This window comes from Buteo buteo, chromosome 3 (genome assembly GCF_964188355.1).
Source record: "Buteo buteo chromosome 3, bButBut1.hap1.1, whole genome shotgun sequence".
NCBI classification, from domain to species: Eukaryota; Metazoa; Chordata; class Aves; order Accipitriformes; family Accipitridae; genus Buteo; species Buteo buteo.
Genome location: NC_134173.1, coordinates 36,506,404 through 36,578,492, shown reverse-complemented (window position 1 = coordinate 36,578,492; position 72,089 = coordinate 36,506,404). Strand labels below are relative to the sequence as shown.

The following is a 72,089-nucleotide window of genomic DNA, read 5'->3' as shown; positions in this document are numbered from 1 at the left end:
CAATGACATTTGCTCTAAGTTAATTTATTTCCTAAAATTTCTGAATGCTACTTTTAATTAAGAAGACTGAATCCTCTTCTACACTTTCATTATGAAGCAAACCACAATCAGTTTTTAGCTTACCATTAGTAAATACAAAAAATTTCATGAGAACACACCCGGGCATAAGGGAGGTGCAGGAACTGTACATGTGGCTTCCTTTGAAACAGAAACATAGGGGCAGCCTTGACACACAGGACCCACGACCCACCTTGTCCACTATTCTGTCTCTTAGAGTGGAGACTAGTATGTCCCTCGGAGAGGAATACGAAGAACTTCAGAACAGCCAGGTACCAACTCAGCTGCTCACCAAGAGCAGTCCTTCCAAGCCATTCACAGGGAGGCTCACTCATGGTCTTTTAAAAACAAGTAAGGCTAGGCAGTGAGGTGCTTGTTACTATTGAATCGTTCTCAGTAAACCGCGTCCATTTTTCAGGCATGTACACTAGAATGTGAAGGAAAGCTGCCTTCTGCCAAAGCCTGGGAGACCTGCAAGGAGCTCCTGCAACTGGCAAAGCTGGATCTTTCTGAGGATGGCAACATTTCTCCAGGAGAGAAGAAGGAGCTGGATGAGAACCATTTGCTTGCGAAGAAGTACGGAGGCTTCATGAAAAGATACGGGGGGTTCATGAAGAAAATGGACGAGCTCTACCAGGTAGAACCGGAGGATGAAGCTAATGGAGGAGAAATCCTGGCTAAGAGGTATGGAGGGTTTATGAAGAAAGACTCAGATGACGATGCCCTTGCTAATTCCTCTGATCTGCTGAAGGAGCTCCTAGGAACAGGGGATAACCCTGAAGCAGGGCATTACCGAGAGATAAATGAAAACGACGGGGACGTCAGCAAAAGATATGGAGGCTTCATGAGAAGCATAAAGCGCAGCCCCGAATTGGAAGGTGAAGCCAAAGAGCTGCAAAAGAGATACGGTGGTTTCATGAGAAGAGTGGGCAGACCAGAATGGTGGCTGGATTACCAGAAACGATACGGTGGGTTTCTTAAGCGCTTTGCCGACTCCATTCTCCCTTCAGAAGAAGATGGGGAAACTTATTCCAAAGAGGTCCCAGAGATGGAGAAGAGATATGGTGGATTTATGAGATTTTAACACCTTTCCCTTTATCCCTTTTGTCCTAAATGAGAAAGACTGCCTTATTGGTCATAACTTATTGTAACGTGTTGCTTGTACTGTACAGTTTTTTACTGTCCTTGGTTAATGATGCAACCTGCAATTTGTTGTTTCAGGTTCTGTGTTCTTTCAAGTCAAATGACTAATTTCTGTTTTAGTCAAGTTTCAGTCTGTATTGTAGTTTCCATGCTAGAACTATTTTGATTACTGTATTCATTTTCTTCAAAGAGGAAGTACATCTAAAGTAGAGTTGCTTAACTGTATGTACAATAAATTCTTCATCCTAACTGCATAAATTCTGAAATGTTATTTGTTTTCTCTCAGTCATTTGATCAAACAACATCTCAATTTTTCTTTAAGCAATCAGAGCAATGCCAACCTCTTTTCTGTAATTACAGAATTTGTACTGCACACACAACAGCTGAGACATTTTTTCTTTAGTTTTCACAGTTTCTTAGCATACTAGAATAATAAATATGCTCTAAAGTGAATATAACTGTATTTGCTCTAACAGCTCTCATTTTAACCAGTTAACAGAATAAATGTTTAACGCCTAAATTTATAATTCATAGTGTTCAGCCAATTTACATTAAAATAAAAAAATCCTAAGTGTGTTTAACTTAAAGCACTAAAAACATCTCCAGTGCACAACACCATGCCACATTTGATTACTTGCACCTTTTATATCCATCCAATATAGGATTGTACAGTTGAACTTAAAGTTATAAACACTAACTCAAAAAGTGGTAAGTCAGTTTGTGCAAAATAAACATGAACCAAAACCACATAAAAAAACCTTCAAAACCCTAATTTTACAGAGAACCTGACAAACGATTTTCCATGGAAGAGCTTTGTGTTTGATTCCTCAGCTGGTATAAATCACTTTGGCACTACTGGCATATGGGAAACTGCTGGTCAGTCTTTTCTGTTTCAAACAAAGGCAGTATAAGTAAATCTGAGAACAAACAGAAAACACAACACTGACACTGTAGATCCTTTGGCTTTTACATAGGCGGCACTTACATCAAAGGCCAGCTCCCACCCCAGTGCGTGCTTCCTTCCATAATTTTGACACTGCCCCTAGATTCCTAGTCTGTGAGCCCTTTTCCCCCACCTACTGCTACTAGTTAAGTGGTTACTTCCCACTTAAAGTAACATGATAAAAATTGCTTTGACCACCAGCACTAACAATAATTTGAAGTTTCGACAGTCAAAATCTGTTTAGACTGTTAGCAGCTGATAAGTGCTGAAATAGTTTATGGGAGCTAGGTGTCTAAAACCTTCTGTGGCTCTGCATTCAATATCTATTTCAGTTTTGCACAGTACTACCTATTGACACTAAGGGCAAATTAAGGGTCTGACTTTTCTTTAACTTCAAGTCATTGGGATCTTCTAGGTACTCAGGACTTTTAAATATTAAGCTGTGTTTAAACATGCACTTAAAAGCCTCATCACATACAATTAGTTGTGATGATTTTTGGCTTGGCCTTTAGAGGATGATATAGGTGGTCTGAAGCGGCCAAAATCCTGCTGAAGGATTGAGAAAACACAAGGCGTTCCTTCTCCTCCAGTAAAAAGCAGGACACCTATTTTCCTCTTCCTGCTGTACAGAATTGATGATACCAAATTTTAAAAGGCAGAAAATACAAATGCCTGTAGAAGGTCCCTGGCCTTTTCAGGATTCAGTTGTGTTCCCTATCACCTTTCTGGAGAGGTGTTCAGGATGGCACTAGCCACAAGAAAAGTCTTCTCCCTGTTCTTTCCCCCAGAGCACCTGCCCACCAGTGGCTGGAGGACATCAGTCGGGCTCCTGGAACACATCGCCCAAGTGGTTTCATCCACAAGCACCTCGGGCTGCACACACTGAGCTTGCTCTGCAACACAAATCCACGATGGGATGCAGACGTCAGCAACAGGTTTGCTTCAAACATACACTCCAGAAAGAACTAAAATGACAATGCAGTTGCATCCTTACTCTTTCACTTTGACATTTATTCACTTCCTTTCCCTAAAACTTAATTACTTCTAATCTAGTCAAAGAGAGGCCCTTGCCAACCTCCTAAAACAATCATTGTTGTACTTGATGTTGCAAAACTTTTACCAGTTGTCACCCATCCTTCACAATTAACAGAAAATCGGTGATTTAATGAGGAATAAAACTCCCAAAGCTCTAGACACCTAGTATTTATCTTGAAGAATGAAGTGTTTAGATCTACTAAACCTTCCCATTTATATCAATTTGTATAGTAAAAAAAAGTGCTTGATACAAACATCTAACTGGGATATATCATGCAACCCAAAACAGGAGTGAGGGCCAAGGTTGAACAGGCAGGTGACAATGTACATGGAAGGGGGATGCAACTTTGATTCTCTGAATGAAATAGCAAAGCTGAGTAGTCCTCATTCCTTCCATTATAACTGAAAACATCTCCAGTCAGACACTTTCTTGCTTTAATAATTACAATTTAAAAGATGTGAAATTAGAATAAGATCCAATTTCTTCTGTTGACGTGGAATTTCTTATCTTATGACTTTCAGTTATGCCATCACTCAGGGGCTCTCTAACACTAAAGTGTTCTAACATTCTCAGTAATTAACATTTCAGATTAAATCTGCTCAAAATTTGCCAGTGAATTAAGCAAGGTTTCCTGAAGTCCACTTTACTAAATCACAAATCAACACTAAGGTTGAAGATAGGGTCTACTGGGCTGGGAGATGAAAAAGGGCATCTCACTCTTGGTCCGAGTTCTGAAAAGGTCCCCTAATTTCCCTCTTACAATACATTCCTAGAACTGTCACTTCATCGGAAGATTATTGAAACAGCTGTGTTATCTAGATAAAAGCAGAAAGGAGGAAAGCCTGATGTCTGGAAAGAAAACTAATTGCAAGACCAAAAACCAAATTCTACATTTCCTTTCCCTGGTTTTTATTATTGGCTTGGCATTTTTACACAGCACTCAATATTCCAGAATATGATCAAATATAGTATCATTGGTCTGAATACTGAGTAAGTATAACAAAAACTGAATATGAACAATGAATGCTGGAAGGGTCTAGACCAGTCAAAGAGATTAACGCCTCTGCATTAGGAACAAAAGGAAGAAAAAGATAGTCTAGTTGAGGTTAGGCAAGGATGAGATGGGCTTTTCAATAGGAACCAATTAGAAGAAGGAAGAAAAAAAAAAAGGGGGGGGGGATTTCCTGAACCAAATGGAGCTCACATGCAGGAACAGATCATGAGGGAGAGACAAGCTGATGAATATAATGATTTCTGAACACCAAACTGCATGCAGCTGGAGTTCTGCCGGAAAACCTAAGCTTAAATCTTGGGATAATGAGGAAATGTCATAGAGCCATTCCCACATCCCAGATGAACTTGGCATATTCTATGATCTGAAATATGCAGAGCATAACTTTGAATATCCTGGGGTTTTTTTCTGGTAAATGAATATGCAGTATGATATACAATAAATATAAATAACTACAAAATTATTATTACAATAATTATTTTGTAATTATGTCTAAATCATTATAATAATTTACTTTATAATTGTTTATAACCATATCATAAATACAAGTAATTGTAACATCAATGTTAGCTGTTTCAGATAATGTTTCCCAAGATAGAATCTTTATAAGAACAGAAACATATTCTCATTTAATATATTGAAATAAGTATTATTAGACTGTGTTCAACATAGACTCTAAATATGCACTGGCTCATTTTAATTCTGAAGGGAACTTAATTAACAAGAACTAAAGTTTTCAGTGTATGGTGTATAAGGGCCTCTCTGTCATTAAGGATGGGGCTAGAGGCCTATATATAAGGCAAAACGACAAATTCATGGCACAGCTCTACAGTTTATCTATACATCTCAGTGCCATGGAAAGTTTTCTTTACAGCCTTCTTCCTCAAGCACTACTGAGCTCAGCCGGATACAAACAGCAAGATTCCTTCTTATGCCAACCGGAGCATCCCAGAATTTGCTACTTAAAAGGCAAATGAACAGTTAAGTTTCCTGACCCCAGGTTGCTTGGAGAATGAAGAAATTCCTGGTATATGTTAGCTGGCCTTGAAACCCATTTTATTTACAGTGACGTTCTGGGACAATCCCAGGGAGCGTACCATATTTCAAAGCACTGAAGTGGGATCAAAAGAGTCCCACAGAGAACAGTTTAACCACTTCCCTATCAGACTCTTAAAACTTTCATGCTTCTCTTCAGTTCCCACCAAGATGGGTGATTCAAGCATCACCAAAGAGATCCCTCTACCTGACAAAGCTTTGCAGTCTGGTCTCTTTCTCCACCAGCAGCCACTTTGGCAGTGCACAGACTTCATCTCTTCCGCTTCCTTTGCAGTCCTACTACCTCTCATAGAAATCACTTTGTCAGCCTCCACTCACAGCCTTGGCTATAATTTCACTACCCACAACACTGAGGTTTGCTTTCTGACTCAAACCATAAAAGACAATTGTATACATTTAATTGGAGAATGACTAAGACCTCCAGCTCCAAGTCCTAACTCTGGAGGTTAGGTGGCTATTTTTAGATTTTCTGCTTTTAATATTTTGGTCATAATCTTTTGTTACCCACAGTGTTAAAAACAGTTATACGTATCAACAGGAATGCACTGATTACATCAAATCTGTATCATAACTGTATTTCATAGTACCATAACTATATTGCCATTATAAACCACTATTCCACCCACCTGATAAGGGTAGGGAGCTATCATGAACATAGCTGTACGCAATGAACAGGGTAGCAAAGCCAGCTGTAAATCATTAATCCGAGCATTCAATTACTAATCCCATCAGCCTCATTGAAAGCATTTAAACTGACAGTTGCATATCCAATTAACTGTTGCTATAGAAAATGAAAATGCTTAGAGATATTTGACAGACAAATCTTTACTGGCCCAGCAGGGATTTAGACTGAATTTGTTTAATTAGATTGTGACTTTACCTAAATTGAGCATTTACTGTAATCCTTGCTGAAACCATGGAATGAAATCTCTCAAGGTTAAACAGTCATCACAAAAGCGCATCACTCTGCTAAATGATTTGTTAAAAGCACTGCACTGCACTGCTTCCTCAAGGACAAGGCTGGCATGTCCTTGTAGACAGATTATGAGTGCCAAACCTTTCCATAGCTATTCATGTCTGTAGGTATACAGGGCCATACATGACCTTTGCCTCTTGCCTTTCTGCCATTGCTCCCTTTCTTGGCACAGTCTTCTCCAGCCCAACGGTGACTGCAAAAGATCCTGCCAACCATGTATTTTCCCACTAAATTTAAATGTATGCATTGACTTGCACTCCAAGTGCAGTGAGATCTGTGTGCAGACCTCTGATCAGAGCTCATCTCGATTCCAATCTATATAAAATTACAGGACACTGAGTTATGAAAACTTTTCTTACTCTCCTATGAGAATCTGCATCTTAACTCTTAGACAATGCCTCTGGAAAATATTCTAAAACACTTATGCGGGTAATGCTTTTTCTTTTTCTCATGAGCAGAAAACAATGGCAGCAGCAGTATAAATAACAGGTGAATTTCTCTCATAAAAGCAGTTAAGGCAGATAAACCGCATAAGCCTTTCTTAGAACATATACACCAGCATTTTTCAAACATGACCTGCAGTATTAATGGGACTTTCACATTTCTCTACATTTCCATCTTCATCTCTACAAAAAACTAGCTGACAAGGGTGGGAAATGGGGCTGAAATTTCAATTGCACCACATTTCTCCTTCTAGAAAAATATTCTGTAGAAGAATATCTTTTTTATTTTATTTTTTGTTAATATGGCATAGCTGTCATGCTGTGACAGCTAATGACACAGTTAATGTGACAAAGTCATTCTCAGAAAGTGATTAACTCATTCTTTGCCCATCAGCCAGAAAAAAGCTGTCAGCTTCCATCTGAACAGAAGCAGTGGAAACTAGTCAAAGCAAAGAACTTCCATGGGCGCCCATGCATGCTTAAACTTTGCTTACCGAGCTGCGGATCAGCAGACTTGAGATATGGGAGGTGTTTCACTCCCAGCTATCCATCACACTCAGTTTCTCTGTAGTAACTGAGACAAAAATTGCTTAAACAGGGTTCTCAGGCTAGATGATGAGGTTCAGAAGTAATAGCTTCTCCCTCTGAATTCTTCGGAGATCCCTTAGACTCAAGGAGTTTCACCATCTCTGCATAAAATTAATCTGTTCACAGCATCATGATCATTCACAACACATAGCGCTGCAAAATCCTTTTAAACATACCAACCTTCACTGCCCCAGCACCAATCCTTGTGGGCCCTCCAAAGGCTAAAGTCACCGGTGAGGCCTGGCCAAAAGAGATGGCAGCATGCCAACACACCTACTCTGCCTTCTTCATGTAAATGTGAATACCATCATCATTCAGTTTTCTCAATATCTTGATGGAAAGAGCAATTAAATCACTAACTAACCTTAATCTGAGGCAAAATAAATAGGCATAGTGGTAGGTAAAGAGAAATGCTTAGAGGAAATAATTTTCTGAATAATATCCCTCACTAGTGAAGACACCTGCCCCTCCAATTCCTGCACAGCTTTGAGATCTTCTGTGGTTCACTGCCATTGTTAGTACACTCCAGCTGTTCTGGTCTCCTGGTTGCACTTCTTGCTGTCATCATTATTGTCTCTTTGGTGTTTTTCAGACTATTTGATTATTCAAGTTCATTAGATCCATTGAGTCACGCCTTGAGAAACCTCCAACTACTACAAAACATAGCAGTTTGTCTGCCTAAGTGCCTAGACAATCCATCAGCATATCCCCTTTGCCTTCTGCTCTGTCCTGTCTCACTACTGTTGGAGTTCAGAGTCCTTGAATCCAACCCAGGGTCCCTGATCTCAGAAAGTGATCTCAGAAAAAAGACCCTTCCTGAGCAGGAATACCATGTTTCCTTCCCCTTATCCATCACTCTTAGGATCTACAGTGGCACAGTGGCCCTGGGTACTGTTTAGTCAGTCTCAAAGAGATGAGACAACCCACTTCTGTAGTCCTTAGCACTACTGTCACTAATACAAGAACTCCTATTTTCAGTATACAAGAAGAAAGGCAAATTATTTAAGAGTACATTCAAGTGCCATTATACCCACATGCAAGTAAACAACTCATCCTAGTGAAATAGCCCAATTGCTTATCATTCGAGCTGAAAGGGGTTAAAGAGAGAGAAGAATATATAGTTCCAGAGTCAAAAGTCATTTCAGTCTTTTCAATTATTTGGGAGACAGGGAATACCGTTTGACAGAAAGAACTGGTCAGACTACATAAGAAAAGGCTTTATGTGTCTGACTAACTTACAGAAGACATCGTTCTCCTCCCCAGCTTCTTCTGGGGAATATAAACATTTCACCCTGGGAAGCAAAGCCAGTTTTGGTTTTGACCTGCCTATATACAAGCAAAAACTTTATAACTTTGTCCTCTGCTCATTTGCCTAACCCTCTCTCCAAGAGACGCTTTTTCCTTGTGAAGAGCACAATCAACAGTAGCTTTTCCCAAATGACACACATTTCTAGGGATTTGAGGTTCTGCAGCTTAAACCTTTAAGTGTCTTTAGGCACAATAACGCCAGGCTTTGTGCTTTGTGCCTTCTTCCTCAGGAATGGTACCACCAGCTGTGTGTTTTCCTTGGAGAGAAGCAGCAGACAAGCATTGGTGCCCTCCAAATCTTACGCCAGGTATGCCTGTGCTTCCATGGATACCAAATCTGGATACTGCCAGATCACAGGGAGTACAAACCTGGTGCTGGCTATGTGTATGCTCCAAGCACCTTCTCAGTCATGGGATGGTGTTGCCCTTTGACTGACATTGTAATTACCAATGGGCAGAACATGAAGCACTTGCAGGGCTAGATGCAGATGAGAACAGCTTTGAAGATGGATGTGGCATGCAGAGGCCTGCCAAGGGATCCCTGCATAGCTATAGAGATCTGAGCTGCAACACCTCTGTAGGAGGCTCCCTGTAGGATGGCTTAAATTCAATAGCTGAGGATTTTCTTTACAGTATTAAGGCTTTCTTAAATGCCTGTGAGAAATACAAACCCTCCCATAGCTGCAGTAGCTTATGGTTATCTCCCGGATCATGTCCCAGAAGTATTACAACAGCCATCTGACACAGCAACTCATAATTTTTAACACTTGGACTGGAAATCAAATTAATTTGGCTGACTGTGCGATGAAGTATATTGAACCAATTAGAAGAAAAGAAAAGGATGAAAGGAGGTCTTCTCTGCTCCCTACTATTCCTTGGAAAGAAAGCAACTCAGGCTTTGTTTCAAGATACAAGATCCAAGTTTTGTAAGCTGGAACTCCTTTTCCTCTTCATTTATAGGGTGTACAGCCACTTCTCTCCTATCCCTGATCAACTTCATCTTGAGGTAGAATGACAGGTTCACTGCAGAGTGTATACCGTCCTGGGTGCTCTGTTGTAGTCCTGAGTTTTGGCCAAAGCTGTTAGAAATAATATGCACAGATCCAAGGGATACATTTTGTGCTGAGGATTTAATTTCCTTCTGATGAATTAATAGAACCACTACTTTGATTTCGTTTAGCTTAAGTCTTAGGTATCTGGTGAGATTTCACACTGACACCTTTGACCCTATGGATCAAAAGTATGTTTTGACACAGACACTTAGGAGACAATTTGAGCTTTCCCTGATCTTCTGAAAGTTAAAATTAATAAAGAAGGGCTGGAGAGTTAAGGTTGTCGCATATCCTGTGTAATAAGGGATTCTCACATTCCATCTTGTGTCCCATATGGGATCACTGTTAAAAGTCAATCACATGACGAACTTCAGTATCACAGACAGATGCTATAAACTTCTTGTCCAGGTCCTTAAAAACCTGGACATTTTCTTTTAATAATATCAGTTCACTAACATCACTGAATACTAGTGACCTGCAGAGAGCTGCTTTTCCTCACCCACCCTTACCAGTGCTAAATAGTTCACCTTTTGAGGAGTTAGGCATATTTGGATTTTTTTTGTTTCTCCAAATATCTGAATACAAATTACTTTACCATGTGATCTGCACAGCTACATTAATTGTTAGCACTGATACAATATGAAACTACTTTTGAATGCCTGAAATAAAATTCTTCCACAAATTCAGCAGAGATCTAAAGCACTACTCGAGTCTGCAGAAATAAGTCTTGTCAGAAACTGTTAAAATATCACTTAATTTATATTTACGAAAATATTTGTTTGGCACATCTCTGCAGTATGTGAATGGCTTATATTAAGTTTTATAAAGGCAAACATTAGCCATACAGCTGCCCAGTAAAATAACTATTCATCAAGCACTTTAATAAAGTAAACTTGTTCTACTAAATCCATATATTGATACAAACTTAATAACCATTTATAAAAAGCTGTGAAATATAATAATTACCACTAATTAATAATGTGTATTTAAGGTACACATTGCAGCTCAGAGGTCAAGAGGCATTTCACTCATTCACCTCAGCACCTTGCAAGTAAGCTTCTTTCTCAGTAACAAGAGATGTTGGTCAATGTGTAATCCACCAAAGAATATTCAAAAGGTCCAGCTGGCTTGAGAACAGGAGGCAATTCTCTAACTCTAATCTTTACTGCCAATCAAGAGGCCAATAAAATGAGTTACACTTGTATTTACTATGCATGGCCTATAGCAGTTTTGACAATTCAGTGTATCACAACAAACATATACTTACTGAAATATTATGTCATCTTTATCACCTTGGCAACTGCAAGTGTGCCAGAGGATTTACACCATGAAAAAAATCAGCCGAATCCCTCACTACATGGGTAGATTTTAGCATGTGTGTTTGACCAATTCTTATGCAGTCAAAAAAGCAGGATAGTGATTTATTGTACTAGACTCACTTAATAGACTTGATAGCCTTAATTTGATATGCCTACTATAACTTCTCATAACATGGAATATATACAAAGTTTACAGAGGTGCATAAAGATGCTGGTATACTGTCATTTTTAGGTATTCTCAGTTGTGTGGTTATTTCTGTTCTTGATCTTATTAGTGGCATACCTTTAACTTTTAAATTAATCTATTTGTGCATTTGCCCTGTTTCATATATTTAATAGTTTTGTTATGATTAAAACTAATGCCAGCCATCTGAAGGTTTGTTACTGGAAGGTCAATAATAAAAGTACCTCTCACAGAACTCTTTGCGTGGCTTCTCTGGCTGTAGCATTATCTATTTTTTTCAGTGCAGCCAAACATTGTAGACAATTTCATTCCTGTATTTTTACTATCACTTATGAAATGGAGCTTTTGGTACAAGCCCTTTGAAGTTCAGTGCAGAGAAAGGGAAGTTTGGGGCTAGAGACTAGTTACTGTGCATACAGCAGCCAGAAGGATAAGTTTCTCCTTGACAACAAAATTCAACATTTTGAAACACTGGGACAAAATTGGGACAAAAAGCCACACGTACACATCATTTCCAAATGCTAAACAGGTCTCTAAAGGAGCCATCACATCTAGCTGGTGGTGAGCAGAATGTGACCTATCCTAAATACACTGTGTGGCCCCCAAGTCTCTTGTCACTTACCATGTCCACTCTATCTAAAGCTAGCAATAAGCTGTAACCCTCCACTACCACACCGAAGCCTCTAATTTAGGTATCTAAATTATTAATCACCTCCGTCATCTTGACTACTTATGGAATGATAGCTAGCTGCTCCTTAGGTGAGTTCAGTGTGAGAGCAGGGAAGTTATGTGGTTACATGCTTGTATAAGCACGTGCTTTGGAAACAGGCTCCTCCTGTTACCTTACAGCTTGCAAAGTTCTGGTTGCAGCACCATTCCTTACCTATATAGTTTACTTTGAAATGTTGTCCTAGTAAATAAGCATCTCCTCTGGTTTGTTTCATTACCAGGAATTCATCGGTGAATCATTTCACCATCCCCTTCCCATAATCTGCTGCTTTTGCCATGTAACTACTGATTACAGTGTAAGACACCTGGAGTTACCTTACCCACCCATTTTGCATTGGTTTGTGCCTTGTTTGGAACCACAGTTCATTGAGGCTTTGAGATCTGCCTTCAGCCTCAATGGGTGTGTTTCAACTTGACCTTTTGGTGGCATCTAAACAGAATATGCAACAATTAATTGTGCATGGAAGTACATTGCTTCTATACAATTATTAGCACTGACAACATAGAATTTTCCAACATATTTCTTAGTGAAAATTACATCAAATTATGTGAACTACCATTTTTTTTCAGCTGAAATGAAGAATGCCCCATGATTCCCCATAAACTGTAATCTGAATTGTGTTTACAACATTGATGTGCGGACCAGAGCGCACCGTGACTTTATCTAAATTCTTTCCTTCTACGACTTGCTGATAAACAAGACGAGACCTTTAGTATCACTCGTTCAAAATGCGAAGTACACCAAATAAGTAGGGCTCTCTTCATTTGCCCTTTTGCATAAACAGTGTGTGGAAGATGTCATGGTGATCGAGACAAGCTGAGAACATAACAGGAAAAGCAGAGTCTTACGGGCCTGTGTAGGAACATGGCTTTCTATTCAATCTTGGAAAAAAAATACTGATGCTACAGTGGTGCAGGACTGCGGTTTTAAAGCTGGAAAATGTATGCATGGAAAACTGAGGAACCACAACTGACATTTTAAAGATGTGAATCAATGATAACCAGGTGGTTTCACTGTTTTATAGGGCGGCATTTATGATCAGCATCTCCCTTTTTATTCCCATTCCAGCAAGTGGGCGAGCTGGAGAACAGTAATGTATGATACAAAGCAGGAAGAGTTTAACTTCATAACTACAATAAAGTAGCAGCAGAGGAAGGAGGGAGCACTTGCTTTCCAAGTGCTTGGCCAGGTTGCTCCTTGAGTCCGAAGTGAGATGCCAACCTGCGATGCCACCCTCCTGCTCCGGGCAGGTAAGGCACGGGAGGGCAGGTGATGCAGCCGTGCAATTTCACCACCCAGGAGCAGAAGGTGCCATCCAACAGACGACTTTGGGAAGCCACCCGGTACTGACACCCACTTCCCTGGAGCCGGGCAGCCTGTCCCAGCCCCAGCCGCAGCCCCAGCCCCGAAGATCCCCAGGCCACCTCTGCTAAGGAGGACGGACACCTTCCTTCCTAAGGCTGGTATCACACCAGTGTTTCCAGTACTTTTTTGATTAGCCAATATCACCTTGCTGTGAAAACAAAGTACGCTATAGCCATTGCCACAACATACCTGTATAAAATGTATGTTACTACACCTTTTTAAAAGCCGAGATGGAAGCTCAGGACTCTGGAACAAAACAGCAGGTGTGTAGGATCTAGCAGAAGATATTTGCTTTAACCCCACTAGTAAGAAGCCGGCAGCTTTCACAAAACAAGTCTTTAGTGACGTATTTTGTACTTGCACAAAAGAACGATGTGAAAAAAATAGCTGTTTCTCTTTTTCTAGTCAGTATCTCAGTGTTTTGAAGGGCCAGTAACATACTGTATTTCTGGGTTTGTATAACAGAAGAGCGGTGTTTGTGCCTGAAAAATCAGGTTCAACTTGAGAAGCATCCTGAAGATGCTACAGTTCCTGAAATTATATTTTTTATTTTTTGAGAATTTCACCTTACCCATATTTCCTTCATGCAAAAAAAACTTCTGCTGGGGAAATAGTACTTATTACTGGCTCCACAAATGGGACTGGAAGTCAGATTGCCTTAAATTTTGCTTCTTTGGGAGCAACCTTGGTTCTTTGGGACATGGACAATGAAGGTAACAAAGAAACAGGCAGATTAGCCCAAAAAAATGGAGCTAAATGAGTGTTTGCCTACCACTGTGACTGCGGCAATAGGGAGAAGGTCTATGAAAAGGCAGACAAGGTAAGATACAGCTTCTGGCCTCTGATTTGGCTTCTTGCTTCTGATTTTTTGGTGCTTTTTAATAGTATATGCTATTGAATTTTTTTTTTAGACACCGTGCTACTCACTAAAGAGAAGTAATGATGTAGGGCAATGACTTTCTCTTTTTGACAAGTAGCTTCCAGATGGAACTTAAACTATGTTCACAATAAAGTAATTGGCTTTAATCTGTTCTGTCAAGATTTATCCACTTCCAGTCTTTGCTGAGAGGTGCTAACTTCTTCTGGGTTAAGAATATGTTTATGTAAGCAGAGGTTAGCTCCACAGATTAGCTTGTTTACACTTTAAAATTTCTTTAAGATATCAATAAATAAATAAAAAACCAACAAACAATGGAAATTGTAAGGGGGGGAGGGGCCTTTATCCATTTGTTCAGAATACTGTAGCTCTGAAAGGGTGATGTGGGGTGTAATCGTTTCAGAAATATCATCAGGACATGGCTGGTCTCCAGTCAAATTGATGATTCAGCTTCAGTTCATTTTTTGGTCAGTCCAGCTGGAAAGTAAGGTAGAGAAGGAGCCCATTTTAAATGAGACTCTTCTGCTGTGCTGACCTATGCTTTGTAAACTATTATTTTTTAATATTATTATTATCGAAGTCCAGAAATTGGACATTAAATTAACATCATTAATATTTACCTGTCCTTAAACTACATACTGCCTGAAAATATTTTCCAGTTTAACCTCACTTATAATCTAGTTAGCCACTCTGCCATTTTATCCAAGGATAAATTCTTCTGTTAAATTCTCAGTATACGTACTTATATACATGACTCTCAAGTAACATTTTTGACATTCTGTGTCCAAAGGCATACCTCAAAGAAATTAGCTAAAATATTTCATGACATGTGGATGTTGACAGATTGTTTTGGAATAGCCTTGAAGTGTAACATTAATTTTCTATGAGTTGTCAGGGGGGGTCTTCGTTTTGTGGTTGTTGCTTTTAATTTTAACCAAAACAGATTAATTCTTTCTGAACACAGCTATGAAAGTTTGAAATAAATGTTTTTCCTCAAGAAATGTTCCCGATGAAAATTACTTCTAAAGGGTAAGTTGGATTCAGGATCTGGAAGTATCTGGATCTGCAATTCTCATGCATGTCACTTCCCAGAAAGATAAAAAATCAGTCTGAGCAACCCATGTTCACTACTTCATATGTGACACTTGACCTTTATTTGGATTCATACTATAAATCAAACAGCAATTCCTTTAGAATCCCCTTTTTGCAAGGAAAAAACTCACTTTAGTATATACCAAGACCAAATGTCTTTAAAAAGTAATATTTGAAATTGGCATTAAATTCCTATTCCCATAAATTTATTCCCATAAATGCTATCTGCTTCTTGCAAAGACATGAACCAAAATGATTAGTTTAAGCTTATGTAAGTGTATTGGTTTTGTGTGACAAGGTTTAGGTAGCAGTGGGGGGGGTTACAGGGGTGGCTTCTGTAAGAAGCTGCTGGAAGCTTCCCCTGTGTCCGACAGAGCCAATACCAGCCGGCTCTAAGACGGACCTGCTGCTGGCCAAGGCCGAGCCCATCAGCGATAGTGGTAGTGCCTCTGGGAGAACAGATTTAAGAAGGGAAAAAAAGTTGCAGAGGGCACAGAAACAGCAGCCAGAGAGAGGAGTGAGAACATGTAAGAGCAACCACCCTGCAGACCCCCAGGTCAGTGAAGAAGGAGGGGGAGGAGATGCTCCAGGTGCCAGAGCAGAGATTCCCCTGCAGCCCGTGGGGAAGACCCTGGTGAGGCAGGCTGTCCCCCTGCAGCCCAGGGAGGTCCACGGGGCAGCAGATCTCCACCTGCAGGCTGGGGAGGACCCCACGCCGGAGCAGGTGGGTGCCCGAAGGAGGCTGTGACCCCGTGGGAAGCCCGCGCTGGAGCAGGCTCCTGGCAGGACCTGCGGATCTGTGGAGAGAGGAGCCCATGGAGCAGGTTTTCTGGCAGGACGTGTGACTCCTGGGGGACCCACACTGGAGCAGTCTGTGCCTGAAGGACTGCGCACCATGGAAGGGACCCACGCTGGAGCAGTTCGTGAAGGACTGCAGCCCGTGGGAAGGACCCACGTTGGAGAAGTTTGTGGAGGACTGTCTCCCGTGGGAGGGACCCCATGCTCGAGCAGGGGAAGAGTGTGAGGAGTCCTGCCCCTGAGGAGGATGAAGTGGCAGAAAATAATGTGTGATGAACTGACTGTAAACCCTATTCCCCGTCCCTCTGCACCGCTGGGGGGGTTGGTAGAGAATCCAGGAGTGAAGTTGTGCCTGGGAAGAAGTGAGGGGTGGAGGGAAGGTGTTCTGAGATTTTATTTTATTTCTTATTACCCTACTCTGGTTGATTTGTAATAAATTGAGTTAATTTTCCCCAAGTTGAGTCTGTTTTGCCCATGATGGTAAATCGGTGAGTGATGTCTCCTGTCCTTATCTCGACCCACAAGCTCTTTGTTATATTTTCTCTCCCCCGTCCAGCTGAGGAGGGGGAGGGATAGATCGGCTTTGGTGGGCACCTGGTGTTCAGCCAGGGTCAACCCACCACAGTAAGTAATTTCTCTGTTGGACTTTCCTGTCAATGCTGAACATTTTGAAATTATTTGTTTGTTCTTAGTTTAACAGAGTCTCAAAATGTTTGTGCATTCTCAATCTCCAAACACATTAACCGAATCAGCCACAGGGCTCCAGCCTTCCAAATTTGCTGTGCCTGAATCAGCAGAGAATATTCTGAAGTGCACAGACTGACCTATAAGCAGAAACTCAAAGAGCTGTTTAAAATTCAGGAATTGCTGTGAAGGTGCTAAATTATTGTTAACAATACCAACATCTTTGTAGGTATTTGCATGAATTGAACAGTCATGATGGAGCCACAAATTTTTTTAAATCAAGAGGTTTTCAGCTAGAGGCCTCCTCCACTCTTGGAAATACCTGCAACGTTTTGATTGGTAATATGAAAAGTCTTGAGCTTGGACACAGAAGATAAAAGAATAGTAGGAAATTTAAATTAATTACTTTTATTTGGTATATTCACTGCAGAAAAACCTAGGTATTTTCCCATAATGGAAGCTTTCTTTCTAGGAAGCAAGTCAGGTCATCAAAGTCCCTAAAGAAGAGGTTTTAGAATAACCTGGTGAAGTGAACAGCAACTAATTTTCAGGATTAGGCAGTGTCTGCTAGGGAATTCTGAAGGAAATCAGATATGGATCTGATGAGCTAGAAATCCGGGGGGGGGGGGGGGTGGTGCTATAACAGGTGTCTAAGGAACAAAGAATAGCAAAAATGCCAGTTTTAAAGAGCACTTACTTAAGAGGACACAAAGAAACTACAAATCTGTCTTACAGAAAATTGGAAGAAATGATAATAAAGAGAAGAATTAATAGACCGCTAAAGAAATACGTCATGAAGAATAATCAGTTTGACTTTTTGTAAATGGAAGTCAGTCTTCCCACTTTTTTGGGGGTAATGGGTAAACAGGTCAAATGAAGCCAGATTAAATAAAATGTTGCCATTGGGGAAGCTATGTTGTCATGTGAAAAAAAAAAAAAGGATCATCATATGGACTGACACAGTAGTTAAAAGCTACGAGTGGGGACAAAGTACAGATATATCCCACAAAGGAGGAGCTGGGTATTCCTGCCATACTCAGTGGTGTCTAGATATGCATTCATTTGTGCAGGTGGAAAGGTGCTAATATCTGAGCCCTGCTTGTCTATCACAAGGAAACAGGCTGGCACAGCCAGAGGAGTATCAAACGAGTCTTCACTGAACACTAAGGTGGCCTGACAGAGCCAAAGGAAGGTCAAATGTTCACGCATCAGATTCAAGCACCTATTTTCAAATTGCCAGACAGCAGCATATCTGGGATTTCTATTTTTTTGTAGTCATTCCATAATTTTTGAGACTTCAAATAACTGTTTGCCTCCAGCACAGAAATCTCTGCAGTAAGCCTGTTTCTTAATACTATAAGTAAATCTTGGCCATCTGCTTTGATATAAATCTAAATTGTGGATTAAAATCTTTTCATAACAAACCCAAATGGAGGTAATGGTGATTTTGGCCTTCTCTCCAAGTGATGTTATCTATTTATTTCATGGTACATGCTTTTGTACTCAAAGGATTGGTATCCCCCAGGGATCTGTGCTGGATTCTTTCCTGTTCAGTAGAAATTATCTAGAAAAGGGGTTGAAAAGGCTTGGCTGAGGAATACGGATTCTTACAATACCAGAAATAGGGGACAAGAAATGTTCAGGTTGCAAATAGAGCATGCTCACAGTTCACACTAAAGCTTTGTAACTCATTACATTAGGTTCCTGTGGAAACCAGAAGTATTCTGGAGTTCAGGAAGCAATTAGACAAATTCTTGGGGGGGGGGGGGGGGGGATCGTGGAGGTATATTAAATACAAAGATATAGATAACTTATCTCTCTCAGGAAAATCATAAGCTGCAGAGTGTGAAAAGTTGAGGAGTACACTGGAGGAGATCGGAGAGTCCTCGTCTTTTTTTTACTGCTTTCCACCATGAGACAAGGGCTATGGGACTAGATGGACCTTTGATCTGATGCAGTACAGCAGTTCTTACATACTTACATTTCCAGTAGAGATACAAATAATTGCAAATATCACTAAACATTTTCATAAATGAAGCACAAGAGACAAGAACACCTTCTAAAGCTTTCTGTTTATCCTTTTTTTATTCAGGTTAGAAAAGAAGTTGGGGATGTTACTCTTCTAATCAATAATGCCGGCATACTGCTTGGGGAAAAGCTCTGTGACATTCTAGATGCAGATTTTGAAAAGACCTTAAGAGTCAACTTCCTCTCTCAAGTCTGGGTAATGTATTTTTTTCTCTCCTGGGTGACCAAAAGGTACAGGCAAGTATTTTAGTGTGAAAATCAGCATGGTGGCACCTACCCAGGGAACCCAATTTGGAATAGGGATAGGAAGGGCCTTGAAGATACATTTTTTTAATCATCCTGTAATTAGAGACACACCAATTTTACAGTCTCCCCACTAAGTCTCAGTAATGTTAACACAAACCTGCCAAGGCACTCTGGTAAATCAAAAGTCTGTGAAACATGCTCTATCTGTAACAGCTGTGGTTGAAGTTAGTGCTGACATGATGGCATGTGACTTGCCTGCTCCTGACGTTTGCCGGCATCAGAAGGCTTTGCCTAATAGGCTTGTAGGGAGGCACATCCACGGTTTAGTAGTGGACCTGGCAGTGCTAGGTTTATGGCTGGACTCGATGATCTTAAAGTTCTAAATTATTCTATGATCCTATGATCCTATGCTGCACATGTTGGTGTTAGTCTTCAGGTTGTGCTTTCATTCCTAATCACCATCTGCTTAATGTACATTGAAAACTAATCTGGATAGTATGTGTTATCTTTGTTTTGTTTTCATATCTCTGGAGGGATTTGCTGTTATTTGGGGTCTCAGTTGACCTTTAGGAGGTTTTGTTGTGAGGGAGTGTGTCGTGGTTTCACCCCAGCCGGCAACTAAGCCCCACACAGCTGCTCACTCACCTCCCTCACAGTGGGATGGGGGAGAGAATCAGAAGGGTAAAAATGAGAAAACTCATGGGTTGAGATAAAGACACTTTAATAAGTAAAGCAAAAGCCGTGCATGCAAGCAAGCAAAACAAGGAATTCATTCACCACTTCCCATGGGCAGGCAGGTGTTCAGCCATCTCCAGGAAAGCAGGGCTCCATCACGCCTAACGGTGACTTGGGAAGACAAACGCCATCACTCCGAATGTCCCCCGCCTTCTCCTTCCCCCAGCTTTATATGCTGAGCATGACGTCATATGGTCTGGAATACCGCTGGGGTCAGTTGGTCCCAGCTGTGTCCCCTCCCAACCCCTTGTGCCCCCCCAGCCTCCTCACTGGTGGGGTGGGGTGAGAAGCAGAAAAGGCCTTGACGCTGTGTAAGCCCTGATCAGCAATAATGAAAACATCCCTGAATTATCAGCACTGTTTTCAGCACAAATCGAAATCATAGCCCCATACTAGCTACTGTGAAGAAAATTAACTCTATCCCAGCCAAAACCAGCACAGAGTGTTACTCTTGCTCCCTCTTGCATTTATTGTTTATATGCCTGAGTGAGCAGCCTGTATTGGGGGAAAATGTAGCATTGCAACTCCCTCGCTAAATGGCATTTCTCAATGGAAAATCATTGCAGATAGAAGTCCTCTAATCACTTCCCAGCCCACAGCACATAATTCTTCCAAATACTTGAGGCAAAGGAACTGGGAGAGGTGTTGCTCCTGACGGGTCTGAAGAGACATAGGGCAGGAGCACAGTGAGCACGGGCCCTCGACCAAAAAAACATGTACTAGGCACACACATCTGAAGCTGAACAGATGTTGCAGGACGCCTCAGCTATTGAAAAAAAATTTGTTACTGCTCTTGTCTTTTTTCTCCCCCCTTATAAAACACTAGCGTCCTCCTTATATAGTTAGTATCACCCACAGCGGTGGTCTGGGGTGCCGGAGTTGTCAGGCAGCTCAGTTTGTAACGAACAGGGCCCAGAGGCAGCTGAGCTTCCCTTGATGTATTGACTTCTAGCTCCCTCTTGTGTACCAAATCTTTGGTAATAGTCTCAGACAAATCGTGAGGAACCAGGAGGCAGAGAAAAGACAAAGTTTGCTGCTTTTTAATAACACGATTTTAATGCTGACAGATGTCCAGATAGAGGGCAGTCATTCAAGGAAGTGCTGTCTCTCATTTATAAATTCTTACAGCGATAGAAGGTCAGTTGGGCTTCTTGTATATTGAAGCCTCAGAAAGCAAATTGGGTTGTAAAGCCTAATTTGGAATGCAACATTTTTGGCATGTCTAGCTATAAAGGGGTTTTCTTAATATGTCTCTTAGACTTGCAAGGCCTTTCTTCCAGCCATGATGATCTCTAACCGTGGACGCCTGGTTAGCACCACCAGTGCGGCAGGATTGTTAGGAGTCTACAGTATGTCAGGTTAGTATCGTCAAGTGCCATTACAAATTAGATCTACATACCAGTAACTTCTCTTAGACATCTCATAAATACTTGGCTTAAGCAGTTTATACAAACATACTGAACACTCAGGAAGAGCCTGCAGATACGAAAGGTGGTGGTGCATTGAAAATGATGGTGGTGACACGTTGCCTGAGTGGCACAGGGAGCTCACTGCAGATTTTACTGTCTGACTGCTGCCTGTCTTATCGCCACAGAAGAAGGGCAATACAGCTCGTAAATATGCAGTGGAAGGGAGCCCTGCATTATGGGTTGTGTAACGCTTTCTCATGCCAGGTTTTCTGCAGATGAATGTTCAGAGTCCTGAGACATACGTGGGTTATACCTGGAATTATACATTTAGTTGGAAAATGGTTTTCAGGTCAAGAAGGCATTTTGGCAGAATTGTCATTAAAATTAATTTGAATTAACTGTGTTTTAAACTATTTAACAGCTCCATATTCTCAGCTGCTCCCCTCAAGTGAGCTGTCTGCTACAGTCCTGACTATTTCATCTGCCTGGGTCTGCTGCGCAGTCTCTCCTCAAGCCTCTCTGACATCCTGATTGTATCTCCTAGGTCACCCTATGAGAATGTGAACTTCAGTATAATAAGTATCTCTTGTTTCTTCTGCTGATTGATGGTATTACTGCAGTGTTTGTTTGCCACCTGTTATCATTAGGTCAGATTTGGTATTGATAATAAGTAATGTCCAGCTTTCATCATTTAACTGTAAGGCTTGTGAGAGTGGACCTGCCCATCCATGCATTATAACTTTTTACACCTTAGCTATGCATTTTTAGGTTGTATGGTTTCAATATGGGTGACTCCCTGAAGAATAACAAACTGTCTCTGATGCCAGTTTTTGAGGTTACACTTCTAGCAAAATTGGATTTCATTGTATATAAAAACTATTTTCACACACATTTGAAAAAGCCTTAGGAAACCACATGTAAATTCCTATATGAAAATAAGGTTCTTTTACAGTTGCAAACTGTAGAATAATCTGGGTTGGAAGGAATCTCTGCAGGTCATTTGGTCCAGATCCCCAAATAAAAGCAGTCCCAACTTAGACCAGGTTGCACAGGGCCTTGTGAGGGCAAATTTTGATTATCTCCAAGGATGGAGTTCCATACATTCATCAAACCATAAAAATCAGACAAGATTTAGGTTTCCTGGGCAAACAAAATGATACTGTAGTTGCAGGGCAAATCAGAAGAAGAAGTAATAGGTTGAAGCAGCATTTATAAGTAGGGTATTTAGATTTTACCACTAGAAATAGTTGTTACCGAAATGTAACCTGTGATATTAAAGGGTGAAGACATTCTGAACTGAAAGAATTCCTAGCTTGTATATGAGTATCTGGAAATGTACATAAAATGTTGATTAAGCTCATCTTCCTATCTCTCTCTATAGTGCACTGAAAAAAAGTCCTCTGGAAAGGATTAATCTTATCCTTAGACAACTGTGCATCCATCAGGGGAAGAGCCATTAACCTTCAGAGTTAGCATCACCAATATGCACAGCATCCTTAATATACTAATTACAAGACTGCTAATTTTATAACTAGGTAATATCAGGGCTTAAATAGTATTACAAAACATTAAATCCTGTATATAACACTTACTGTGGTGCTTTTGACATATTTTGGATGTTTCTTCTTTTTTCACTTTTCAGATTATGCTGGAAGTAATTATGCAATCATTGGAATGATGGAAGCCTTAGATTCATGTATCATGCAGGAAAACAAGGCATTAAAACCACAATAATTTGCCCTTATTTTATTAATACTGAATTCGCTAAAGCTTTTCAAACGCAGTAAGTAAAACTTAGATCATGTACTGTTTCATGTGTAAAAAATAATCACTACTCACTAGACATGCCATATTCAGTCTCTAGCTATTATAAAGCTGATTTGCTTTTCAATTCAGTATTTTTGCCTTATTGGCACATACAACTATGTCTTTTGACATAAGAAATCCAAGTCTTGCATAGAATTAATAACTGACATGCAACAGGGACTGTGTAATAACCTCACAGTCAAGGAAGGGTTAGGGATGTGTTGTGGTTTAACCCCAGCCAGCAACTAAGCACCACGCAGCCACTCACTCAGTCCCCCCCACCCAGTGGGATGGGGGAGAGAATCAGAAGGAAAAAGGTAAAACTCATGGGTTGAGATAAGAACAGTTTAATAGAACAGAAAGGAAGAAACTAACAATGATAATAATAACAATAATAAAGTGACAATAATAATAATAAAATAATTGGAATATACAAACCAAGTGATGCGCAATTCAATTGCTCACCACTCACTGAGCGATGCCCAGTTAGTTCCCAAGCAAGATCCAGACCCCCCCAGGCCAACTCCCCCAGTTTATATACTAGACATCACATGGTATGGAATACCCCTTTGGCCAGTTTGGGTCAGCTGCCCTGGCTGTGTCCCCTCCCAACTTCTTGTGCCCCTCCAGCCTTCTCGCTGGGAGGGCATGAGAAGCTGAAAAATCCTGGACTTTAGACTAAACACTACTTGGCAACAACTGAAAACACCAGTGTGTTATCAACATTCTTCTCATACTACATCCAAGACATAGCACTATACCAGTTACTACAAAGAAAATTAACTCTATCCCAGCCGAAACCAGGACAGGAGGCACGGCAGTATTTAAGGCAACCTTATTTGTCAGTAGAATGGGCACTGTTGAGGTTCTCTGCCCCAAGTAATTTTGGCACTGTGATTACAGTTATGGCTGTCAGGATACCCGTGACCTGTCATTATTAACAATGCCCCACTGTCTGTATTAGCAGGTACTATACTTCTGTGAGTGAGAACAGCTGTGGTGGTAGTATCTGGTGGGTGGCTGTATGGTTGCAGTGATGGGAGAAGCTGCAGGCACCTAATTAGCCATTGCAGTAGTGCAGTACCAGTTATCTTTGTTTTTCAGTGCTCTGCTCCTGCTTCCACCATTCATCATCATGTAGTAGTATATATTACGCAAAGCACAGCATTTTTCCTGGCTGGAAACAGGCCTGGTCCTGTTCTACTTAGTTGCGACCTCAACATCTGCAGTAGAAAAGGAGAAGGTGTGTGGAGGGCAGAACTGTCATGCATAGAACAGCATATACTATGGATTAGCTGGGAAGTTTTCAATGCCGCAGTCACTGTGGTCATTAACTTCATTAGGGTCTGAGCACGGCTTGCACAAAAAGTTACTCATTAGTCATTAAAATGCACAAATCACCAAAATGTTTTCAATTTATTTTGATGATAGAAGGAACAAAGAAGATTGGAGACTCCTTTTCAAGACTACTTGAGGGGATGGGGAAAAATTCTTAAATTATTTAATTAAATTATTTCTGTGTTAGACTACATCTCAAAAGTAAAGTTTTACAATTTCATAATGCTTTGTTTCTTGTTTCACCAGCAACCACCTTTTTCTTCCTGTTTATGATGCAGAGTATGTAGCCCACAAGATCATGGATGCAATTCAAAAGCAAAAGTTTTATCTAATCATTCCTCTGACTTTACACTTTCTTGCTTTCAAAATGTAAGAATGTGACTCATCTTCTAGCATTGCCTTCTTTCCTTTGCCATATGCCTGCAAAATCAGCAGGAAAGTTTAGTAAAAACAGTCCTTTAGTTAGTATTCCTGCAGTCAATCCAGTTATATGTACCCAATTATGAAGAAACAGTGGGTTTAATTTTTAATGATCTAGGTGAATAGCATTTCTCTGGCCACTTCTGTCTCTAATATACATCTTAAGCTACAGTTGGGTATAGAAATTTTTAAAATGTTCCTGGGATGGTACACTGGGAGCAATGCCTGGCCTAGAACTGTCTGCTTCCAGTAACTGCCTCCACCACTGGCTGGGCTTTCACAAAATGGCTTGATCTGTCATTCATTTCCCCCATTTATAACATGGGAGCACCAAATGTGTTGTTGCCAGGCATTAGAAGTATTGAGCACATATAATGAATTTATCATTTATTTATTTATAGAGTACATTTTTCTAAAAAAACCATAAGGCTAACTCAGTGTTTGTCTCATCAGTCTCATTCGTAGAAAAATGGTGTCACTCTTCAAATCTTCCCTTAAGATCACCAACAGCTTGGATAAAGGCTCCAGTTGGATGAAAAAAGATTGAAACCAAAATATTCTGAAGACCTTGAGTGCCTTCTAATTGAAAAATTTCGGTGAAAATTAATTTTGAATCATGTTTATTCTTTGACAGAAAATTTGCTTCTTGTATGATATTTGACATCGGTCAGCATGCAATTTAATTCTTCATAACTGTCTTTTAGTCACTGATTTTTAGCCACAGTCCGCTCTCTCATTTCATGATGGCATGCTGCTTTTATCTGAGCTCTCAATAAAAGTCAGTAAGACCAGGCAGGGATTTTTTACTTCATTTCATACTCTGAATTCTCCATTTCTGAGCAAAATCTCGAAGCATGGGAAAAACGCACTACTCTTCATGCAGAAAGGAAAAAAAACCACAAAGCATTTAACATATTTCCCTTTCAGGGTTAAAATAGCACTGCAGTTCACACAAAGCCGACATGAAAAAGGGCACTGTGGGCTGATGTGCTCTGGCTGGCGAGCTGCGTGGGGAGCCTGTGTCCTGAAAAGGGGTGAGCTGCAGCCAGCGCTGATAAAGTGTGTGCAGTGCTGTGCCACTGACCGTGCTCCTCGTTAGTCACAGCATGCTCTTCTAAACACACTTCTACGGGATGCGTGTGCCTCAGATTTAATCTATGGCTAGAGGCTAAGATTGGATCTTTTGTCAAAGGCTGTGGCTTGGAAAGAGCATTTGTAAAACTGTAGTGGTGGCAAAAAAATCATGTGCCTACTCAGAAAGATGATGAAGTCCCACAACCAGAGGAAGCAGACAGGAAAAAAATCCATTCTAGAAATTACTTATGTGGAAATTAATTGCCTCTGTAAATTTTGTAAAACGTTCCTACAATGCAAGAGTCACAGTTTATAAACATAGGCTCTACGGTGAGCATCTGCTGTAGGCAGCTGCATGTTGAAGACTGGTGAAGCCCATAGGCACCTGACTCCTTCTCTGACCCTATAGGCTCCTATGCAGCTTTGAAGCACCCTGCTGAAGACAGGTAATTGGGTTCAAGGTGTTAGGTCCCTGAAGTCAGCAGCTGAATCTGGACCTGCAAACTAGCCCACACAAGTTCTTTTTAGTTTCAGTGACCTGAGTAAAATTACTTAGAAAATTGTTGAATTATTGAATATTGTGAGAAATCTGTGCAAGAAATTTTTGACAATTTTCTGAGTAATTTTTGAAAAATCATTACAATTTAAAATTACATAGGTATTATGTTAAGTGACCAAGCAACAACTTTGCATGGACTGTATTGCTTTCAGAGACTGAAACTTTAATGAGGTAGCCTGTTTGTTGGTGTGAAACATAACTCTGCTATAAATCATGGGAAGAGGAATGTAGACAAAATGAATACCTCATGTATTCTTGGACAATTATGGGCTGGCTTTTGGGCAAAATCTCTTCTTATTTTAGTAGCAAAGTCACACCCATGTCCTTCAACTGTCTTTAAATGAAATTACAACCTAAAGGTCCTAAATGAAAAAACTCCCCAAGAGCAAAAGTTCAAAGATTAATTAAGTAAAAGCATGTGCGGGTACTTAATCGATAAAAGTCAATCCTCATGCAAATTTTCAGAAAATGCTAACATAAAACATTCATAATCTGCTTAATTTAAAAATAAATAAATAAATTGCAGACCAGCATAGGGAATCTACAAAGCATAGTTTACAAAACTCCACTGTAAGGAATTAAAGAGAACCTTGAACAGTCACCCATTGTCCACATTTGTCATCATATATCTAGTGTACTCAACTAACCCCATACTTACAAGATCCCTTCCAGCACACTCCAATTAAAAACCTATTTTTTGAAATCCCAGTGTTTTCAAAGTACACATACATACAGTAATTCTTTCATGTACCCTGTAGATATTATGGGGACAATTTTAGCTGAGAGAAGGAGAGAGCTATCTTAAGTTTGGCTCTTTGGAAAGCAAGGTTTATTGATTTATATTTTGAAAAACTCTCTAGGTGATCAGTAATTTAAACATGCTTTTCTTCCTACTAATGAAACAGGAACAAAGTCTAAATTGTTCCCTGCAAGTAACGATCTTTTTCTCAACTGCAAGCAAATATGTTGAATATTGGGATTCCCTCATTCAACATTAATGTTGCAATTTGGCTCTAGATATATGATTGATTGTTTTTAAGTATGGTTACAAGAGACTATACAAACTGGCATGACATTATATTTGTGGGCCTGAATATGCTTAATACATAATTTCATTGTTTGCGCTGCAGAGCTTATGAACAGGGCTCATGAGGAAAGAGACATCACTTTGTAAAATGAGGATCCCATTTGAAGTAGTTACCTGTTAGTGACATTAAGATTTGGTGGACTAGCCATCATTAAAAATCTAGTATGTCAGGATGAAATATTTGCAGCCAAAGAACACATTGTAAAAGCTCTCCTTTCAGTACCTTTTTTTTTCAGTTTCTTTAACTAGAATATGTAAACCTTGCCACCGACATTTGTGGTTGTAAGTTTACTGTCTATATACACAGGACATGAGAAGATTAAAAACAATATAAAGGAAACAATGCTTTATTTTCTAAGGCATATTTCACCTACACTGCATAGCCACCCTGCAGAACCTTATTCTGTATTGCTGCAATCTCAGCCGAGGGCTCTCTTTGGCTCCATTTTTTCTGGCTAATCTGCTTGTCTCAAGAAGGATTTTGTAAAGCTTATACTTTCTAAGTCTCACAGTGATCTGTTAGATCTTCTTATCAGCCCTAGAAATCAGTAACTCATTCTTTTCTATGAAAATACCAGGAAAATATTTCATTTTTTATTTGTACAGAAAAGAAGTGTGATGGATCCTGTAACACAATTCTAAAACTGTAAACCAAAACCTTTCTCTTAAAGTTCAGCAGATGCAATCAGATGCCGTTCCAGTTTTTTAATTCAAAATTATCTTTTCTTGTTTGAAATATAATGTGCCACTTAAGAAGTATTTCAGAGTTACTAACAACTTCTGAGAAATGTGTGCTTTCCTTCTCTGAGGCTTTCATCTTATTCATAATTCCTCCACACAAAAACAATGTCGCAGGAGAAATTCAGTTACTACTGAAGCTGCAAATGGGACTGGAAGGCAGTTTATCTTCTCTTTTTTCCCCTTTGGGAGCACTCCTGGTTCTCTGCAAAACTGATGAAGAAGAGACAAGCGGATTAGGCAGATTAGCCATTGGCTGAATCTACCTGTGTTGTTGCATCAATAGAGAGGTAATCTCTGATGTCAGATAAAATACAGTTTCTTGCTCTTGTTCTATACCCATTAGTACAACATACCTCTTCAGAGCATATTTTGCTTACAGACGAAGTTGTAGAATGGGCTATCTTGTAAAGAACATTAATCATATTCAAATTATAAGCATTTTGAGGAAAGAAACATTTGAATGATGCTAGGTCACCTTGTAATCTAACAAAAATCTTTAAATAAATCTTAGTGGCAACGACATGCAACTTTAATTTCTCAGCAATTTCTGTAACGTCTTGGATATTTCAGTGCCACTCCGTGACTCTCCCTGAGCACCCAAGCAAGGGCTCAGGTGGTTTTGATGGTACATGGTACCCTGAGACTACTTCCTTCCAGAGCATGAAGAAGAGAGAGAGGGTCACTGTAGCACCTTGTCCCCGTAAGTCCAGAGGCTGGGTGGCTCAGTGCAGCTTAGTTACTGCCCTGCATCAAAGTTCCTTCTGGATAAAGAGTGTTTTTAAAGGATCTGCAGAAAGTAGAGAATTTTGTACTATGTATGATACAAATGTACGATACACTATACCATAGACATCGTTATGCAGTAGCCTTCTCGGCTCAGACCCAAAATGTCTGCAGTTCTTTCTGGGTGTATAGGGCACTGTCATAACCAAATCAGGAAAACCATCTGAAATACACAGCACTAGTGAAGACAGCCATTGCATGGAGGTGGAGATATATTATGTACATCCTCCTACATTTTTAGTTCATCTTTTAGTTGAGAGAGAAATGTTTCCATCCAATTAAATTAATTTTATATTCCTGCTAAGTCATCATTGCAGTTTCTCCTATATGCTCAATTTCGTCATTTGTATACTTAAGCATGTAACAACAGCTTAGAGACACTGAGGTGTAACCTGCAGCACATAGAGAAACAACTGGACTTTCCCAGAAATTCTGATAGCTTGTTCTGTTTAATCACCTGAATTGGCATTATCCCATTAAATTATAAAACATCCCCAGAACAACCTCAGGCTTTCCAAAGGCTCGATCACCTTCCATAAATGTCAGCCTGGAAAACTCATTGTTGTAAGTTATCTAATGGGTTTGTTTTGAAGAGTGAAACCAATCTGAGAGAGTAAATGACTAGCACAGTCAAAGAGAAGACCAAAGGAAACAAATGGGGAAAGACTGCACAACACAGGGGCCAGCTTGAAGACCTTTGTGTGCAAGGGTTCCCTTGCATGCCACCAAGATACTGGTGCTTGCAGGAAACCCAGTCAAAGGTCTCGGGATACCAGATAAGGACAATTCATTTCCATCAGATGCTCCCAGCCTGCACAAAGGCTACAGATGCATTTGCACACAGACCACAGAGCAACACACATAAGTATTTGAATATGTTACTCCCTGTGGGGAAGATTCCCATTAATTTCACTTACTGTTGAAACACATGCTACAGGCATATTGCTTACTAAATACTAGGAGTTCCCAGTGTTACCTTATTCTCCTATTTTATAGAGCAGTAATTCTGAAATTGGGGAATCTATTGCAAGATTACCTGGAGTAGAAGAAATAAAGGAAATTATTTTAGTAGGACAGCTTTTATAAAAAGACACTCTAAGATACTGAAAGCTGATTTGAGGTTACTTTTACATACTAACTCACAGTGAAAAGCGTATTTTCAAATTCTGCAGTATTTGAAGTCTTGCTTATGAGTAACTTTTATCTTCTTCTTAGTTTTTATGTGGAAAGTTGTTTAGTTCACAGTTCCCACAAGTAATGGGACAATTGTGGAGGAATAGACTTGGAGATGGAAGTCAGGAAATTCCCTGTTTCTCCATCACTACCTTTTTCTTTGACCAAAAGGTTTAATCCTGCTCTTCCAATATCCTTATTTGTACTCCGGGAAACACAAAAAATAGTGAAAGTGGCATAAAGAATGTATAAATGTACTGCCCCTATTTTTCACTATTACAAAGTTGTTGACAAGGAGGATTTGTTCTTATACAATTTTTCAGGCTAAGTAGGAATAGAATCTTCATCTCTTTCCTTTTACACCTAGAAAAACATTATTGTTTTCTATATTATCTCATGATTTTCAATACTTCATATAATTTCATGAGGTAGAAAGGCCTAAATCAATCCAAAGAGTGCAGTTACTAACAGATCAAAATTCATCGTTGATTACTATTATGGATTTTTCTAGCTTCTTTCTGTAGTCAATACAATGCTTCTGTTCAATACTTCAGATGCTTCAGGATGCCACAGACTGCTAATAAAGAATGACTGTTTTAATTTTAGCAATCATGAATACAGATCTAATTGCCATTTAACATTGCACAGAACTGTTGCTGAAGCCAAATAACTGATCAGGTGCCCATCCATTTCATTAACTAATCTTAGCTGGCAGCACTGCCTGAGGTAGCAGTGATTTAAATAGTCATGAGGCATTGCTCGATGCTTTCATAAACTCCATGCTTCCCAGGTGTTCATTGATCAAATATACTGTGCCGGTGGAAGTGGCATTCCAGTGGTTGCTCTGTCACTTACTCCATTTCTTCTTTCTCAGAAATGTGGTTAACAAATGAGCACATTAGTATTTCCAATACGCATTTTGGGTGCCGTTTAAGTCACCATTCACCTGATTCCTTATTGCTGTCTGGTTTAGGATGAGATGAATCATACCCAGAAATGCCTTCACTGTTGCATTGCAGTCTAGAAAGCTTGTGTCTACAGGTGTGTACAACGTAGATGTCTACTTTGGGTCAACTGAATTCCCCAGATAGCAGGGCAGCCCTCCTATCTAATGGAGGGAAGATTCAGAAATCTCAAATGGTATTTTTTTCACTACACTGTTGTAGCAGTTCTTCACCTGAGACATTCCTTGTCATCCCCCCAAGCTGTGGGAGGATGATTAAAGGCACTTCTTCATCAAATTGTCTTACACAACACATTTGCTGTTCCGATATCTGCATTTGTAATCTGGGAAGCACAAAAAAATAGTGTGACATAACATACGTGTAAATGTATTGTTTCTCTTTGTCACTTATGAGAGACAAAAAGATGATGCAAGGACAGAAACTGTTGCTTTATTCCTCCATTTCTCAATTGCTTAGTCAAAAGACGCACAAATCTTAAAAAATCATTATTGAAAATTATCTTTTCACTGTTATCATTTTTAAACTAGTAGCATTTTAAATTAGATATTTATGGTCTTACAAATAAATTTTTTGAAGTACAGGCAAATCATGAGTTACATATGAAGAAATTACTCAATAAATATCTTACACTGTTAAATTATTTACTTTTAACAAACTCAGCTCCTTCTAGAAAAAGCATTTGTAAGTAGCAGCAGTGATAAGCCCAGTACAAACAACAGAGATGTTGACACACAAACAGACAAGGTATCCAGGAATAAAATTAAAATATCTTCCATTATCTAAGGCATCTGACCTGGTAATTAAGAACTACGCAAGTCTTGTGAAATACTTCCATGTTCTAAGACACTAATGGCTCCATAGCTCTTCAGATGCTATCAGCAATGCCTGTGGGTTAGTTCTAGGCATCTCCCTATATTGCAATTTATTTTTTTAATTTTACTCTTCCTTTTGACTGTATAGTCAGCCAAGTTGCATGTGCCTTGCTAAGTCTAGGCTTTCAGGGCACTTTATCACCAGATGAGTATACGTAAAATGGATGGTATGAGCTCAGTTCTAAATCCCTTTGGTTTTCATTTTAATGGAAAAGGCCTAATGCAATTTTCAGCTCAATCATAATATACTTTGAAGTGCTTCTTGAGTTTGGGACATTACAGAATGTACACAAGATTCAACTGTCCTACAAAGAATGATACAAAGGTCTAGTGTCAAAGGAGAGCGCATATATAATTAAAGCAGAGTACATATATATGAAAGAGGGGGATAAATATAAATTATATGGTTGTAGCTTCTAGTCTATGTGTATTGGAAAACAGCTTCCCCCAAAAGATTTAAGTTCCTTGAAATTTCTCTAGCTGAGTCACACATACTAACCTTTAAGAAGGATGCTAAAATCATCTTTTGTAAAACTTTAGTTAATGCTTCCTTTCTCGCTTTTTTTTTGTTTCCCATAGTTAAATGAAATACAAATGTCATGCAGATGCAAGCATATATATTCTTCTCTTACATTTATACACATAAAGATACTTTCTTTTCTGCAAGAGAATGGGCTAAGTAGAGTTGGCTCAAGAGTCAGCAATGTTGCCTGTCTGCCTGGGGTGATACGCTGGGAGGTAACAGGAAATAAGGAATAAGATAGATACTCTTCCAGAATAGGAAAAGAGTTTGAAAGAAGCCAGAGAGTGTGATAGTCCTGAAAAGGTCTTTGAAGGCTACTTAGAGTCTGACAGCAAACAAGCTTGAAGTAGGAAAGCAGGCTAGACCTGATGTCTGCCTTGTTATCTGAAGTCCTTTGTTATCTGTAGCTTACCTCTCCCTGCAAGCTGAAGGAATAGCAGTGCCTTAACTGCTAAACTGGTAAATCTTAGAGTCCCCACATCAATTAGCAGTTGTCAAGAGAAAAGCCATGACTCTAACCATGCCTTTGAATGCAGGAGGTGAGCGCCCACACTCTGGGCTCATGTGGGAGTGGAAATGGTAAGAAAAAATTTTCCCTTCAATATTTAAGCCATGCTACATAGGACCATGCTTTCCTTATACAGATACGTTTACCACCTAGTAAACTGGTGGTGTTTCTTTAACATATATAATTCCTTAATATATATAATTTCATGACAGCTGATTGCTTGCTATGCAAAGACTTTACAGTGGCTTTCTAATTACTTATTTTCTTCAATTTTCATTTTTACAATTTTGTTTCCAAAGGAGGCACATACTTTTACATGAGTCAGAAGACACTGCAATAACTAAAGTAAAAATCAGGAAGGGAAAGAAACAAGTTTGTTATATATCAGCAGAAGCAATAGACAGAATTCCTACAAAAGGAACAACTTACATTATTTGTGAATCGTGATACCTTTCTCACAATGTAAAACTTAGGTGACTTCAACCACACGTAACTGCAAGTGATGCATTGTTGGGATAAATTCTCATCACACGCACTTTGTAAACGAAAGGCAGGTTTCCAGCTTGGAGATAGCATCATATCTAATTATGCTAATGCTGATTTATTAGTTTTAGTGGTTTATATTCCACCAAATGCAAAATATCTTTAAAATAGCTCCTTTATTATTATTGCAACATAGATGTATTCAGATACTTATTAACATAACCAGTTAAAATATCTATGTGGAAAGTGCAGAAGATTAATATTAGGAGAATTTGAGACTACTACACTTGCAGTATAGTGTTTCTCTTGTACTATTAATAGGAAATGTCATCCTTCTGGGAAAACATGAGGAAGAAGCATTTAGCATTAACTAGCATTGCATGGAATACAGAGGTGGGACGTATTTAGCTCTTAAGTGCACAAGGCCTTTTTTTGTCCCAGTATTTTTATGTTTCAATGAAATATTTTTGCTTCTGGTTTCTTTGCTTTCTTATTAGAGAATATCCTTTGTGTTTCTCATGTGAAATTACCTCGGAGACACTTCAATCCCTAGGAGTCTTCTCTGAGGTTTCTGTATCATCCATATTTCCTCCAGACAGAAAAAGCACTGCTGAAGAAGCAGAGCTTCAGATGGGATTGAAAGGCAGCTTGCCTTAAACTGTGATATAGTTGGAGCTACCCTAGTGCTCTAGGTCACTGACAAAGAAAGTAAAAAGAGGGACTTTTAGCTAAGCTGGAGAAAATTAAGCATAAGGAATGTTTGCCTACTGGCATGGCTGCAGGAGTAGGGAGGAGGGCCACACAGGTAAAAAAGGATTTCTTGCTTATGTGTGGTTATTCCTTAGAAGACTACATCTGCTAAGATTATGTTTTATTAAATTGTGACATTTGGAAAAGGGGATTAAACCAACAGGACTATAATCTTTTTCTAATTCAACAAGGAAGTTGTAAACAACACTTAAACTGTGTCTGTTAACAGATAGTCCAGTGTGCCTTGGAAACTGCTTTACCTTAAGCTTTCCCATAAAATAGATTAGATGCTTTGGTCAAAGATCAGAATTAGGTGTAAAAATTGAAGTTTCCCCCTTTGGCTGGCTGAGACTCAAAGTTTTCAAAGGGTACCAAGAAATAATAAAAAGCAGGAAACCTGCTTCTGCTTTTGTCTTTTATGTTTAGTCAAAAGTGTATCAGCAGCAGTGCCTGGTAATACTGTGGTTTCAGGGATGTGACTAGGAACAAGGATGGTATTAGTGTCTCAGTCTAGCTGATGCCTTATACCTGGGTGGCACAGCAAGGGCAAAACTCTGCTTGTGGTATTCACCACAGCTACAGCACAAGGACACAGCACAGTCTGCCTTCGCTTGGCTCTTCAGCTTCACTTTCTCCTCCGCTTTGCTGGCTGTGACCTAAATGTTGCTAAAATATAACAGGAAAATAACATTCCACTGATTGCAAACATGAGAAGATCCATTTTCAAACTCTTCTGGCTACTAAATGAAGCCCACTTACTAGAGGCAAAAACTTCAAAGACTCTTTCTTATAAGGAATACTTGTTTCCAGATATATTTATTTCAGCCTCTCAGAGTCGGAAAGAACTAACCAGTTTTCCTAAAACTGTAAGCCACAACAAGAGCAATGAAAAGCAACAAAATAGAAAGCTACATGGAAAAAATCTTTTTATCACCTGTGCCAAATCAATGCGCAACTCTCAGGTATGGGAGAACATTTTCCTTTGTTTCCCTGAAATACGCCTTTAAGCAAAGGACAGCAAGCAATTACAGTCTTGTGTCACAATTTTGGTAGAAAGTGCTAAGAATGTGGCAGAAAGGGGATTTATCCTGAGTAGATGTTGGCAGAATAAATTACTAGCTCTGGATTACAGACAGGTATCTGAGGAAGGAAAAGCACGGAAAGCTACAAAAAGACACCTAACGCTTTATACCTCTTTCCTCCCCCTCAAGAAAAACCCCTCTGCATAGGTTCAGAGGATTCGGGCCCCTCCTGAAGTATGCTGAGATCCAGCGGACAGCGGAGGCTGCTGGAGAGCTCGAGGTTGGCCAGGGAACTCCTCCTGCCTTACACCGGTGGAAGTATTTTCTGTCACCATTCACAAATGCTGACACACAGCCACACTTCCCCCCTTTATGTTAGAGCAGGTGAAAATGCTCAGAAATCCCCAGGTATTAGAAAAGATACCTGTAATGTATGTCACATCAAATAACAGGAGGCTGCCTCCCAGTTTTCCCTACTCACTGGAGGTGGGGCTACCATGGACGTCTGAGGCATCATTCCCCCCCCCCCGCCTGGGTACCTCCCGCAGTTACAGAGAGGTCAGGCAAAGGCTGATGTCCACATCATGGCTTCTTCTTCCCAGAACATCTGGGTCTTTGGCCTGCCACAGTGCCAGTCTTCCCGCAGGTGACTCTGGTCCAAAAGGCAAAAGATTCTTAGCATTTCTCTTGGGTTTAAGATATATTAAAAAATGCATTCTACTGTAAAAAACCCCCTGCTTTAGCATCATTCAAATTATACTCAAATAGTCATTAACCTGACCCAGTCACTGAATTGGACTAGCCTTAGCCAGTATCAACCACCTGGAAAGTCTTGTTTAATTCAGCAGCTCCCAATGTACACTGGAACGTGCTGGAGACCAAGTCCATGCTACCAGCAACCTCCTGCCTCCCCACAAATGTGGGAAAAAAATCAGGAGCTTGCTGTCCTTTTAGACATATGTAATCTTGCCTCATCAGAAAGGTCTTGGATAACACTGTATCCCCAGACTATGTACTCCTTGACAGAAATATTCTGTTAAAATGGCTAATTCAGTAGTTATACACATTTCCATTTAAGCTAGAAGTGTTCCCACAGCACTTAATTCCTAATAAATTCCTAGCCTAACACTGGTCCACAGTTAGCTCTTTCCACCCTGACTGAGAAAAAAGGACCAAGGAAGGAATAGGTGACTTGGAAAAAGGGAAGGTCAGTCTGAAGTTGGTTACTGCCATTCTTAGCACAAACAGGACAGGTAAAATAGTTCCTTTGGTTTGGAGGCAATGATTCCTCCTCTGAAAAATGCTCCTCCACAACCATGAGACAGGCAGCAAAGCTGTCTTCCCTGTCAGCAAAATTCTCCGACTGGACCAAAAATGGGCAAAACACAGGGGTTTCTGGTGCCTTGTGTAAACTTTTTTTTTTAAACCTGTCAAGGTGAAACTGATTTAATAAATAAAATCTTAAATGCATCTATGGCATTTATTCCCAGATATTCTATTTGTCCTCACAAAAAAAACAGAATGAAGAATATTAATTAAACCAATTATAGTCTTTCCCAATTTTCACTTGTTAATATCATGAGGTCATTTGCTTTATTTGCATGCAAACATCTTCCTTTTCATCACTGACTATCATAGAAGTGCTCTCCTGAGTTTAAATAGCAGAAGGAATATTCCCTGATGACACTAATTTAAATTCAAAGTAGATTACCTAGAATTGCAGCACACTTTAAATTGAAGACCTAACTATGCAGCACTCACTTATTTATACTAAAATGTGTCTGCTCACCTGAATGATCCCACAGCAGTATGTGATCCGTCCCACTTAATTTTGGTTATCTGGAGGTGAGGTGGCAGACCCAAGCTACTCATTTCATTGCCTGATTGGTTTCTGATAGCACAAATTACTTTGCAGTTATTTATTTCTACCAGCAGATGAGGAAGTTTGGATGGATTTCCTATCCTGAGGTGTCCATTTAATTGTTTAAATATGGGGTAGAGGAATTCCACCTTATGTTCTTACTGATATGAGTTCAAATATTTGGATTTTTAATATTCATCACAAAACAGGAAGGATATAGCTAAATTATATACAGGTTTAAATTCTTATTAAAAATTACGTATATACTATAACTATATATAATACCAAAACATCACAGTGCTGTTGATATGTTGGATTATTCCTTCTTTCTTTACTTCATAGACAGCAATTATTTATAAGTTCTGAATTTGTACTAATTGGGCAAGCTGGAAACAATAGATTCTGAGTTGAATGCAGCAGGCAATTAAACACCAGATGTCTTTCCTATGACTATTGAATTAGCTACAGGTGTTTAAATTAGTACTTTAGGTAAACAGCTTTGCTCTGGGAAAATCTGTCTCGCATCACTCATTCTCTGTGTAAATCAATGCTGAATGAAAGATTTTTGTGCTTTATGGGATATTATCCTCAGAAATGCTATTGAGGTTAGGAATGAGTAGTTCCCATTTCTAAAACAGCTTTAGTGAGTGTGGTCTTGGCTAAAAGAATTGCTTCCCATTTCTTATTCACAACTTCAGAAAGGTAAACATGTCATGAAAAATACTGATGAAGATGTGAAGTTTGGGTTCAAATTCTGAGTTTTTTTATCTCTTTATTATCATGCAAATTGCTAGGGTACTGTTGTGGTTTAACCCCAGCCAGCAACTAAGCACCATGCAGTTGTTCTATCGCTTCCCCCCCTCAGCTAGACAGGGGAGAGAAAAATATAACAAAAGGCTCGTGGGTTGAGATAAGGGCAGGGAGAGATCACTCAACCAATTACCGTCACTGGCAAAACAGACTTGACTTGGAGAAAATTAACTTAATTATTGCCAACCAAACCAGAGTAGGGTAATGAGAAATAAAACCAAATCTCAGAACACCTTCCCCCCAACCCTCCCTTCTTCCCAGGAACAGCTTCACTCCCAAATTCTCTACCTACCCCCCCGCAGCAGCACAGGGGGATGGGGAAGGGGTGTTGTGGTCAGTTCATCACACATTGTCTCTGCTGCTTCATCGTCCTCAGGGGCAGAACTCCTCACACTCTTCCCCTGCTCCAGCATGGGGTCCCTCCCATGGGAGACAGTTCTCCATGAACTTCTGCAACGTGGGTCCCTTCCACGGGGTGCAGTCCTTCAGGCACTGACTGCTCCAGCGTGGGTGCCCCACGGGGACACAAGTCCTGCCAGAAAACCTGCTCCATCATGGGCTTCCCACGGGGTCACAGCCACCTTCGGGCACCCACCTGCTCCGGCGTGGGGTCCTCCCCGGGCTGCAGGTGGAGATCTGCTCCACCGTGGACCTCCCTGTGCTGCAGGGGGACAGCCTGCCTCACCAGGGTCTTCCCCACGGGCTGCAGGGGAATCTCTGCTCCGGCGCCTGGAGCATCTCCTCCCCCTCCTTCTTCACTGACCTTGGGGTCTGCAGGGCTGTTGCTCTTACATGTTCTCACTCCTCTCTCTGGCTGCTGTTTCTGTGTCCCAGCAACTTTTTTTCACTTCTTAAATACATTATCCCAGAGGTGCTACCACTATCGCTGATGGGCTCGGCCTTGGCCGGTGGTGGGTCTGTCTTAGAGCCGGCTGGTATTGGCTCTGTCGGACACAGGGGAAGCTTCCAGCAACTTCTCACAGAAGCCACCCCTGTAACACCCCTCCCCCCCAAAACCTTGCCACACAAACCCAATACAGTGATGCACAATGCAATTGCTCACCACTTGCTGAGCGATGCCCAGTTAGTTCCCAAGCAGCAGTCAACAACCTCACCCCCACTCCCCCAGCTTATATACTGGGCATGATGTCCCATGGTATGGAATACCCCGTTGGCCAGTCTGTGTCACCTGCCCTGGCTGTGTCCCCTCCCAACTTCTTGTGCCCCTCCAGCCTTGTTGTTGGCTGGGCATGAGAAGCTGAATAATCCTCGACTTACTCTAAACACTTCTTAGCAACAACTGAAACCATCAGTGTGTTATCAACATTTTTCTCATACTGAACCCAAAACATAGCACTATACCAGCTATTAGAAAGAAAATTAGCTCTATTGCAGCTGAAACCAGGCAAGGTATCTTATAAGATTCTATGTTAACTAGAAATGCTGTTTCTCACTTACGAAACCTAAGCTGCTGTAGAACAGAAAATTAAGGTCCTTGTGTAGATAAACAACTGCCTAAAAGATAGGGACAACTAGTAAGAGCAAAGAGTTGATTTCCAGAGTGGAGGTGGGCTGCTTGGGGAAACCCCTGCGCGCTGGGGGCTGTGCTCATTTTATGCATTTGTTACTGATCTGGAACAGAGGGTGAAGTAACAAAATAATGTGATGACATTAAGGTTATTAAGGACACTTTAATCATTTATTTCACTCTCTCCTTTGCTTGGAACCTTTGTGTCCCAGGCATCCACAGTGCAGAGTACTAGTTAGCTACCAGCTAAACTCAGGCAAACCAACTGTTTTGTTTTTTCCCCAGATGAAAACTGCTCAACGTTTTCAGGTTAGTTCCCTGAAGGCACGACTCCCTGTGGTGGTGTAGACAGCACCATGGCCACAATATAGGATGAAAGAGGAACTCAATGACCCATTATAAATTTGAAAGCAATTTAAATGTGATTAATCTGGCAGGGAGAGCTTGGGAGACCCTCGCTGTGGCCTGCCTCCATTTACAGTGCACCGTCACAGCACTGAAGAGCAGAGGGCTCAGATTTGGTGGTGGGTTGCTTGCTGTCCCTGCATTGCTCAGACTTCATTGCCGGAGCGATGGGCAAGCTGTACCCATTCGGGTTTTTTGATCTTAGACACAAAGATCCTAAACTCTGTACTCACCATTTCTGCCTGGCTACACACAGGAGGGGTTCAAACTTGAGATGTGCAGTTTATTGCCAGTGCACCGGGGCTGCTGGATCAACAGGTCATCATGCATTCCGGTGACCCCCAGTTTTCCTGTGGGTAAGCGGTACGTGGGCAAGAAGGAGGAAAGATGTTGTGCTCCCTTTGAGCCTGGCACTTGGACACTGACCTAACTCGCTCAGTTTTACATACCTACGGGTAGCTGCCCATACGCTAAACTTCAGAGCGTGCCCTGGCACAAGGCCATTGGCGGTAACCCCGCATCCCACACACCTCTGTACACCGAGGGTGTCCTCCCACCTGTTTGCAACCCTGTAGCCCGGTTTCAATCCCACACACTGCCCCATTTGCCGTACGGTACCGTGTTGGCTGGATCTTCCTTTAGCTCACCAGCTGCTCCCGAAATCACAGAGGGCAGGAGAGGCCACAGCCCTGCCCTAAACCTAAACCTGCCCTAAACCAGTTCCCTGGCACCCAGGGAACCGCACGCTCCCCCAGTTCCTCACGGGGACGGTGCTGCACGCCTGTAGTCCCGAGCAAGGCCGTACACCCCAACACCGGACCAGCGAGGGGTCTCACCTGCACCTCGGGGGCAGCCGGGTGGGCAGGAGCGGGGCCGGGAAGCACCCATGGCCCCAGCCCCGGAGGGGAAACCCCCGGCGAGGGGAGGCAGTGCCAGGGCTCCTGGCAGGCCCACCGGCAGCCCCTGCCATGCCTTCACTTGTAAGAGGTAATTTCACAGCCTCTTCACTTGCTCCTCAAGCCCTGTAGAGAAAAGGCAAAAGGCAGGGTTGTTCTTTATTTTTTTTTTTTTCCAATTGCCAGTGATTTATATTTCCCGTTCAAACTGAGGCATGCATTTTTACGGCGAGAGCATTCACCACTGGAAGAGACCGAGGGGTCCGTCCTCTTTTCACTTCCTTCTTCAATCCCCTGCCTTCACAAGCCCCCAAAACGAGGAGTTCACCTTTCAGTGGCACAATAGTTGTGCAGCAAGAAAGCAATTTAAAGGAAACAGATTCACATAACACTGTTATAAAACTGTAAGATCCTAAGACCAGCTGATACTTTTAAGATCTTGCCTGGCTATACCGTGCCATATAAGCACTGTGCACAAGGGAGTGCCCTCTACTAAATAACAACATCTGTATATTGAAAACAATACCTTTTCATGAATATTTCAAAGTTTAAGTGAAATTGTCATGGTTTTTAGCTGAATGTACCTTTTTGCTTTTTTAGAAAAAGGTCCTGTGTATCAGAAGAATCATGCACACCTTCTAAAGCATCCTGGAGTCATTCATATGCCTGGGACACTTCTTGTATTCCTTCTTTAAGGTTTTTGACAACAGCCTTAATAATACCTTATTAATTGCAAGCCTGGCAATAAGAAAAGACTGGGCACGAGAGTGAAATTGGGAGGGTAAATCATTATAAAAGTGCAGCAAGATATTTAAAAAGAGATGCCCAGAAGACTGCTGGATCCAGAAGATTAGACATGGGACAGAGCCAAATTTGGCAACACCTGGTAACATGGAATAACGGAAGCCAGTGAGGTTGCCCAATCTTTATAGGGGGAAGAGACGGATGAACACAGAAAAATGCAGAAGAGTTGGGGATGGAGACCCACCGCTCCTTGTGCATCAGCTATGCTAAGAGTGATTGTCCTGGTTTCAGCTGGGATAGAGTTACCTGTCTTCCCAGTAGCTGGTACAGTGCTATGTTTTGAATTCAGTATGAGAAGAATGTTGATAACGCTGATGTTTTCAGTTGTTGCTCAGTAGTGTTTAGTCTAAATTCAAGGATTTTTCAGCTTCTCATCCCCAGCCAGCGAGAAAGCTGGAGGGGCACCAGAAGCTGGCACAGGACACAGCCAGGGCACCTGACCCAAAGTGGTCAACGGGCTATTCCATACCATGGAACATCACATCTAGTGTATATAAACTGGTGGGAGTGGGGGCGGGGAATCATTGCTCAGGGTCTAGCTGGATGTTGGTCGGCAGGTGGTGAGCAACTGCCCTGCGCATCATTTGTACATTCCAATCCTTTTATTATCACTGTTGTCATTTTATTAGTGTTATCATTATCATTAATAGTTTCTTCTTTTCTGTTCTATTAAACCATTCTTATCTCAACCACGAATTTTACTTCTTTTTCCCGATTTTCTCCCCCATCCCACTGGGGGGGGGGGGGAGTGAGTGAGTTGCTGCGTGGTGCTTGGTTGCTGGCTGGGGTTAAACCACGACAGTGATGAAGATACAGTTATGAGCACACAACAGAAACAGTGTCCTCCAGGGCATGATAATGAGGCAAATAAATCACTGGTCTAATTTACACTGAAAAGTCATGTATTTAGGGTCCACTGCAGGAGACAGTTCCTGTTGTCCTCATTCCAGTGCAGGTTTCCTTTGGCATTACATAGCTGAGATGTCCTGAATGGAGGTTTTGACCTGTTGTAAGCATGAAGACATCCAGGATGTACAGGAGCATCAAAAAATAGGGATGCCCCTATGGTCCAGGTCTAGCACTCAGGAAGGCTTAGTTCTTCCTTCTCATGAAGCAGATGAAGCTCCCTGTGGAGAACAGCTACTCGGCAAATATCCTCAGAAACAAATGAAAAAAATATGTCCTTGTGCATACATGCAGTGTAAAAACCATAGGTGCTTTTGTGCACCTGCCTGAGGGGGCCAGACACTGTGAGACAGATGCAGTCATCCACAGGCCCTGTCACGCACTGGCTCTGCAAAGCCTGTACAGCATGTGTATATGCTTTACTGGCATATCCAAACTGGAGTGACCATGCGGATAACCTGGAACTAACGTGTAGCTCTCTGGGGCAGAGACACCCACTGACTGCATGGTTACATACATTTGTAATAACATCTTTGTATACTCCCTATATGCTTCAGTCTTGAAGAAGAAATGCTTTCTCCCAATCAAGTTTAGATTCAGTGTGAACACCCCATCAAATGGCATTGCAATTCTTCATGCTTTTACTTCATTTGCCATTGGAAGGCACAAGTATTTCACAGCATGTTATAGCTCCTGGTGTGTAACGTAACACAAAAAAGCAAAAGGGCTTTCCCAGGAGCTCTGGTATCCTTTTTAGTTACCTAGACAGACAATATCCCAGTTAATGTTGAATGGTCCAGGTGTCATCAGGCTGTCCCAGCAGTACTGCTCATCAGCCATGAGCTTCAGCTTTTAACACGTTGTATTTAATGAATTTGCTGAGAACTGTCAATCACAATTGCAGGCATGTATTCCTCACACAGCCACTGAAAAGATCTGAAGGCAGGTAACTAGTCTGGAGAACCGCTGAGATTTTGAGCTCTCTTTGTGTATGCGTGTGCGCAAATTAAGTCTGCCTTCCCAGAAAAGTGTCTGTATCACTGCAGGAAGCTGAACACGGAGAGTAGCCTTCAGCTGGCCCAGGTTAGGCATGCATTTACAGAAGTAGAACCCTGAATATTTATACATAGCATGAGTTAGTAAACATTTGAACAAGTCAGTTACTGTGGGAAAAATTCCTATAAATTTCACCAGGCTCTGGAAGAAGTGTTATTTATTCATTGTTGAAATCTCACAATGTCTGCAGCTGTTCCTACAGATTTTATTGAGAGGGAACTCTGTGAGACTGGAGAATCGATACTGAAATAATTTGCTTTAAAATAAGGAAACTTGAATGTGAAACTTTACACTTTTTTGAAATCCCCGTTTCTTATTTTATCAGGTGCACATTTTCATTTTCTACTTTAGACGTGGACTATGCCGTCAGAAAGATCACACTTGAAGTTCAAGTGGAAAAACACAAGCACACTCTTACTTAAGCACTTAAGAATGTGTCTTTCCTTTTTGTGGTCTCTTTCTTCTCTCTGCCAAATATTGATTAGCAAATATTGATTACTACAAACCTGGTAAAAATGTGCAATAAAATAGACTGCCAAGCTCACGGTCATTTTCAACCTGAGTCACAAAGAAAAAGTGTTTTCAAATCTTGTTATGCTTTAGGTGAATAGGATTCCTATAGAAACACATGCTTCGTATATATTTTTCCAGTCCCATACACGCATATATTTAGACCAAGAATTTCCATGAGTCTCAAGCAGAATTCTCTGGCAAAATGCCCTCCGAGGGAGGAATCAACAATTCCCAGTTTCTGAAGCCTCTGTTACTGACTGTTCTCTCAACTACAGGGCTTGACTGAAGTCAGGGTCCTTCTTCATCTGCAACCTGAGAAAGTCAGATAGATCATGAAGAACAGTGTTGGAAATGTAAATGCAAGATCATCAACTTTATGACTTAAGAAGATAGTATTATCAGAATATCTAAATAGCATATTGCAATAACTATATGTTAATATAGATATTGTGAATTTAACAGGAGGGTTTAGACACAGTTAAGGGGTTTTCAGATATCATTAGTGAGGGGAACATACAATATTTTTAGGGCTAACTAAAAATTTCTCCTCAGTTTCGCACCTTCAAAAGCGATGCTAATATCTTTCATTTACCTTGCAATCCTTAATTGAGTGAAATTACTCGGTTTGTTGAAGATTCACTCAATGCAAGAGAAACAACTGAAAGCAAATGGCTCTGAAGATCTTAAATGCCAGAAATGTAGCAACTTCTGTGATTGCATCTACCCTGTATTCTTGGTCATATGAATTCATCTACTTTTGTTGCCTCCGGTGCAACGTTGCAAACAAAACAAAAATGAAACCCAGAGACATAAAGAAATACTGTGAAGCATGACTTAACCACTCTGATTTTAGATTAGATTACTGGGGATGAGGAAGGAGAAGGTGACTTCTACAGTTTTATGGCCTAACAGAAATTCTGTATTTGCCATCTCAGTTTTGCACCAAGGAAAACAATAATGCTCATTTTTAATTACTTTGGGATTTTCAGCCACCTAGATAACATCATTGTTCAGAAAACGAAGGACTGAAACTAGATAGTTTTAAAACATTGGTACTAGTAATTTAAACTTCTCTAGTCATTAGCAGAATTAATGACTTATTTAGGTTTAGTCCTTGTTTAGGTAATATTTTCTGTATGATAATGAAGATTTTTCAGGATGTTATTCTTAATGTCTGTTAAACAAAATGATGCTGTGAAAATTGATTGCTCTTTATTCTTTCACAAATACAGTTCTATTCATTAATTTTTTAAAAGCACACAACTCACATTGAGTCTTACAGTAAATCTAGCTGGGCTCTTAGCTCTTCCTTACAAAACAGTAAAAGAAAGCAAGTTATTTTAATATATACTTACTCATTGCATATAAAACACTAAAAGAAGTACTTTCACACAAAGTTGCTTTTAACTAATCTCTGTGTAAACTCTTGTATTTGGTTTGCGTGGCAAGGTTTTGGTAGTGGGGGGGCTACAGGGATGGCTTCTGTAAGAAGCTGCTAAAAACATCCCCTACGTCCGACAGAGCCAAGGCCAGCCAACTCCAGGACAGACCCACCACCGGCCATGGCCAAGCCCATCAGTGACAGTGGTAGCACCTATGGGATAACGTATTTAAGAAGTGAAAAAAAGTTGCTGGGACACAGAAACAGCAGCCAGAGAGAGGAGTGAGAACATGTAAGAGCAACAACCCTCCAGACCCCAAGGTCAGTGCAGAAGGAGGGGCAGGAGATGCTCCAGGCGCCGGAGCAGAGATTCCCTGCAGCCCGTGGGGAAGACCCTGGTGAGGCAGGCTGTCCCCCTGCAGCCCAGGGAGGTCCACGGGGCAGCAGATCTCCACCTGCAGCCTGGGGAGGACCCCACGCCGGAGCAGGTGGGTGCCCGAAGGAGGCTGTGACCCCGTGGGAAGCCCATGCTGGAGCAGGCTCCTGCCAGGACCTGCAGACCCATGGAGAGAGCAGCCCACGTTGGAGCAGATTTTCTGGCAGGACTTGTGTCCCCGTGGGGCACCCATGCTGGAGCAGTCCGTGCCTGAAGGACTGCAGCCCATGGAAGGGACCCACGTTGCAGAAGTTCGTGGAGAACTGTCTCCCATGGGAGGGACCCCACGCTGGAGCAGGGGAAGAGTGTGAGGAATCCTGCCCCTGGGGAGGATGAAGCAGCAGAGACAACGTGTGATGAACTGACCACAACACCCATTCCCCATCCCCCTGCGCTGCAGTGGTGGGGGGTAGGTAGAGAATTTGGGAGTGAAGCTGTTCCTGGGAAGAAGGGAGGGGTGGGGGGAAGGTGTTTTAAGATTTGTTTTTATTTCTCATTACCCTACTCTGGTTGATTGGCAATAATTTAAGTTAATTTTCTCCAAGCCAAGTCTGTTTTGCCCATGACGGTAATTGGCTGAGTGATCTCTCCCTGTCCTTATCTCAACCCACGAGCCCTTTGTTATATTTTTCTCTCCCCTGTCCAGCTGCGGGGGGAAGTGATAGAGCAGCTTTGGTAGGCACCTGGCACCCTGCCAGGGTCAACCCACCACAACTCTGTAAACTGTGTACTCTGTCAGTAAATAGTTGAGAATTTCTCCTGTTTGTAATTTCTTGCCTTCTGTTAGATGATGTAGGGGGGTGTGGAGGGTGTTAGATAAGTGCCTTCAAATAATAGGCCATGAAAATATCTGAGTGCAAACAATCATATAATTAAATAATCAAATAAGAAAGCAGGAATACGCTACTATGGAGTGGGCATAATTTCTTTCCTCTCTAGAAACTCGTTTTCTCAGCTGATTCAATTATAAAACAAAGAAAAAAGGACATCCTTAGAAATAAACAATTGCTTTGAAGTTTCCCTTCTTTAATCAGATTTATCTTTTTGAGTATTCTAAAAAATTTTTTGTTTTCTAGTTACTTGTAATTTCTCAAATTAGTGTACGCTAGAAAGAAATCACAAAAATAATTCCTCATATTGTGGCATTCAGCTGCAAATGCCATACCAGCGTGCGTAGATAAGCACACAGTTATGCACAGGGTCAAATAACATGCTCACTATTTTCACATTGAAATACAGAGAATGTTAGTTTCTGTCCCAGAGTATTCTAGATGCATAAAAGTAACTAAAGACAATCCCAATGCAATTCACATTTCATCCCAGAACAGAGAACCGGTATCCTGGCCAACTTCTGAAATGAATTTGCTGTGTCTCAGTCTTTTATTGATCTCTGAAAACTGTAGCAGAGGATGCCTGGAGAAAAATTTTCTTGCAAAAGCAAGATCTTGCCTCTGGGAAGGGCAGCGGGCATCTTATCAGCTGTACTTGCCTTCTGCCAACATACCTCTTGGCTCCACCATCCCAAACTCTGACCCACATCTGAAGAAGCTGAAAAATCAAGATGGCATGCAAACATGGTGGAGTGGGTCAGTATGGGATAATAGCTCCTGCAGGCTTCATACTGAGACCTGCTGGGAAAGGGTAAGAACATATAAAGAATAAGGAAAGTGCCAGGAAAGATTCTACGATGACTCTGGAATTTACTCAGAGTCTAAAAGAAAATAAGCTTCAATTAATGGTGGCTAGACTTGATACCTACCTACTTTATTATCTAAGGTTCCAGAAGTGTGATCTCCAGCCTGATTTTTAGTGTTCAGTAAATCTCCATGTGAGTTACATAACTGCAAATTAAGCTATGAAGCTATCAGTTGAACTGGGACTGTTTTGGTGGGGAGTGCTACAAAATTATATTATTGTAGAAAAAAGGTAGTATATGTCAATTATAACTTGTGTTTGAACGGCACTGTCTGCAATGGTCAAAATGACCAATGACGAGAAAAAGAGGTGCTCCTGTCCAGAGACAGAGTTCATACTTACTTATTTATGACTGAAAATGAGGCATGGAAATTCACTTACTCGCACAAATCCTTCATGAAACTTTGGCAGGAATCTCTGTCACCAGGTTACCAAGATGTTGGTCCACTGCACATTTTTCTTTTAAGTGCACACAACTCTATTTAACACTAAAATGCCTTTTAACTTCAGTGGGTTTTTTTTAAGTTTCTACTGAATTCTCAACAGGTTGAAGATGAAGGAAGATGAATTCTTATAAAAGGCAGAAGATTAACGATATGGGCACTATCTTCATTTAGTTTTATTGCTTTATTAGTATTCAGGTTTGTGCTTTCCTATCAGTATGACAATCACTTTTTTTCATTTGTGTGTTCACGTGTTTGCCAAGTCTGCCTAAGAGCTCTTGTCATGGATAATGAAGCTGTAAGCTTGACAAAAAAATTAGCATCTGGTAGAGGGAGTGAAGGCTTGAATTCATTGGGTAAGGAGTTTGGGGCTGAGCACAGAAGAGAACTTTTTTTGCAGGGTTTAGGCCTCAATCATAAAAACTCCTACAAGAGAAAAATGTTGACTATTTACAGTTTGTATGTCACACCCTACGGCAGTATTGCAAATGTTCAAATGGCAGAAGCAAATGTGTTTAAAGGAAAGGGTGCATCTACTTTGTCAACTCCATTCACATGTTGTTCACAGAAGCAGGTATCAAGGTTGCATCGGGACAAGCTTACAGCATGGGAACTAGGCAACTTTCTGCTCAGCTTTGCAAGAGTTCTTTATACCTCACTCACTAGCATGGCATTGGAGAGTCATTCCAAAATACATTAAGCAGCATGACTTCTTGCTTGTTGCCTGCTGTTTGTTCTCTCACCTTCTTCCCAAGGGAAGATGTTTGGGCAGTGAAGTGTCGTCTTTTGGTAGAATTGGTTTTATTATAAATATATATGGTGCCTCAGTGTTTTTGCTAGAGAAGGTCAAATAAATGTGTCTTGTACTTTGAATGGAAGGTCAGGTTTGTGACTGTCTTTATATCCCAGGATATTTATTTCACAATCCCAGAATGGTCTCCAAGAACATTCTGTCTCCTGGACAGACAACTTTTATGATAGCATATACCCCTACTGAGATGAAGATAGGGAGCAAAGGGAATGGTCTGCAGGGACAGATGAATGTAGTTGTCAACACTAAGCTGTAGATGCTTTTTGGCCATTGTGGGAAACCCCGCTGTGATGAGAAGGACCAAATCTTGCTTTTGACTTCTTTGCGGGAAGAGATTGTAGACAGCTGAGGACAGGTCTGATGATACAGTCAAAATAAACAGCATGGCTGAGGGCTTTTTATGCTAGGTGAATTGTTCTAAGTGCTGAAAATCCTGGTGACCAAATACATCAGACTCTTGTAGTCCAGCCAGGAAGCAAGTGAAGCATGAATAACTGAGTAACGTGTCACTGTCTGCCAGCATGGGATGGGGTCTTCTGGCCAATCAAAGCTCATAGAAAGCATTACTCATGGGCAATGCTATGTCCGAACTTAGCACAATCAAGGAATGCACAATCAAGGAATGCAAAAGGACTTCTAAATTATAGATTCAGTTGATCAATTACAGATGTGGATCGACTAACTCCAAAGTAGACTGCATTTTGCACTCCTCAAAAAAGCTTTCCTCACATCATGATTCTTGCATGGGTTCTGTTTCACACAGCTGGTTTTCATCCTTGGGCTAACTTTGTCCAAGTACAGAGCCAAGAAGACAGAAACAGCAGCATGGTTGTACGGAGTAAGTAATAGACAGAGCAGTGTATCATCTACCTTTCTCCAGTACTTGACTTTATGCCACCTGATTAGTTTAGCTTGATAATAAAAATGATCCAAGGGCGACCATTCTTGAACTCCACATGTGAAGAGTCTGGTAGTATCTAGCAATTATTCATCACTGCAAGCCTGTGGAAAGGACTCAGAACAACTTAGTACATTCTCCAGCATTCTTCCCTTTCAGAGGAAACAACTTATTTTCATGGCTGACCATCTCAAGTGCTGTGGGAGGATATGGGAGGGTGTGAACATGCTAGTTCTCTATAAGTAGTCATTTCTGTTAATGTTAGTGACTTTTAGCCACTCAACCTAAATGGCTCTGTAGGTCAATGGCCAGGCCTGAGGTCAAGTAATCCTATTTCTTCTGTAGAGTAAGTGCTTGCTTGTTGGAACCCACAGGGGTGCAATGTGGTCCACATGAGGTCCACACCCGAGCTCTGTAATGTCTGCCATTTCATTTTCTTCATTTAATTGATCATAACGAAGACTGAAGATTTAGTGACTGGAACAGTTAAATACAATGAGCCTGTCAGGACTTTTTTTCCCATTCTTTTTCAGCCATGAGAGTCCTTTACTTTTTTATTTGCAGCACAGAACAAACTAGTGTTTGGTCAAAACAGATATTCCGTAGCATTGCTTTATATTTTGCACATCTTCATTGCAATGGAATAGGAAAAAGTAGTAATATCTATTTACTCAGTGGGTAGTTGCCTCTGCATAACTACTTAGGAATTTTTTCATGGGAAAACATAACCTGCATCAGCAATATTTCTTGACTGAGGAAACTGTGAATGGTAAATGTGTAATGTATACACTGTTGCAATTCTGTCAGAAGATTATTAAAGCAGTGCAAACAAAGCAAACAAATTATATATTGCAGAAATATTTTTTTCTGCGTGGTTTCAGGTGTCCATTTCCATTCATACCATTCAATATATCTCTACGTATGCTAAGCAGAGGCAATATCTGTTTCCTGTAAATGACTGACACCAGCAATGCAGAATAAGGATAGAATTTAATATGCTTTAAGGAAGCTACTACATTGCCTCACGGATCAATTATTCTTCTCTGAGGGAATCAAGAAGCCTACAGACAAGGGAGAAAAAGTTAACATAGTCTATACAGATTCAAAAATGACATTTGACAGGATTAAAAAAAATACATTGACAAGGGCTAGCAGGAAAAGCCCTTGTGTCATTACAATTGTTCAAAAAAATAGGAGACATAGGAGTAAATGCCAGCTGTCACAAACTACATGGAGCATCTCTAGGACCTGTTCTCAGATCCAAAGTGTTCATCATATCTGAAATGACCACAAAAAGGTGTGACTCAGAAAGAGACACGGTGTGCTGCTGATGCTGTTATACATGTAAGAATAAGGGCTGAACATGAACCACAGAAGAACCTCAGGATATTGAGTCATTAAGTATGAAAACAGCAGAGCAAATTACATTTATGTAAACAAATGCAAAATGATATATGAAAACACAATCCTAACTTTGCATACAAATCTAATGATGTCCCCAAATTGGCTATTACTACTAGGGAGTGAGATTTTAAAGACATAATAGGTAGTTACATGAAAATATCAACACAAACATCAAATATCAGTTGAATAATCAGTGTTGAATAATTATTTCTTTTAAATTAAAGGAAATGCTAAGAATTATTAGGAAATGAATAAAGAACAAGACAAAAAATATCATTATGCCACTGGGTAAAATCAATTATGTGTATTATGAATACCAAGAGCATGACTGAAAGGGCATAGCAGAAATGAAAAGGTAGAGAGAAACCTAGCAAGGATAATTTTGAACCACAGGGTGGCCTTCCCATAAAGAAGAGGTAGAATAGATTAGGATTACTAAACCTGGTGAGAAGACAGCTGGGAATATGATAAGAGGTCTAGAAATCAACAGTGGCATGAAGAAAGTGAATAGAGAATCTGCTGTGAAACATCTGGGAGACATCAGATGATAATAGCAACAAAATGCACTGTAGATACAAACATGTGTACCATTACAGCTTCTTTTTCATCAGAAGGACAGCTGCAAGCTCTTAAATAACCTTGGACACTAGATGAGCAGTTTTTATGGTACTTGACTCTACCAGCAATACTTCAATGTTTCCCACTACCTTAATCTTCTTTATGTCTAGTGAGTCACCTGAGAAATCACATCCTTACTTGACTCCTTGCAGATACCTACAACTTTGGACATTTTTGTGTTGCAACAAGCATGCAAATAATAAGTAGGATGTCAAGTCACTGACGTCTACAAACTTAAATTCTCTTCCTCTCAAAAATGCAGTGGCCTCAGGGAACCATCCTTGGCCTGTACTGTCCTTAAAACCATTGCCACGCGTTGTTTGGGAGAGTGCTGACTGGTAAGGACAAAAACTGCTAATAATGCCGCAGTATAGATGACCATAGGAGAGTGCTCGGGCTCTGATGCTGTTTTCTTTACTACTACAGATGCAGACACTGACAGATGAAGAGGAAAACCAAGGGTATGATGCATCTTCGCACAGTGCCGGGGGAGCTAGGGAAGGCTGTGGTGGCTGATCACTTCCTTCTTGCAATTCATGGGCCACTTGCTGTAGAACCATTTAAAAAACACAGTGCAGAGGTGCTTTCTGTTCTTGTTTATGGAGCACATATCCGCAAGTAACCTGGGATGAGGACATAGGGGCTTCATAGATATTTCTGTTTTAAATTTGTGCCATATAGACATTTATCGACGGCCAAAGAATTCTAGCAGTGATTCTTTGTAACCATTGTACAGTCCAGAGCTGTGTGAATGATGTCACTGTGTTTGGAATAATTCCTAAATCACATGAAAAATACTCATGGACTGTAGTAAGTGCAGCTGCACTTTGCCAGCTTTCATTTCAGGCAGGCAGAATTATCTTTTCTTTTTCACAGGACTTATCACAGAATCATAGACATGTTGACTGGAAGGTATCTCGAGGTTTCTAACCCAGCTTCCCACTCAACACAACATGGTCAGCCAGGGCTTTGGCTATCTAAGCCCTGAAAATTGGAAGGAGATTCCTCCATCTGCCTGGACTCACTCTCTAGTGCTGCACTATCAGTCTAATAAAGAAGTTTTTCCTAATGTCCATCCTGAACATGCCAGGCCACAGTCTGTGGTTACTGCACCTTGTTACTAGATGATTAGATGAGGACAATAACCTCATGCAACCTGCTGGCCATGCTCCTCCCAGTGTAGCCCACTATGCAGTTTGCCTTACTGTCTGCCAGAACACAGTCTTGGCTCAAATTTTATTCCTATTTGTCCCCTGTAACACCCCGGTCTTTTCCAGCAGGGCTGCTACTCAGCCTCTAAGTATCCCTCTGCTGATAGAGGAGCATGTCTTTGAGTCCATAAAAATGGACAGGTTGCTTTTTCCACCACATATTCAAACACTGAATGGGATTCAGCCCTTTTGTGACACAGTTAATGACAAAGTTCCAATGAAAGGAATGTGAACTAACCAATGGGTCAGCAATTATGATTTTGTTTAGTCAGGCCATGCATCAGGAACCTAAAATGTGATGACTTATTTTAGACCTCATCTGTCCTTGCATTCAACTGATGACTGCACAGAAAATGGCTCAGAATAAGAAGCGTAATTCTGTTTTCTTAATGTGTCCTGTGCAAAAAAATGTGGCTTTCTGACAATAAGGTTCCTAAGAAGTCAAATATATTCATCTGGCTATACTATCCTCTTTTTAAACAGAGAATGGATTTACAACATAAATTGTGTGAAGTGGGGTATTCTCCAGTGTTCAAGTATTGCACAAATTGCCAGTCTCGTGACAAGGTATCAGATAGTTGTTCACTGCCATTACAATCTGTTCTTTACCTGATTTAGAATGATAAAAGTCTCTCATTGAGATTGTGAGTATATTTGGTTACACTGTATGAGGCTGTGACTATGTAATCACTTTGAGAGCTGTTTTCAGTAAATACCAAGTAGCACATATGTTGAAAGCTAAATTTGTTCTTGCAGACCAGTTGAAGACCAGCATACTATTTTCAGCAGTGAAGAAAACAGAACTTAAATCTACAATCCATTCCCTAGGAACTGGAAACTTTTCTGAAGAAAAAATAGTACACAGAAGATCAGCAACGTAGTGAAGCCAGCAAAAAAATTCAGTACATCCCTATTATTCAGAAGCCAAGTTTACTGACTATAAATCTGCAATGAAATGCCTGGAAAGCCACACTGCAGACTTTCAGCCTTGCCAGTGCTTTCCCCCCTTCTGATGTTTCAGCACCAGCAAGCACAGGGCACTGCTCAGACACTCTGAGTGAAAAATGGTGCCTCTCCCCTATCATTGGTCCAGACAGTATGTGTTTCACTCAGACTTCTTCTCATCACTGCAACTGTATCTATATCATGTTCATTTTTAATTGTGGAATAAGCTCTTGAGCTCTGTATTCTCCACTTCTATTTAGTTACAAAACACCCAGAAGCAGAAATAATGGCAACTGAAGCCAAAACTGTCCAAGCTTTTGCTGGATAACCAGGTGGTCTCTTGCCCTGTCCTACTGGACGGAAAGATTTCCTGCTGAATTGAGTTTTTCAGAGTCTGACTGAACTGTGCATACAGGCTGAAAGGAGGAGGTGCACTGTGCTCCCTCCAACGCCATTACCTGGGGCAATTGCAGCAGTAGGCCTCAGCCATCCCTGTCAGGAAGGCTGAAATTTCCTCTTTTCCACTCAGTTCAGTTCTATTTCTTCTCTAAATTTCATAGCCCAGTTTGTTTTAACGCATGCAGCAATGACTAAATCAGAATTCCTCCTACAGTCCCCAGGAGGGCCAGCCTGGAAGCTAACCTTCTTTTCATCCCACTCAAACCCATTTCTCTTAGATGAGCCAAACCCCACCCAGCATTGCCTGCTCCTACTTTACCCTCTGACACTCCAAAGTCCATCTCTCACACATTTACAGCAGAGCACCACAATATCTTTCCTATGCCATGATCTCCCAGGACATGCAAATTCCTCGTCCTACCAACCAGCCGCACTGGGGCTCGTAGAACAGGACTGGGGCCATAGCACTGCTCTTGCCACCAGTGGGGGACCATTAGCGGGACCTTGTGTGGAGCCTGCTTCCACCTGCAGCCTATAGCACTACCCGCAACACATTAGTGTCTAAATTAGCTTAATGCCACTTTCCATACTGAAATGAACGAGAATCTTCCTCTGCCAAATCCTTGATATTTTGCTCCTGATTCCTTTAAAATCTGGTGTTACTGTAAGACATTTATGATAATTCATTGCTACAGATTGTATTGATACAGGTGGTAGATAAGAGTTTTCTGTTTAGACTATGTTTCACCGTGAGTTTTGCACTGAAATCAGTAGCCAAATTTCTACACATTCTTTAGTCATTCACACTTTTCCATGCCAACAGAGGGAAAGGCTGTGGAAAGGAAAAGGAATGGAGAAGTGCCTAAAAGGCAGGTATCTTCTGGTTATGGCATTCCATCTTCCCAAAATACTCTACTACTTAGACAGGTTTTTGCAAGTCAAGTGGTAGAAAAGATCAGACATCAAGAACATTCAGCTCATGTAAATCTTTCCAGTTTACAGTCTGGCTACACTTACACGAAGTTCTCCTCGAGATGGTGCTGAAAGTGTGTTACACTCAGTCATACTCCCCTGACTCTGCACTGACATTTAGTCCAAAGACTTTTCTGGACTGATGAATTTGCTCAGGAACAGTTGTACATTAAAGCTGAGGAATATACACTAAATTTGCCAGTTTGAAAAACAAACGGAACTGCTACATTCTTCTCAGAGCAATTTTGCCTTAAATTGCCTTTAGCAAACTCGGATACTAAATTCTTTTTAACAATAAAGTTAAAAGGAATCACTCAGGTATATAATGACTAGTCATCATTTCTAATATCTTGACCACACTTCAAGAGATAAAAATGTACTTTTCCTACCATACCATCATGGATGAACTCTATTATTTGGTTTGAAGAGGACTAGTTTCAAGCATCAGAACTAATCATTTTAAAGTTGTCTTTGAGATTTCTTTAGGACAAACTACTTTGATTTTACAAAGGAGAAAGATGAAGACAGGCTTTCCAGCTAGGATAGCAGAATCCAGATCCAAGGAGTTGCATTACTCTAAGCACCAGCTCAGCCATGTCACTTATGTTAGAGCACAAGGGACGATGTTATCATTGGAAAAAATTATAACATCCCTTCAGAGGACTGATACCCACAAAAAAAAAAATGAAGCCCTATAGCAAGTTCAGTTTCTTTTTCGGAAACTATTCTTGAAAGAGTAAAAAAAATCTGAGTTTCCAGAGCATAGATGTTATATCTTTTTTTTTCTCGGGTTTTTTGGGTTGGTTTTTTCGGGTTGGTTTTTTGTTGTTGTTGATTTTGGGGGGGTTGGGTTTCAGGGCTTTTTTTAAGAGCAAGATAGTTTTCTTATTTTGTTTTGGACTCTTGCCAACTGACTTCTAGTTTTTCTACCATTTGATCTGCTAATTCAACAATACCCAGTAGGTGGCCTCAGTGTATAATGTATTTCTTTACTTTTTTTTTTTTAATTCTGCCTTGCTCTTTTCATTGCAACAATTTTATTCTAGTTAGAATCTCCTGCTTTTGATCACTTATTTTCAACATTTCAGCATCAGCTATTTGTTAAGTACTAATCCCTTTAAATATTACTCCTTTTCTGTTGGTGAAAAAAATTAATTTGATTTCTAGAGTGCAGCTAATGATTTGGAAAAAGAACAAGATCCATTCAGTTCTGCTCTGGTTTAGAGAAAGCACCCATATATTTCCTGATTCTCCCTTTACCTCTCATTTTACATTCCTCAGGGATTAGAGAAACATTTTTCTTTAGAGAACACAACTTATTGTCCAGGTCCAGACAGACATACTCATATGGGCTGACAAACACTGCAGATCCCTGGAGTCTTCTGCTCTAGATCTTTCAAAGAGCTATTGCTTACTCTTCTCCCACATCTCCATCTTCAGAACTCAATTAACATTGGGGATACAGTCAGCCCCGGCTTATGAACAAGGGTGTTACCTACATTCGCCATCCTGTGGGAATGCCCTTTCAGATAGAGAGGGAGGTTCTTTTGATATGGAAAGTGTAAAATGCATTCTTAACTAATTGAAGATCTTAATTATCCTATTTCTTGTTCTTGTGGGAAACGTTTCTGAGTTTCTAGGCAAGCAAGAGTACCTATAGCTGTGATCACTGACACAACGTTATTTGTAGCTTTTTGTATTTTCAAAGACCAGAATTAATTAAATGCAAGTATTTAAGACATATTCAAAGTCATGATCTACCCATTAACACAAAATGGGAAATTCGGAGCTGCGCCAATTAGTGGAGTCCTTTCTATAATATTTTGTCTTGATAAGACTCCATATTCATTCCACCTTGTCATACATCATGCAATAAATCCTGTAACACAAGATCAGTTGTCATTTTCACCATGACCTTCTACATTGAAAGAAATGCCAGTATATTTGTGAAACATATTTGCCCATGAAGTATATTTGTCTATCATGGATCTCCTAAATTTCCTGACCCTATTTTTTTTAGATAATTGATCTGTAAACTCAGTCTGTGGCTACTGCCAGTAAGCTAATAAGACAGCCAGTCTTATAGTTTCTCCACCATAATGAGGCTTGAAACCAATTTGGCTAGGATCAAGGAAATATGAAGCCTCCAAATATTTCTGGAATTGCCTCACTATAAACTTTTTCAGAAAGGCAGATTGAAATGTCCTATAATAGATGTGGCTGTTTGCATCACGAAGCAGATATTTTTACATTTGTGTTAACAAGGGCTTCCTAAGGAGAAGTTGGTGTCTGGTCCTATCGTACCCTAACACCAATCTCAGCTAAGCTTGGGATCTTCACTGCCCAACAATGTGGCCTCAGTACTGTCTTCACTTAAGGCTTCGTTTACATGGGGATGCTAGGGAAAACGTCTAGTCAAGACAAATTAACTAGTCGATGTACATAAGTGAGGCTTTATTATATTTTCATTCAAAAGAAAGCCAGCTTTATTTCACAGTAGGCTAAGATACAGTGACCTAAGTTACAATGAATGAGAGGGTCCACACAGAGGTTTAGTACAACTTAGCATATGTGCATTAGTTTATTTCATTTTAACATTCCAGAATGTCCCAGTGCAGGCAAGTCCTAAGAAAACAACGTTAGCCGAAATGAAAACTTGGGTTTGCATTTGTCCCCTCCATAGTCTGCTCTGCTACCATGGAGACAGACAGCTCTGTCAGAATCTAGTAATCTCATCTTCAAAGAAACAAAAACATTCTTGGTGAAAGAGCCTGCAAAGCTATATTGGCCCTAAATGCGATCTCGCGCCCTTCATTGAAATCCCACTTCATCACAAAAGGTAACAGAACTATTCTCTGACACCCTTGTTTTCTTCTCATCTCTTTCTCTGAATGGTAAACAGAGCTCCTAAATTACAAATTGTTCCACGGGCAGCACAACTAATGGGTCCTGCACAATGCCCTACATTTCCCCAGCAGCACCATCATAGCACCCCCGTCCTTTCTCCTGCATCCCTTCTGCTGCTCAGTGCAACTCTTCCCCACCAAGGCAGAACCTTGCAATACCTTCAGTCCACCCTTGCATGCCTAGCTCAGGCTACTTAGTTCACACCCTTATTGTCTCCTCTCCATAGCTCAGTCTCCTCTCTATAGCTCCTGCCGGTTTGGCCGGGGACTGACAGCACCCTCTCCAGATAGCACTGGAGGACTGGCCAAGCGTTGGCAGCCTCTCAGAGCAGGCAGTGACTCAATTCTTCCTGCATTTCCCTCAGTTTGTCTCTTTTCTCTCCTACAACTCTTCACAAAAAGTGTGGCAATGTAACTTCTATGTCTTTCTGCCAAATATTCCTGATTGGACTACTGGCAGGGCAGCCAAAAGACAGCCTGGTTCGCAATGTGTCGTCACAGTCAGAAACCAGGCCTGTGAGACAAGAGTCCTTGGGTCCCGACCCACACTAAAAAACAGCTTTCCCTGTGCTCCCCGCAAAGGGACTTCACCTCACTCCTCGTTTCTTTGTCTATGTAACAGAAACGTGAAATAACTTATCAAAACTAATGTTCAGAAAGGCGTCGGGAGTTTAAGACACTGGTTGTCTATCAGGAGGCTGCTGTTCTTTATCACTGAAGAAAGAACAGAGCAGGTCCTCTAACTCTCAAGAACACATTGAAATGAAGAAATTAAACCTACATTCAAGTGCTTGGGGATATTTGTATTTTGGGGGTATATTCTGAATACTACACATAATTTAGAAGGAACTCCAACTATTTTTAAAGGGAGAAGAAGTGACACACGGAAGTTATTTTCATGTTAGCTGGAGAGACATCGAAGGAAATGCAGATTTAACCCTCAGACTAGGAAGGACAAAACTACAGCACATTCCAGTTTCATGAGATTTAAATACGACTCCTGTTCACCACAGAGTAGACCAAGTTCTCACAAGCTATCGCAGATCTCAGCTCTGTTCCTTCCAAAAGCTGCTGCCAGAAAATCTTGACCTCTTATTTCTTACTTTCCTGGAGCATTTTATACCTATATGGTTATACGTAATTTGGGTGAGTACAGTGATCACAAGCTCTTTGTTAACACACCTCTGCCATGCATAAAACTACTGAGGAGTCACTGGTCTTGGCTCATCTTCCACCCAACGCACTGATCTATCCTGATCAAAGCAGGAATTTAACTACGGCAATGCATTCTCCATTTCTTCAATCAGATCTTGGTACAAATGCAGTAGGCTCAACATGAAAAGAATCTCATTGTTTCCTTTTCAAAGAAAAACAATCAAGATAAGATAAACATCCCATTATAAAGAGACATTGCTGGGTAAAAAACTGGCTGGATGGCCAGGCCCAAAAAGTTGTGGTAAATTGAGTTAAATCCTGATGGTAGCCAGTCCCAAATGGTGTTCCTCAGGGCTCAGTATTGGGGCCAGTTCTGCTTAATATTTTTATCAATGTTCTGGACAAGGGGATCGAGTGCACCCTCAGTAAGTTTGCAGGTGACACCAAGTTGGGCAAGAGTGTTGATCTTCTTGAGGGTAGGAAGGCTCTACAGAGGGATCTGGACAGGCTGGATCGATGGGCCAAGGCCAATTGTATGAGGTGCAACAAGGCCAAGTGCCGGGTCCTGCACTTGGGTCACAACAACCCCATGCAGCGCTACAGGCTTGGGGAAGAGTGGCTGGAAAGCTGCCCAGTGGAAAAGGACCTGGGGGTGTTGGTCAACAGCCTGCCAAATATGAGCCAGCAGTGTGCCCAGGTGGCCAAGAAGGCCAACGGCATCCTGGCCTGTATCAGAAATAGTGTGGCCAGCAGGAGCAGGGAGGTGATCGTCCCCCTGTACTGGGCACTGGTGAGGCCGCACCTCGAGTCCTGTGTTCAGTTTTGGGCCCCTCGCTACGGGAAAGACATTGAGGTGCTGGAGCGTGTCCAGAGAAGGGCAACCAAGTTGGTGAGGGGGCTGGAGCACAAGTCTTATGAGGAGCGGCTGAGGGAACTGGGGTTGTTTAGCCTGGAGAGAAGGAGGCTGAGGGGAGACCTTATCGCTCTCTACAACTGCCTGAAAGGAGGTTGTAGCCAGGTGGGTATTGGTCTCTTCTCCCAAGTAACAAGTGATAGGACAAGAGGAAATGGCCTCAAGTTGCTCCAGGGGAGGTTTAGATTGGATATTAGGAAAAATTTCTTCACTGAGAGGGTTGTCAGGCACTGGAACAGGCTGCCCAGGGAAGTGGTGGAGTCCCCATCCCTGGAGGTACTTAAAAGATGTGTAGATGTGGTGCTTAGGGACATGTTTAGTGGTGGACTTGGCAGTGTTATGTTTACAGTTGGACTTGCTGATCTTAAAGGTCTTTTCCAACCTAAACGATTCTATGATTCTATCTCCAGCTGCAGCATGTCAGGTACCTCAGGTAATCCAGAACTATTGAACCTCAAATCAAACTGATGTCTGTGGCATGTCCAGCAATAGAAAATGTGAAATGGAAAGTACCTGCTTTTTATACACAGCTTTGCCACTTGCAACAGTTCAATGGGAATGCTGCCTGGTGTAAGGACGATGTATTTGGGGGAAAGGTGAGCAGGTAAGTGGAAAGGAGAGGGATGTTCCCCAATACACTGCCAGGATTTGACACAGATAGACCAAATTTTTCCTTTCTCTCACTGGCCCTAACATATTTTAGCTATTTCAAAGCACAATGATTAGCTCTATTCCACTATAGCAAAGGGTATTGGAAGAGGAAGGATCAGAGTAGGATCACATACCAACCATGCACTGCAGTCAGTGTCACTCAAACTTCTGACGTCAGGCAATAATGAGTTAAGATACACACTAAAAACACCTTAGCTCTGGTCCCTTTGAGCAATTGTAGATTAATTCACATAAATATATTTTGCCTGTGAAGATTATAGCTATTGTTCTACAGTTGAAGGTTCAATACTGATTCCCTCTCATTGCCAAATCTAAGCATATGTTTACATGAAACATATTAAACCAAAGCGTCCCACACAGCTGTGCACTCAAACTTCTAGTCTGGTACCCAGAACTAACCCTACCTCTGCTAAATTTTACAAGCATTTATTTAATTCTCAGCCACATAACTCTTACACAAAGCTATACTTTCACAGGCCTACCATGGACTCTCACAACCCCCTCTTCATTGTACATTAGCAGCTCTAACAAGACCACAGGAATCCACCACTGACACATAGTATAAAACTTGGCTTTGGCAATTCTGGACTCCTTAGGGAATCTCTCTTCTCTTCTTTTGAGCATATAAATGGGGTGGATCATCTCATGCTCCAGTAATAGCTCTCTCAAGCTGCTCCAGCCAATCCCCAAACCCCTCAATTCACCATCACCTAACACTGGGGACACAGCCGGATACCAGCAGACAATTCCAAGTGACTACTACCAGTTCTAGAAGGCAGAGCTAAGGTTGCATTAGCATGTACCTTGACTCCTCACTCTGCTTTTCAGAGATCAGAGTGTTATTGAACTGCACGTCCTGAAAGAGCATGAGCAATTTTGACATATTAACACATGTTTCTGCAGTGAAACCAGCAGGATTATTGAGCTAATGACCAAGCTTTTTAAATCACAAGCTCACCCACTTCCCCCTCACCATTCTGCATGCAATTCTCTCTTCCCTCATGTGACCATTCCATTCAGAAAAATTGAGGCAGTTTCTCTCTCATAAGTCTTTAATGCACTGCTGGCCCTGTTTTTCTGGTTTAAGAGCTTATGCATGGTTCTTGTTTGCTGCAAACTTAGTCATAAGCCTAACAAGCTTGTATTTTACCTATGCAAACTGTTCTGTAAAGTACAGAATATGTACATTTTTTCCATAAAGAGAAATATGATTGCATTTGAAAATGATGTGGAATATTGGAAAATAACATCCTGCAAAGACTGTAGCCACTTTCAGTTATGACCTGCAGCTGTGCTTCTAAGTGTTGCAAAATAGATGAAGTGAAACCTGAACAGACATGGGGGAAGTTTTAATGGATACCTTTATTATTCAGTTTGTGAAACTGTAATGTGCCTGTGCTTAGGACTTGTAAAAGGAACTGTAGCTAAGTTAGGTAAAGCTGAACACAGTGTGATGACAATCTTGCGTGCTCCACTTCGCACATGTTTAATTGCACAAACATGAAAGCCCAGGACTTCCTGATTACATTTGTCCCATTTTTCTTGGTAATGAAACCAAATTAAGGTGTCATTTTATTATATATTAAATATCTTGGTGTGTACCTTTCAATGTGGTTGCTACAGGTTCTAAACAAATGAAGGAATGCATCATTACATCTATGCAGGACATGGCAGAACACACAAGATGAAGTTCACAGGATACATTGATAAAGAAGAAACAGGAGAAACCAAATAAAAGTGGAAATTTGGTGCAGGGACTTTCTACAAAGGGACACCAGAGACAAGATGCTGAGAACGTATATACAAGTAATGGCTCCACTGGAAGGACTGATTAGTCTGGGTATTAGATCTGAAAACCAGACAGCACTGGCTCAGCTGTTCAGGACAGACAACTGCTGGCTCTACTGCTCAAGGAGCAGTTTCACTGTGTAGGTTTTTCACTTAAGATTTCACAGTCATAGGAGATTTAGCCATAATATTAAAATTACACACAGAGGAAATTCTTCTATGCTAATTGTATTGGGTTTGCGTAGCAAGGTTTTGGTAAGGGGGGGGCTACAGGGGTGGCTTCTGTGAGAAGTTGCTGGAAGCTTCCCCTATGTCCGACAGAGCCAATACCAGCCGGCTCCAAGACGGACACGTCACTGGCCAAGGCTGAGCCCATCAGTGACGGTGGTAGCGCCTCTGGGAGAAGAGATTTAAGAAAGAGGGAAAACAGTTGCAGGAGGCACAGAAATGGCAGCCGGAGCGAGGAGTGAGAACATGTAAGAGCAACCACCCTGCAGACACCAAGGTCAGTGAAGAAGGAGGGGGAGGAGATGCTCCAGGTGCAGGAGCAGAGATTCCCCTGCAGCCCGTGGGGAAGACCCTGGTGAGGCAGGCTGTCCCCCTGCAGCCCAGGGAGGTCCACGGTGGAGCAGATCTCCACCTGCAGCCCGGGGAGGACCCCACGCCGGAGCAGGTGGGTGCCCGAAGGAGGCTGTGATCCTGTGGGAAACCCACGCTGGAGCAGGCTCCTGGCAGGACCTGCAGACCCATGGAGAGAGGAGCCCACGCTGGAGCAGATTTTCTGGCAGGACTTGTGACTCCATGGGGCATCCACACTGGAGCAGTCTGTGCCTGAAGGACTGCAGTCCATGGAAGGGACCCAATGCTGGAGCAGTTCGTGAAGAACTGCAGCCTGTGGGGAGGACCCACACTGGAGAAGTTCATGGAGGACTGTCTCCTGTGGGAGGGACCCCACGCTGGAGCAGGGAAAGAGTGTGAGGAGTCCTGCCCCTGAGGAGGAAGAAGCAGCAGAGACAACATGTGATGAACTGACCACAACACCCATTCCCCATCCTCCTGTACTGCTGGGGGGGTAGGTAGAGAATTTGGGAGTGAAGCTGTGCCTGGGAAGAAGGGAGGGTTGGGGGGAAGGTGTTCTAAGATTTGGTTTTATTTCTTATTGTATTGGGTCTGGCTGACCCTACTCTGGTTGATTGGCAATAAATTAATTTTCCGTATGTCGAGTCTGTTTTGCCCATGATGGTAATTGGTTCAATGATCTCTCCCTGTCCTTATCTTGACCCATGAGCCTTTTGTTACATTTTCTCTCCCCTGTCCAGCTGAGGAGCGGGAGTGACAGAGTGGCTGCATGGTGCTTAGTTGCTGGCTCGGGTTAAACCATGACCCTAGTACAAATGTATCTCCTTTAAAATTAGATTGCTTTGTGAATCATATTAACCTACCAAATCTGAAACCTGTGTACTCCACTGACCTTCATACATTCAATGGTCCCCAAGTTTAGACATTTCATGGACAGTTAATATAACAAGGATATAAGTCTAAATATATAAGGATGAGATGAAATCTACACTTTCCAATGTAATTCTTTATTCCCTGAGTTTCAACATAGAACAGAACAGAATAGAATACAATAGAATAGTTCAGTTGGAAGAGACATACAAGGATCATCCAATCCAACTGCCTGACCACTTCAGGGCTGACGAAAAGTTAAAGCAAATTATTAAGTCCAAACGCCTCTTAAACACTGCCAGGGTTGGGGCATCAACCACCTCTCTAGGAAGCCTGTTCCAGTGTTTCACCACACTCTCAGTGCTGAAACGCTGAAACGTTGTCCTTTTCCATGATATGTGATTCATTTGTGGCTTTCTGTGGCTCCACCCAGTGTATGCTGTTAAAAGATAGGCATATGTAATTTCCAGCAACATTTAATGACCGTCACCTCTTCAAACAGCCACTATATCTGAGGTATGGCACTCAGAAAGCTTTTAATTTTTTTTTTTAATTATAGGGCCATCAGGAAATAATGTTCAGTATTATAAACTTTGCTAGGGAACATGTTAAATGCTTCAGAGGAAAAGTTAAAAAGACGAGCTAGTTTCAAAGTGTTTACAGTTCAGTTTTCCACATGGCAAAGCAAGTTTGCCAAACATGAAGGAGGTTTACAAGGAAGTACATGAAATAAAACCCAGTAGGTTTCCTTTCCTATCACATCTGAACACTGTGATGGTAGGATAAATAATTGGCAGATGAAGAAACACCTGTCTGTTTCTCTAAAAAAAACCAACCAAACAAACAAACAAAAAAAACCCAACAACAAACAAAGCAAGCAATCCACTGGGTGAATTGTTTTTGAGCTCTTTGCCTCCTACCCAATTTCATTCATGTTTCATTACAGGCAGAAAGAGCCATATGAAAGCAAGATACAACAGAAAGGGAACTGGTGAAGAGGTGGACAACAAACATTAGTAAATTGTGGAGACAGACCTAAATATTTGAATGTTCAGCAAGATGTAGGAAGAGTAGTTAAGTCACCCACTATTTGTATGGGTTTGGAAAGAATTCTGCCTGTGGCCAAGGTACTCCCATATTTTCTTGTTAGAGGAGCTCTGCATTTTACAGTAACCTTTTAGTGAGTTACAGTGGCTAACTTAATGGTCGGCATCATTCAGGCCAGTACCCTCCAAGTGCCGAGGAAAAGAAGTCAAGGAGGACTAGTGCCAGTAAAATGTTGCTGCTACCCCTCTTCTCCTCCCCACTACCTCCTCTTTAGGCCCATGCAGCAGAAGGCTCTCTTATACTGCAGTCCTGACCTGCATCAAGTCAGGCTGGCAAACCACGTTCCTATGTGCTTTATTATCCCAGCTTTGACTACTGTCGTCTCCCCTCCTCGCAGAGGCTTATCTGAGGGGGCAGCAGGCATGGGCATCAGAGGTCCTCCTGTCCCAGTTTTCCAGACCTAACAGAAAGAATCAAGAAAGAAGCCGATCCTATGGGTCATTAACAATGCATTCTCCATTCTTATAACCTTGATGCTTAAGAGTTTCTCCGGCTTTGCTGTATGGGGAACTGATCTGTCACCAGCCTCTCGTAATCTCCTACACATTTCACTGTCCTGATATTCAAGCGTCTGGGCAACCTCCTCTGTGGAAAGCCTTTCCTTAGATTTCTGAGGTCAGTGGGGAATGACTGAGACACAGATAACCATTTTAGCAGTGGGACTGGCAAGTAAAGGATTGATTTTTAAGATTTAAAGAGGTGAAGTAAAAAAAGTTGAAGAGGCTAGTAAGGGGGAAAACAATAGAACAGTGGTCAGCTTGCTGAGTAGGAAGGACTGCTGAGATTTGGGAGTGCTGAACGTAGTAACGCATGAAAAGTCAGTGGTGACAAACGCCGAGAATCCGTCCTTATAAAGGTGTGTGTGAGATACAGCCAAATGTTGATGAGGTGATGCTTGGGAGACTGCTAGAATTAGAACATGTAGCAAATATGGGTTGACTAGGGATCTCCAAACTGTTTCACTGGAAATAGATAGGATTCTCCTAAAGGAGGAAGGACTGTGGTCTGTTTCCCATACCAGAAGAGCCGAGGAAAGCACACCACCACCAAAGGAAAGGCTGTGGGGAACACAAGGCAATCCAGGAATTGCAGATGATTTAAGCTTTAAACATCACAGGTGTGGAAAAAGAGACACCAGTCCTGGCAACATGGAGAAGCAGGTCTGGCTGTAGCATGGCCTGTGACACTGAATCCCGGCACCGTGAAATTAATTCAGGGGGTGGAAATCTGCTCACGCGTAAGCACCCAGGTGCTTCTCCCGCTCGTGGAAATGTCATCGTAGGGGCACACGTAAGCTCTAGTCTCAGCAAAATCCCTTCAGGACCCCCCCCACTGTGCCAGCTGCCTACTGCTTTACCAGGCGTCACTGCCCAAGTGCCACCACGGGCGCACGGCAGCTCACGCCCCCTCAGGTCCGCGACTGCGCTCTGCGCTCAGACCCCGCCGCCGGCGCCGAGGCTGCCCGCTCGCTCCGCCGCAACCAGCAGGTGCCATTTTGTGGCGCGAGAGGCCCGAGCGCCTCACCCAGCCTTCGCCGAGGCGCCCCCGGCGCCGCCCAGCCTGCCGGCGCCAAGGCCGGCCGCCCGAGGGGGCTGCGACCGAGGGACGGCGCTGGCGGCCCCCGCCCGCCCTCGGCCCGCCGGCACCCGACGAAATCGCTCTCGGCCCGCCTCCCCAGGGCCCCCCCCCCCGCCGGCACTACATCTCCCAGCAGCCCCGGGCGGGCGAACGGCGCCGTGGCCGCCGCGGGGGCTGCTGGGGGAGCCGTGAGCGGGGCGGGCGCCAACGGCCGGCCGTGAGGGGGAGCGGGGGGCGAGCCCCTCTGCCCGCGTTCGGGGCGGCGCGGTTTGCCTTAACCGGTGCCAGTCGGCACCTGCGGCTGCCGGTAAAGCGAGCAGGACGCGAGAGGGGTTTCAGCCCCGCTCCCCCGCCTCCTGGTTTTCCGGAGCATCAACGGCTTGGTGCAGCATAGGAAGGAAGGAAGGGTTTGGTGTTTTGGTTTGTCTTTTTTTTTTTTTTGTCTTTTGGTAGGTGCAGACGTAAAGGGGAAAGCCCAACAGCCTAAAAAAAGCAAGGCTGCTTTCTCAGTCCCCATTCCTGCTGGGACCGGTAACGGTAGCGCCAGTCAGTACGGAGGGGGTTTTCAGCTGTCTCCCAGGTAGTTTATACAGGGGAAGCAGCTCCTTCCTCTTGAGGGCTGTGGTACTTCAGAGGTCGATTTTTTAAATCATTTGTTAAATTTACGGTCTCTACCATCACTTCACAGACATCCTGGAGAGGAACGGCTGTTAGAGGATTGACGTGCCTATGGGCTGCGGCTGTGTTCACGGGCGTTTGTTCCAAAGTTCAGGCCCCGGGAGACAGACGCTATGGCTGCGCACCACTCCACAGGGACTTGGAGCAGACCCTCACCCACTTCTTACGCAACCTGAGATTTGCAGATATGTCACGCATCTTTCCATTTCTCCTGGCTTTTTGTCTTTTCTAGAAAAGACCAGGAACACGAGGCTAGTAGCTGGGCTATCTCTTTGGCAATACCTTCCTGACCACTGTTTCCTCACCCAATGTTATGTCAAACATAAAAAGGCAGTCTATCAAATCACTGTAAACAAGCGAAACGAAACTGTACCCACAAGTATTTGGGAGTGCAAATAAACAAATGAGGACAACAGGAAAATAGGAACCAAATCTTCAAAGCTGAGGTTTGGGTTTGGTTGCTTCTAGCTGAAAACCTTGGGGACAACACTGCACAAGCTGGCCTGTGGGTTTGCTTTGCTCAGAAAGTTAGTAGATCACTGTTTTTCTTCAAGAAGTTTGGGTGGCCTGTCAAAAAAAAAGGGGGGAAAAAATGCATAGAGAGGTCTCTATTGAACATGATGGGAAGCTTTTCCCCACCTTCCTTGCTGATCTTCCCTTCTTAATACATTTTTCCATCTCAGTTTGCAGATGCCTAGAAATTTTCCAATGGAGCTACATGTCCCCATATGGCAAATCTAAGCCCAGTGAGAAGAGGTTTACTTTTTTAGTTACCTTTGTCATTATGTTATGCATGCTCCACAGATGACACAATCCATGGATGACAGTTTCAAGTGGAACAGATAGGCTAATCCACATTGTTTTTCAATTCAGTGGTACCTTCAATAATTAATCACTTCCCCTGATTGCACGGTATAAATATTATGTCCCTATACTGTAATGCCTACAAAGGCAGGTAAGTCAGATAAACACCTGAGACTTTATCTGTACATGGGTGACATACTAATATGGACAAACTGAAAACATGCACTTTACGTACAAAAGGTCTTTCGGGAGGAAATTAACATATTAACCAGAGCTCAAAAGGCAGAAAAGCAACATTTTCATGGTTATTCAGAAGCTGCTGTAATGTGCGAGCACATCAGCTGCATTTGCTCCATTTATCCATCGGGACCATTAAACACAAAATTATTTTCTGTGGCTTCAGAAGTCCCTGAACTGAATGTGTCTGTACGCACTGGGGAAATAGCACTTGTATGCTTTCCCTGTTCTTACACCGTTTTCCTAAGTACATGCTGCTGGTTACCTGAGAAGTAAAATACTAAGTTAAATAGATGTTTTGTCTAACACAGTATGGCTGTTCTTCTCTAAAGAACTATTTTACAGCCAGTAGTGTACAGGTACATGAATCAGTCGTGTCGGATCAGCCATGTAATTTAGCTTTCTGAAATGAAACACTTCTTTCTTTAAACTGCTGCTCTGAACAATAAGAACATTCTCCACAATCACCTTATAAAGTGTCCAGTATTCATACATAACTTAGCTCACTGCTGAATCTCTGAAAAGGGGCTTCTAGTAGGCGATTACTAGGAACACTGGTTAATAAGTACACTTTCATGGGTATGTATTTGTTTTATAAACAACCTTCATAGAAGGGTTACAATTTGCAGCAGGAAAATCAGCCTGATTTCCAGGACTAAGGGTGCTGAGGGAAAGGGCAATTTCTTTTCTTCCATTTATAACTTGAGGATGATGTTCACTTGTTATCACCTACTTCTTTATTGTGAGAAACTGAAAAATCATTCACTTCATCCATGCCATTAGAGAGTTTGTATTCCTCTATTACACCCCTCCTCTCTCAACTCTCTTCCAAGTTGTTGAAACCTCTCTTAAGCAAAAGCTATTGCATACTATAACCAGCCTTATCACTCTTCTGCGTACCCTTCAAGTTCTACTAGATCTTTTCTGAGATGGGGGTAAGATGCAGGGGAATTAGTCTTCACTCAGTGCTGAAGATGTGGGTGCACTATGGATTTAAGTCATGGCATGATTATTGCTTTCTATTTTCTTACCCATTTCTTCCCTGAAAAACTATTACTTCACATGTTACTCTGACATTCTTCCCAATGCTCCCAGAGCTCTTTCCCTAATTCAGAGACAATCATTTGGGGTTTAAAAAGCAAGTGATTGTCAGCCTGACAGGTTTTGAAACCAAGTACAGTCTAAAACCATTCAGTGGTCATGTTTTGTCTAAGCATAATTTTCAGGGAATGGGAAGGAGGCTGAGGAAAATAACGTTAGTGGAACTATCCTTCAACTACAGGAAGTTAAATGGGCAACAGTGAAGCTTTTTAAAAATGGTTTTGTTTGGCTTTGAGCTATGGAATTAACACATTATAGATTTCAAGTCTAGTACAGAAAAATATTTCAGAAATTAAACGAGCAATAGGAAATACAGACATTTCAGAAAATACAAGTAACACACTTCATATTCAGATAGATGAGAAATGCCACAGTGAGTGCTAAGATCATATCCTGCATTCAAAAGTAACCAAAGGAAAAGGGGAAAAAATATCTGCCTCTGTAATATTGAGCTGATTTCATAGGATTCTCTGTGGGTGAGGTTTCACACTTAGCTAGGCGATGTCTGAAAAAAACCCCAAACATCACAAAAGTCAAAATCTCCTGTGGCTATTCAAAGTCAGCTGTGGAAAAAAATTTTAACTGAGCACTGTTTTTCTAGGTTTTCTGCTATAAAATACAATGAAAGATAAAGGGCTACAAAAGCAGCAATAAGCTTTTCCCTTAGTATTAGCTGAGAGTAAAGATCTCCCGGACAGGTTTCCTTTCTTCACAGACTTCGTTGAGATTTTTTTTTCATACAGCTGCGTGTTGCTGTGGTATCATGTGCATCAGCCCTTTGTCACATAACAACATGATGCTCAATTTCACACATCAAAAGCCAGGTATAGGCATTAAAATCAGAGCTGAAGTCTGACAACAGTGACTTTTTAAAATATGAATCTTATATATAACACAGAAACATACAACAGTTTATTGTAGGAAAAAATGTACTGACAAATGCAGTGGATGCTTTTCAAACAAATGTAGGCAGATTGATGTAACAAAATCATCAGTGTAAATATAGTAATTAATATACACCAAAATGTAGTACAACTTACAAAAGGGTTGGGAAATGTGTCTAAAAGAGCCGGATGGGATTTTGTTCACCTGCTTTTATATTTTAAATGTCTTTTCCCTTATACTCTCTAACTTTCTAACCCACAGAGCACTACATAGGCCAGTAGCCTCATTAGTACTCAAGACCTCAAAGTCCTGAATACAAATCATCTCCCTGGTTTAGATCAGAATTTTACATCATGAAAACAGCAGCTTGCACTGCATGTAGTATCATGTGTTCCATGCAGCATAAGCATGTAGCACTAAGGCACAGCCAGAACCACCTGGTGGAGATCAGGCCTGTACACCCTTATCTTCTTTTGGGGAGCTGTTCAACTTAAATATTAGCTATTAAGTGGACCATAGAAATCCACATCTGTAGATGTGGAAGAGTGACATTTAAGTTTGAACCAAACCTGGCAAAGAAAAGGTGATTTAATCTCTGGTTCCTCAGATACCAGCTGGATCACTCAGAAAGTAGCAGATTTGGGGCTCTTCTAAGTAACCAGGGGAACACAGTGAAACCTTGTCCAAGCCAGTACACTCCTGTAAATACTTCACGATCAATGTTCATGAATTCACATGTTCTCTGACAAAATGGTTTCACCAAGATTTTTATGCGTGGATTTTCTGTTCAGCTGAAGACCCTAATAATTTAGAAATGATAGATAGAAAGGCAAGTTAAAATCCAAAAGCACCAATACTGGTATTCTGCAAATAGCAGAGACTCAAGGGTTGATGTCATTGCAGCTGGTAACTAAGTATGATATCACGGACACAAAAGTTAATATAAAGATAGCAGTTTTTCCCTTCATAGCACTTTTCTTCAATTTACAGACCAACAATTAATCCAGAGAAATGTAGCAGCTTTTACTCCTCTCACAGCCATTTGCAGCATTATCTCAACTTCTGAGAAATACACAAGTCAAAATTGACCATCACAAGACATGCAAGTATGTTTTCATTGAGGGATACAGGGTATTTTTCTTCTTGTTGAGAGGCACTTACTTCAGAATAGCCAAAAGAACTGATGCTAATAATCACATCAGCTGGTATCCTAGAAAGCACGGTGCAGAGCTGGAAATTCCCCATCTCCCTGAGGCCTATAAAACACAAAGTAATGAAGGGACAGGGGAGCAAAGGACAAGTTTCTTCTTTTTTGTGGTAGCTTACAGTGATATAAGTATGCAATGAGGCTGAACACCCACAGAATTAGTGGCCACATGTTACAGAGTGCATTAGAGTACACTAAAAGTTCTGCACCTCACTGCCTCTAGGCTATTTACCATCTAAAACAAGACAAAAAGCAACAGAGTTTGAAAAGAAGGAAAAGCAGAGGAATGAAGATTGGGTCTGGCACAGAATCATTATTTGTTTTCTTCTCTCCCCTACCATTTGTCTCCACCTGCTGCCCCTACCTACCTGCAGGGCTGCCCTGACTTTCCATCAGGGCACAGATCTGCAAGCCCAGATGAGGTGTTCATCA

General features: G+C 41.5%; 2 protein-coding genes across 3 annotated transcripts in view; both read left to right on the top strand.

The window, feature by feature from the left end:
* The window catches only part of PENK (proenkephalin), a 5,064-nt gene extending 3,374 nt beyond the window's left edge, over window positions 1-1,690 (top strand). The window contains exon 3 of one of the 2 annotated variants that reach the window (XM_075023319.1): window positions 476-1,690. In XM_075023319.1, the coding sequence (XP_074879420.1) occupies window positions 476-1,141 (666 nt within the window). In that variant the 3' untranslated portion in view covers window positions 1,142-1,690. The remainder of the gene's footprint in view (window positions 1-475) is intronic. The other variant, XM_075023318.1, reaches the window with a different exon arrangement.
* Window positions 1,691-13,119: 11,429 nt separating this feature from the next.
* Window positions 13,120-66,966, top strand: LOC142029398 (epidermal retinol dehydrogenase 2-like). The gene is given in 9 exon segments (XM_075024261.1): window positions 13,120-13,190; window positions 13,707-13,812; window positions 13,814-14,032; window positions 18,756-18,887; window positions 20,931-21,030; window positions 22,724-22,780; window positions 22,783-22,864; window positions 24,472-24,594; window positions 66,489-66,966. Coding segments are annotated over 9 exon segments (1,368 nt in total).
* The last annotated feature ends 5,123 nt before the right edge of the window (window positions 66,967-72,089 follow it).